A 72,089-nucleotide genomic window follows, 5' to 3' on the forward strand; every position below is an offset into this window, starting at 1 on the left:
CTAGTCATTTGCTCAAGACTCACAAAACCACCAAAGATTGTGGTGGCATGTTCCTACAAATTCTGTCATCCTATCAAGAATGAGTCATAAAAGCGCCTTGAGGACCAATATTAAAAGAAAGTAGTGAGCACAGGAAGTCGGCTGACTACCTTGTTAGGCATGAGGCTGAGTATCATAGAGCAGTAACCCACTGCATGAGATTGGCCCAGCAGCAGAGATCGAGGACAACTTGGGGCTTTTGGATTGGTGCAGAGGACTTATGATACAGCACTAGATTTGAACTAAAGGGCTGAGGGACAATGCCCAAGCCCAGAGTTCAAGCCCCACAATCAACAACAACAAAAAGAATAACTTGAATGAGATTTCAGTAAAGCTTTGGTCAAAGGCCTAAGTCATGGTGGTGTAGGACAGTGAATGTCAAAAGCACCATTCAGCTATGCAGGGCTCCAGACACTTTCTGAAAGTCTTCAAATATTCAAAATGTTCACTCCTGTTCGTCTGTGCTTTCCAAACGTAAGCACATTGTCATTTATCATTGAAAATATATGGTAGATCCATTATGGGACTATTTTTTTAAATAGAAAGGATTAGGCTCTTAACATCAAAATTATGAGTGACCCGTATGGATTTGCCCATTATTATCATTTCTGTAGATATTAGCATTTCCTTTTATCCATGTTTGCATTTACATATGCTCACAACATGCTCATTTGTGTTCTGTGCAATTATAAACAATTATTTTATGACAGACCTCTTAAATAATTGAACAAGTCTCACTCCAGAGAGTAAAAACCAGCCTATTCACACCCTCACCCACACGCAAATGGGAGGTTTACTACAAAGGAAAACAGATCCACTGGAGATGTGATTCAGGAGTCTAATTGACAGTCCATTTCTGCTTCTGTAAATTGAGATTTGTCTGGGCATTTTGCCATATTTTTACTCAGTGTTCTGTCTTGTATTCAGTCCTGATTTTCCCTCTCTATCATTCAATGATGGTGATTATGTTATAGCTCAACCAAAAAAAACAACTTTGCATATGTTTCATTGTTTCATAAAATGAATGATATTTTTCTCTAGGGAAAACCTGTAAGAACCATTTAAAATAGTATTCACGTAATAATAATGACTGGGGATACAAAGTACTATGTTGAATACATGACTAGATTTCTTTTTAAAACTCGGTAATATTACCTTCTAACACAACCATAAATAAGTCAATCATACAATTCAATGCATATTCTACAAAATTAAGAAGATTGGAAGAGGTGGGGCTGGAGAGAGGAGAGGATGACGGAAGGGGTGGCATTGATCAAGATGCATTGTGCTCATATAGGACTGTGTCGAATGGCTATTCCTTTGTACGTCTACTTAAAGATAAAGGCGGGCTGGGAAGGTGGCTCAGTGGTAGAGCACTTGCCTTGCATGCATGAGGCCCTGGGTTCAATTCCTCAGTACCACATAAGCAAAAAGAAAAACTGAAAGTGGCACTGTGGTTCAAATGGTAGAGCGCTAGCCTTGAGGTGAGCACCCAGGCCCAGAGTTTAGGCCCACTACTGGACCCCCCAAAAAAAATAAAGGTAAAAAATATTAAAGTCATTTAATCATTCAGTAAATATTCAATTCAAATATTTATTCAATTAAAAATTAATAAATGTCTAAACTTTTAAGAATTCTGCCATCAGGAAGAGATTAACAAAAGTTCTATGTTAGGAGTTAAGAGTTTCTAATTAATACACAGAAAAATTGTTTTTGATCACCCACTAATGAGAAAATACATTATGGATGTGGAAAGATAAAATAAGAGTGTGAGTATGTTTGAAGTTGACTAAAAACATGTAGGATGAAGCTAACTCACTGAAATAAGAAACCAAAGATAGCATCTCAGAGCGAGCAATGGCCTGGGATGTGTTCTAAAGGTAAATGAGAAAACCAGTGAGTGGAGGGTAGATGGAATGCATGGGGTGCCAGAAGCAGAGTGCAGCCCTGTGCGGTGCCTCGAGTATTCATGAAGTTGACACATCAATGTGAAGGTGAGACTAGAGAGGAAAGTTAGGGGCCAGAAAAAGTTGGTTTGTTCTGAAGGAGCGCTGCCTGAATGCCACACACTGCCACATATTAAATAAAGCTAAAAATCCTACTTTGGACAAGCGCCCTAGAGATAGGTCAGCTTCTCATAGACTTCCTCATTAGTCAGACTCACAGAACTGGTGTGTAAACACCAAGTTTAATTGCCTACTTTATAAAGATAAATTGTTCTCACATTTGCCCTGTGATGATGCAAATATGAAAATCATAATCTTTCTCATAGATTTAAATACCACAGTGTTTTTTTCACTTCAATCTTGCACTTTTTCGAACAAGAGTGTGTGGCACCCCTGTGTTTTGTATGTCCTTTGCAGCCATTTTCCCAACAATATGTGCTCCCTTCCTGCATTGGTGTTACATTGTGATTCTCATAATCCTTCCCATTTTTTCATTACTCTTATGGTGATCTGTAATGAGTGATCTTTGATGCTGTTATAGTTGTTCTGGGCCCCATTGTTTTTAAACATATAAGACAAAAAACTTAATAAATAAATGTTGCATGAGTTCTGACTGTCCTCCATTCCTTTCCATTCCTGGGCTTCTCTATTCCCTGAGACAAAATTATATTAAAATTAGGCCCACTATTGGTCCTATAAAGATCATAATGGTCATCCTATCCAGTGACTTCATCTCTTTGTTTTATGGATGATGAGAGACACTGAAGGTCTGAACTTGTGTTGCCCAAGGTTATACAGAGGTTCATTAAGTAGAATTATTGTTATTAACTGAGCACAGAAACAAGGATTTCTGCCTGGAGTTAATTTATGGCACTGGTTAGATTCCACTCCATTCTTCTCCTTGAACAAGCTCAGCAGGGTGAGAACCTGTTAAAGATTATGTCCTTTTTAATTAGTTGTTTATATTTCCATTGAAACAGTATTTAGCTACAAAATCCAGGCTGGCTTTGAACTCTTCATTCACCTGGCTCAACCTCTCAACTTCCTGGATTACTAGGGTGTGTCAGCATACCTAATCATTTTAACTACTTGAATTTGTTATCTATTTTTTCAGTCATTAAATTATTGGTGGCCGGTGGGGGCGGGGGGGGGGAAGAAGGGGGTGGGCACGAGGGCGGGAATGCTATTTGGGCAATAAAACAATTGTAGACCCAGCTGGTTTTGGAGTCTTGTTTACTTTGTACTTCATAGCAGTGAATAGGTTCAGGGCAAAGACTCTTGCCTCTCCAAGATGATGAGTGCTGAGTTTTGAAAATCTGTGGATATGTGAACTGCTTGAGCCTTCTCTCAGTACATTTGCCAGTAAAGGAACTGTGTTAGTACACAGCTATAGCTAAGTCTGAACTCAGAGCTAAGAGCTGCCACAATTCTAAAACACAATGGGATACTTGCTAGGAAATAGAATTTGAAGGCCAATCCCTTACTCAATAGCTGAAGAAAAGACCTCTGGAAATCAAGATTGATCTGAAGTCATTTCCTCCAAGTCGTAACTTGGAACAAAAACTCTAGCTATTACATTAACAAAACATTTAGTTAAATCTGGCTTTTGTCTTTTTTAGACTCCCTATTTGTTGAAGATGGTGCTTCTAGGTATTCTGTCTCTGATTCGTGTTCTTTGTGTACCTTTTCTTAGACACACATACACTTCCTGAGCCGTTATTGCATTTCCAGGTATTTTGACTGATGCTGTGGTTTTATTTGAACTTCAGCTTCAGTGAATCTCTAAAGCAGTTCTTTGATCTAAAGCAGTACTTTCTTTACCTAAGGTTGACACAAAAGAAGCTCTGTTTCTTTTTACTCTGAATTGTTTTGACCTTTGCCCAGCCTGCTAATCTATTTTATCACAAGAAAAACTAACACAAGAAAAGAAATATATGTGATAAAGGTACCTTCCATGTTAAACATTAATATCTGTTGTTCATATGTATATATGTATATATATATGAAATTGTAGAATAATTTCAGAGGGATGAAAAAATATACATATATGTGTATATGTATATTTCTATTTTCTATTTCTTCCAAGAACAGAAACAGGTGGTAAAATTATCACATTTTCTCTTAAAGAATTCTTTCAATGTAGGGTTTTTTTTTTGTTTTTTGTTTTTTCTTTCATGGGGCTTGAACTCTGGGCCTGGGTACTGTCCCTGACTGAGCTCTTCAGCTCAAGGCAAGCATTCTACCACCTGAGCTATAGTGCCACTTTCGGTTTTCTGGTGGTTAATTGGAGATAAAAGTCTCACTGACTTACCTGACCAGGCTGGCTTTGAGCTGTGATCCTCATATCTCAGCCTCCTGAGTAGCTAGGATTACAGACATGATCCACCAATTTCAGGCTGATTATTTAATTTTTCTGAATATAATGGTCTCTGATCTTTGCGTTCAATCTTTTATATTCTTTCTTCTGTTTGATTTTAACTATTTGGTAATGCTTTATACGGAGTTTTTTTTTAGCTTGATTTATCAAGCTATTTCAAATATTGCCTTTTTTCAAAATCTATTTCCTTGATAAATATCTTATTCAAATCCTCAACTGATTTATTTCATTCATTTATTTAATCCATATATGTGTCTCCTCTTTTAAGTCATAGAATATTTTCTGAATTTAGGCTTTTGAAGTTGCTGGTATTTCAACCATTTCTGTTGACTGAGCTAGTGAAAAGATAGGAAATTTTGGAGAAGTATTACTTCCTTGATTTTAACATTTTGTGTTTCTATGCTTCAATTTGTACATAAGTTAGAATGGACATCTCTTCTTTTTTGATATAGAGTGTTTTTCATGTAAATAGCTTTCCCTTGAATCTAATTCCCCAATACCATTTAGAGGAGACAGTACAGACTAACGTAGTAACAACAACAGCCCATACACAAACTAGATATTTAAATACAGAAAAAAAATCTCGAAAATAACACATCAGTAAGTATAAAAAGAAAAAAAAGAACTAAGGTTAGAGGATTAACCAGGAATTTATGTTGGTAAAGCTACACATACTCATATTTAAGTAATACAACTTCTGACTAAGACGGGAGGCAGAGTAAGCTAGGAGCAAAGTTAAAGAACATGTGACAAAGCTGTGAGAAACAATAGTGATAGACAGCAAAATAGAACATCTGGAATAAAACAAAAGACTTTTTCAAAGTTCAGCCAGTATCTCCTTCCTGCTGGGACCTGGAGGATGCTTTTCTTTTCCTCAGGTTTCTCTGTTTGTGGTTTGGTTGGGGCAGGAGGGAGGTGAATCATTTTATCTCTGCAGCCCTAAAGGATCAGAACAAAAAGGGCTGTTTATTGGCAGATCCGTGCTCTGCCTTTCCTCCTAAGGGCTTGCAACTATTGTGACTTCTGCTGGGCTGAATTCCTGCCAATAGTTACCATGTACAAACCCTGCAAACAGGGTGAGATCAGGCATCACTGTCAAGCGTCTGTCAGCTGAGCCCACGGACACCTAATTGAATGGTTATCCCTCCCACAACTGGTGCTCTGCTTCATCACGGGACATGCCTGAGCAGCGGCTGCATTTTCATCAAAGCTTGCTTGGTCTGAGTGTATAGACAACTGTCAAAACTAATCAATCATTACTGGGAGGCAAGGTAAAGCACTGAGTGAGCCTGCCTGCCTGCCTGCCTGGGCCAGGCCAGGCCAGTCTCTGTTCCAGCCCCCCTCTTATATTCACACAGAGCTGGGATTGCCCCTCCCAGAAGTCAGGCTGCCTTTCTGGAATGGAAGTGCTTCTTGCTTCCCTCTTCTGAGAAGTGCACACTCCTCACAGTGCAGACCTGGGTCCCAGTTCTGGATCCTAGTCAGACTCTGTGACCTGGCTCCCCATGGATGCCAGTGAAGAGAGAAACTCTAAGGAGCTCGGATGTGTAGACATACAAAGGCTTCTGCCCTGTTTGACAGTAAGACTTCTCTGCAGATGGTTCCTCACTTGCATTAGTGAGGGGGGCCCTTGTCCAGTGTCTACCCACTGGGCTGACTGCAGTTTACCTATCTTACATTGGGTTTTTTCAGAGTGCTAGATTGTGCATCAGTGGAAATTGCAGAGAGCCCCTTTTTGTTTTTGTTTAAACCCTACTGACGGATTCTCTCTCTTCCTATGTTGCCTGTTGCACAGTGTTAAGGTTTAGTTGTTTCTTTTCCAAGTATGAAGTTCAGTATTTCTGGCTTTCACTTTGTCTGTCTGCTGTTAACCTTTGCCCTGCTGAGCCTCTCCATGCCCCTAACTGTCCCTGTAGCCACACAAAGCTGATGTTTTGCTTTAGAAATGTGAAGAGGAAAGAAAGTGCTGTGTCTCTAATCTGCCATTTTCCTTGCAATTTCTTAATTTGAGCTCAAAAATATACATAACCCCAAAGAAAGATCTGGCATGATAATAATTTTTTGATAGGCCTCTAGCCTGTATCTAATACTTATCCATTGCACAGAGATTGTCATTATGAATTCTTGAGAATAATGAGGTTGGTAATATAAAGACCAATTAATAAGTGTACAATATGAGTGCTGGGAACATTGAGTAAGTAAAATTGATTTTCCTGATTCCAATTTAAAGTATTTTAAATACTTAAAAAAATAATTTCACATATATTTGATGAGCTATACATTTTCCACTGTGAGTTTTAGTTTATAGTCAAGCTGGTGAATATTCTAAGGAATCATTGGCCAAAAACTTCCATTAAATCTGATAAAAATTAAAATTTTAGAATTGGATGTTAGATTCATTCTTTAATATTATTTTTTCAATCCAAGAAGTAAAGCTGGTAAATATTGCTGCCACTGGGAGTCATTTTGCCAAAATGGGTAAGATATAAAAATATATGTTTTTAATACAGTGCTTTCTTGAGACATATCTGTTGTACAGTGCTGGGTGTGTGTTGTGATGATTACATTAGCATTATCTGGGAAAATGAAGACTATAAGTCAGAAATGTCCATGAATTCCTTTCTGAGGTTCCTGTTGAGATCTGTTAAGGTGAACAATTACAACCAATCATACTTGAGATTTAAAGTACATAGAAACTTCCAGGCAATTTTACAAAAATGAGGTCTCTTGCTTATTTCTTTTTAATTAATCATTTCCAATATTTAAAAAGACCATTTTTTCCAGTTCATGTGTTAATCAGCTATATTATTATAAGTCAGGAAATGCCATTAAGCTAGTCCAACAGACCAGCAGCAATGATAATTTCATAAAAATGAAAAAGAATGCAGGCTTAACTCAAATAGTGCTTGTAAGAAATTAAAGGCATATTGATGTTTCTTATATTATAATTAAGAAAATCTTTTCTAGATTCAGTTCAATTAACTAAGATTTTTTTCCTTCAGTAAAATGTATAAGCTATATTTTCTGTGGACATTTTTCATTACAATGATTGTTCAACATAACAGTCTTATTCCCTCAACCTTTTATATGGCTTTAGTTTTCTGTTTACGTGGGATAAGTTTGTATAAATAACATGTCTGAACTGTAGTAATCATGAAGATTAGTTTTGCTGGTTTATCCCTGTTTCCAATTCTATTATAATACTGAAAATATGTCAACAAATCATAATCATTTTCTCTAACGTTCATTGAGATTTTCCAACTTCTGTACGTAGATGTACATGTCCTATCCATTGCTCAAATCTGCTATTCTTATAGCCCAGGTGCAGTGAGAAAACAAGTTCTAAAATGAAGTGATTTTTACATTTAAATAAATAAAAATCTATAAATATATTCATAATGGCTTATTTATAAGGACAGATTCTGGGAAGTGATCTACTAAGTAATTTTCTGGGTTATCATTATTTAGGGTATGCTTACTTAATTCTATGTTTTTAGTCTTCTGTAAAATATATTCAATCTATATTATGAACTTATGTAACAACCATCATCTATGTAATACTTCCAGTTGAATAAAGTATCATTTTATAGGGCACAAATATTAGTAAGCCAATTTTAATAACAGTAATACTATTATAAGTCACAAAGAATAAATCCATTATTAGATAGCTTCTTGGAAAACTTTAAGCAGTTATATACCTCATGTTACAGACAATTATACATTTTTATGGATCAGTTTGTGTCTGAATCAGTTTCTCTGTCAGAGGGACAGTCTTGTGGTTGGAGAACATACTATTGCACCAAGACCACAGTGAATTGAGTAAAGACATACTTTTCTGGACGCACACACAACCTTAAAAGTAGAGAATTGCAGTAACTAATCTGAACATGTAAAGGTGACTACCAAGGGATGTAGAGAAGGAAAGTAACATTTGTACAATCTCCTCCTTGCATGACCCACTGGTACCCCATATCACTTTCACTGTGGCCTGAAAATGATTGTTCAAAAAACTGGCCCATCACAATTTCTAAGCAAAAGCAAAAGCCTTAAAACAACATAAGATTTCCAACACTCTCATCTTTTCAATTAGGTTGTTTCACAGGTTTTGCCAGTGTTAAACACAAACTATTTTCATGGACAATTTTTTGAGATCTACCTACTATGTCTCATGCCACATTATAATCAGGATCAACTAAACTTCTCAGATGATCATATGATTTCCTTCTGTAAAATAACCTGGTGGCAGTCATCGTAGCCTTGTTGAATGAAACCCTAGTTGTGTATATTTTGTCATAAAGGAGAATTCAAGTCCAATAGAACTTGAGGAAAGGCAAAGTGCACATTTCAAGTAGGTCACTCAAAATGGTGATGAGAGTCACTCCTGGTTGGTCCTCTTGATTCACTCACATATGCATCCTAACAATCTGTCAGAGCATCTTGTCCTTGTTTACTTTTCCTTTGAGATAACATCTTTCTATGTAGCACAGACTGGCCTCAAGCTAATCATCCTCCTATACTGCCTTCCAAGTGCTGGGATTACATGTGAAGGGGACTATCTTTCCTTTTGGTGGGGGGTTGGGGGTGGTGTCACAGTTCCACACACATGATTGTAAACATGGCACATAGTGACTTAAGGTTGTGCCAACATTTTCTAGGCTGGAAAGAATCCCTTGCTGAATGATAGCCTTCCTAAGCCATTCATAGCTGCCATCTATAGCTATAATGTTAACAGGCCCAGCAGTGGAAGTGCTGAGCTGGCAAAAGCCCTGTTCAAATAGTTGTTTGATATCCTTGCCAGGCATTGGTAGGCATTGACACGAGAATTCTTCGCTCATGTTTGTTTATCTCTGTATATACCACCAGTGATTTTCAGACCCTGAATAACGTAGAAAACGAATGCACTGGAGTTTTTCTGTGACTCACTTCAGACCATGTCCCCCCTTCCACCTGGTGAAGGCTGAGTATGCTCTTCAAAGTTCTGCTAGACTAAATCTATCACTTGTCACTCCCTGAGAGCTTATCTAGGGATTCTAACTTCCCAACACCTTCTGGCTTGCAGGCAAAGTGTTTCATTGGTTAGAATAAAATACCTCAGATGTAGAATCTTAGTAAGTAGTCTATATGTTTAGGGATAATTCAGGGGAATGTTGGAAAAGCACCAGTGATCTCTGTTTAAGCAGACAAAACCAAAACAACAAACACCTTAAATTTCTATTCTGCTTGCCTTTAGTCTGTCCCCTGTCGAGAGTGTAACTTTATGGATCAATTTAAATCAGTGACAGGGAACTCAGATATTTGACTAAAATCATTTTGGAAGTGTCTGAAAGAGATGTTCCAATAAAGAAAACCTTTGAGTTATTAGACTAAATCAGATTGCTTGACTCAATATTGATGGTCTGAGCTATTACAGGCCTGAAAAATACAAAAGGAATAATCTTCTGTCCCTAGCTGACTAGTGTATCCCTTTTCTTCTCAACTTACTGGAACTAAAACCACTGAATCTCTTAGCTCCCAATCCTTTAGACTAGGACTAGAATGACACCAATGGTCCTTATGTATCCAGCCTGCAGGTGGCAGATAATGAGACCCTTTTAATCTCATAAACAAATTTTCCACAATCTATCTACCCATCCGTCTAAATTTGCCTTCTCTTCTTCCCTCCCTCCCTCCCTTCCTCCTCCTCTTCCTTCTCTTCTTCCTCCTCCTCCTCTTCCTCTTCCTCCTCCTCTTCCTCCTCTTCCTCCTCTTCTTCCTCATCCTCCTCTTCCTCCTCTTCCTCCTCCTCTTCTCCTCTTCCCCCCTTCTCTATCACCTCCTCCTCCTCCTTCTATTCCTCCTCCTCTTATTGGTTCTGTTTTTCTAGAGAACAATCAATTGTAAACCATCTATAAAACATTTCTTACTCTTGGCTGGCTATGCATTTGATTTGAATATGTATATTTTACATTTCTATCCATTCCTAGTTTCTGTCTTTATTTTTCTGCTAAAAATCTGGTTATTGACTTTTTAAATGTAATCATCTTTACTTAAAAACAATTAATGCTTAACTTTACTTCTGTAAAGCCACTTAAAATATTTGATCTGGCTATTTTTCAGCTATGTCATCACAAACACTTTCCGTTCATCACAACTAAATTATAATCTTGAGTGCAAAGATTATCTTTCATACTCATCTCCATATCATATCTAGCTACATAAATTTGTTCAATTACTCTGAATTAAATAATATACTTTATTTAAAGCACCAATGACAATCTTTAGCATAGAGTAGGTATTCAGAATTGCCTGTTGAACTGAGTTGGTTTAATAATCTTGAGCTGTATTTTACTTCCTTCTTAGACACTGACTTAAATTTTGATTATCTCTTGGATGCTCAAAACCACATAAAACAAGTTCAAAAATTGTTTATTACAAAGTTCTACTACTGTTCGATAAAAGTCGATGTAAGAGATATTAAAGTGGCTGGAAAGCTTCATGTGCTATTGATTGGTTGTGCTATTGGATAAACACAGGGATATTTAATGACATGGCAAAAAGAGTTAGAGCAGAAGAGTGAGGTCCATCTTAGTTTTGTTTTAAAGTTATTACCACCTGTGACCTTCAGGACTCCTAAGTCCAATACCTATACTCTATTTTATTAACATAGAATTGAAATCATTGTTCAAATAATATTAAAAATCTGGACCCTAAATCCTCAACCATATTTATGCCTTCTACTTCTACACTTCTGACTCCTCCCACCCCACAATTAGATTTGTCTTTAGGCAAGTCTAAGGACAAATCAGGAGATTTCTGACTTACTTGGTATGTTTTATGGAAGCCAAGCCTCAAGGCAAGCAGTTCTCAAAGCACAGAAGCCACATACTGGAGGTGTACGGGTGGTCACTCACTTAGCTAATTAAGAGAGGGGGCTTTGGGGGTGGGGAGTACAATGACGTACAAATACGTGACTTCTGCTCCCCTTGGCGGAGAGACTGCACAGTATACATCACTTGAGCTGAATCTCAACCAGTGAGAAAGCTAGAGAATGCCTGGGCTCCTTGCACAAATGCAAGGTCTGCCCACATTTCAGTTTATATTCAGTTTATATTAAGCAGACTTAACGACTGTCACAAAGTGTGTTAATAGCCCAACCAGAATGAAAAATCAGATCACTTCATTTTTCAGTCAACTAGAGTTGCTTTAGCCAGCAAATGGCTCAGTGTCTGCTGTATGGGGATGCAGTAAATTATATGTTTTGTTAATGATTAAGAGATCAATGAAGAAGAGAAAAATGGTATTAACCTCAACATGTTTGACCAGTTGTTTAAACTTTTATGTTTTTTCTTTGTTTCCAAATACTATTCTCCAGCATAAAATACAATTTATTATCAGTTAAGCAAATAGCAATATAGCAAGACCAGGGGTGTCCAGAGTGAGCGGCTTGCATATCAGAGGGGTTCACAGTATTACAGCTCAGGAATTTCAAATGTGCATTTTATTCATATGATACCATGTCTTCTGTAAATAGTATAACAGTACCAAAAAAGCTTCTTATAATCTAGTTCTGCTGAATCAAAAAAAAAAAGAGTCTTGATTTTTCCTAGGTCTTTCTTTTTTTGGGAGTGGGGGGTTCGGTCGTTGGGCCTGAACTCTGGGCCTGGGCACTGTCCCTCAGCTCTTCAGCTCAAGGCTAGCGCTCTACCACTTGAGCCACAGCACCACTTCGGGTTTTTTCTCTTTTTGCTTATGTGGTGCTGAGGAATCGAACCCAGGGCCTCATGCATGCAAGGCAAGTGCTCTTACCACTGAGCCGCCTTCCTAGCCCCTTAGGTCTTTCTTTCAATATATTACACATACTTTTAATCTTATACCTTTCATTTTTAATTTAACAAAGAAATACATACATATTTATGTATTCATATAGCTTACAAATATGCACATATTGAGCACACCTGTAGAGATTCTTTATGATAGACATTCAGGATTTAAGCCAAATCGAAGACCATTGTACTCTAGACTAGAAGTACCACAGCTATCTGTCAGATATATATCCAGGAAGGAGCCTGCCAGAAGAAGAAAGACCACTGACTTTTTTTTGAAATATACTTTTCTGTATATTTCCCTGGCCCACATGGCCTGAAAATGTTCTTAGGAAGATGATGTTAATACCTCTTTGCTTAGACTCTTTTACGAGTTACCTGGTACACATCTTTTTTCAAGCAGAAACAATATAAATTTTAGACACGAGTTTGAAACCAGATCCCTAGCAAATGCACTTATGGTAAGGCCAAATGAACATCAATACTAATACCCCAAAGCTTTCTTTTATCCTTAATTTAGTCTCCTTCCAAATGCTGGGCCCTATGAGTTAGTGCTGCGAATGAGACTTGGCAGAGGTCATGGTGCCGCAGGGGAGCAGACAATTACTAACAGCATAAATACTCATAAATTTATCTCTTTCACATAGAATGCCTGCAGCCTTATTTTTCCCTAGTGTGTTTGAGCTAGAATCAATTTATCATGTGAAGGTCTCTAATATGTTATTTTACTTCTAGTATGTCATTTTATTCTGAAAAACTTGAAAATCAAAAAGGCATCTTTTTTTAGATTTAAAATTTAATACATACATTTTTGTCATGCAAAATAAAGCATTTGTGATAAAAATTGTATTCGTGCCTGTCTTTTGTTGACATACTTGTCAGAATTAGTGTACACAATCTTGTTTATCTCTTTTCGTCTTATTAAATTCATAACATCTACATAATTTCTTTCATTTTCTGTTTCTTTTCTCTGCCTCTATCTTTTCTATATACATATATATATATGTACATGTGAAACATCTTTTCAATAGAATTTTAATTTTTTTCCTATGAAATTGTTAAAGAATATCCATGTATCAGTAATGTTACAAATGTTACATTATAGTTATTCTTACTGAAATTTTCTTTTTTCTTTTTTAATTGTGAGAATTCCATACAGAGGAGTTACAATTACATGGGCAAGATAACGAGTGCATTTCTTATCAAGCATTGTTGCCTCCTCTTTGTTTCCCCTTTCCATCCCTTCCTATATTCCCCTTCTCCCCCCACCTGATCCCTACCCACCCCCCACCAAAGTTGTAAAGTTCGTTTTTTGACATAACGACTTGTACATCTCATTGTTGCAATGGGTCCACCTGTATCCCTAGTTAAACGATCTGTTTTTTCCCTTCCCCTCCACAAATTATACCAACATAAATACAGTGAAAGCATGGGTTATGCCATGGGGAGGGATATACAAAGCAACAAAGAAATCATCTTATAAATATGTTAGAAAAAATTGCATGAAAGAAAACAAAAAAACATTTGAATCCTTATCTTGGGGTTCATTCCTCTAACATCAACTTATCTGACCTTTTCTGCTTGACTCAGACATAAACTATATATTGCAAATAAGGGAAACCATAGGACCTATGTTTCTTTGGGCCTGGCTTACTTCGCTTAATATAAATTTTCTCATGACACATATTACTTAAAAGTTAGCTACAGGTTCAATGCGATTTCAGTAAAAATCTCTACAAGTTATTTGTGAAAATTGACAAAGTAATTTAAAGTTTTAGGTATTTAATAGCTAACTAAAAAAATAAAAGTTAGCTGAGCACCAGTGGCTCACACCTGTAATCCTAGCTACTCAGGAGGCTGAGATCTGAGGATTGAGGTTCAAAGCCAGCCCGGACAAGAAAGTCCATGAGACTCTTATCTCCAATAAACCACCAGAAAACCAGAGTGCCACTATAGCTCAAGCAGTAGAGTGCTTGCCTTGAGCGAAAGAGCACAGGGACAACGCCCCAGCCCAGAGCTCAAGCCCCACAACCAACAAAAAAATGAAAAAGAAAAAAAGAAAAGAAAAGGTCAGCGGATTTAGACTACCCAACTTTAAGATTTACTGTAGAGCTTCAGTAATAAAGCTAACACAGTATTGTTAAAAGACACAAAAGATCAATGGAGAACAAGAGAGCCCAGAAGTACATCTACAAAAATATAGTCAACTAATCTATGACAATGTAGAAAAGAAAATGCAATGCAGGAAAGAGTTTTTCAACAAATTGTCCTATAATACTTGAACACCTACACACAAAACTATAAATCTAGACATAGATCACATCAGACACCTAAATGGAAAAAACCCAAAAATTCCTAGAAGGAGAAAACTTAGAGAATAGAATAAGTTTTTTATGTCCCTCCCCCACAGTATAACCCCTGTTTTCACTGTATTTGATGTTGGTATAATTCGTGGAGGGGAAGGGAAAAAAATTGTTTAAATAGGGATACAGGTGGACCCATTGCAAGATGTTATGTCGAAAAATGAACTTTACAACTTTGGGGGGAGAATGAGGGGGACCTGGGGGAGAAGGGAAGGGATGAGAAGGGGAAACAAAGGAGGAGGCAACAATGCTTGATAAGAAATGCACTCATTACCTTGCCCGTGTAATTGTAACCCCTCTATATGGTATTTTCACAATAAAAAATAAATAAATAGAATAAGTTTTTTGACCAGCTTGACTTAATTAAAATTAAAACACTTCTGCCCTACAATAGAAAATATCAAAATATGGGAAGACCAGATGCAGACCAAGAAAAACATTTGCCAGAGCCTCATATGCCAAAGTACAATTATCCAAAATACACTTATCCAAAAATTCAACTGTAAGAAAGCAAACAGACTGATTAAATATCAATAGAAGAACCAAACATGGTTAGTGAATTCCAGTAATTTCAGGACCTGGAGGCTGAAGCAATAGGCATAGGAATTCCAGGCCAGCTTGGACTGTATCATGACTTCTTAGCCAGCCTGGGCTACATAGAAAGACCCTATCTAAAAGTAACAACAACAACAAATCAGAAAGTTCTGAATCACATTCTAACACAAGATACACAGATTCCAAGTGAGCATGTGAAATGATATTCAACATCATATACTGTCTTAGTTCAGGACACTGTACCATTCTCCCATAGAGAGTGGGCTGATAAAAAGGACTGGAAGTGAATAGTGATTTTTGAATGATTGCCATCATCCATGACACCTTGGAGAAGCTAGATCTTACATAGACCATCATCATCATCATCATCATCATCATTTTTCTTGGGTACAGGGGATGGCCTCAGACTGCAGTTCCTTTATCTATGGTCTTCCAAATAGCTGAGATCACAGTAGCTGTGATCACAGGTACATGGCCAAACAGGTCTGGCCTACTAATTAAGATAAGGTTTCACTATATGAGCCACTACTGAGGCTTCCAACCACAATATACCTGCTTAACCCCCTGCTGAGCAGCTGTGTGTGCCTGCTGCACCTAGCACTGAATTAGTCCTTTTAATGAGTAGCCCAGTTATTCCGAGTTATAACTCGGCTTTGTATGCGATTGAGATACTGCATCACTGTTTACTTGTGGAATCAACACTTGGACTAATAGGAGTAAAATGATCTCCAAGAAAATAAACTACCATATTTTATTTTTGTTTTCTTTTTTAAGTATAATATACTCTGCATATTTACCAAATGTGCTGCTCCAGAGGGTGAATAGAGCAGCAGATTTGAGAGAAAGAGATGTATTGTTTTTCTTGTTACTGCTGCATCTAAATAACTCCTAAATCCATTTACTGCCTTTAGGCATCAGGACTACTATGAGCTCCTAAATCTCAGAGAACTCTTACTAGGGTTTCCAGTGTTTTAGATAGAAGTATGAATCAGGGACAGTTTTCCCTCTGGGAAGACTAATAGGAAGACAAGGCCTGTGACCAATGTTTATAACCTGTTGCTTACCAGGCAGGTAAAACGCACTGTTAATATGGCACAGAGACTGAGCATTTAATTGTCTTCATTTGACTCACTCTGCTGTTCAAAGGATTTGGATATTGTCATTGGGCTCTTAAATGAAAACACATTGCCTAGCTTGAAAAATATTCAGGTTTCTAGACACAATCATGGAATTAGACCGTGTGTTTAAGAATTGTTATATAACAGGAATATCTCACAAATACATTAATAAATTAATAAGATTTGATTATTAACTTTTATTGGCAAGAGTTTTGAACTTGCTACAACACTCAGCCAGAGTCAATTAGCTTGCTTCAGTAGAGTTGATACTTGAATCTAGGTACATCTGAGTAGCTCCAAGCTACTCTTGAAAACTCAATGCTGCATCTCTTTCTTTAACTTTTTAGTGTAAATGAATTGTGCAAAGTGGCTTTATTGTGATATTTACAAAATGCAAGTGATATACTTTAATCAATTTCACCAATCACTATTCTCTGTTAACCTTCCCTTACCACACACTGTTTGAATGTATATAAGGATCAGTTTCCTTTCAACTTCAGACTATAACATTTTACATTTCCATCATTCAGAAACATCACTAATGTACAAATGTGTAGGTATGAATTACTGTGGACCATGATATAATACTAGACTCTGAACTGCAATACTTTATGTAGGCTGCATCTTTGATAGTTGAACCTCACACTCAGAGCCTAGGTTATTGAAAACATTTTAAGTAGACACAGAATAGGTTCTAGGAGAAACTTCTTGCTGTTTTTATGGTCATGTGTATATGTATATCCATCTATATTGTTAATTTAGTATGCATCTTGTCCATTGTAAGGAACAATGGAAGTGCTCTGTCTTACATGACATCATCAATAAAAATGAGTCATTTTATGATACTTAGCTTACAAACCAATAAATGTTTGAAGAGTCTTAATCTGGCTTCAATTAGTTGAACACCTCCTAGCTGGGCAGTAATTATAGTATTTTTTGAACAGCAATTTTTCTTGATTGGTAAGAACTCAGAAATATATATTCAATATGTGTGGCTCAGAGAAGGAGCATACAGTCTTAAAATGGAAACATGTTAAAATTGCCATCTTAAATTAGCCTTTTCCACTAAAATTTTACTTACTTCTGTTAACAATATCCAGTGTTAAAATTACTAAATGGCCAACACTTTCACAGTGTACTGATTCAATTCACTATATCATAGAAATTATTTGGTGTAATCCCTTCTTTGTCCTGTGCCTTTGGGGTCCTACTCAGAAAATCATGCCAGTATCAATGTCTTGAAATATTTCCACTACATTTTCTTCTAGAGGTTTCAACGTTTCTGGTCTTACCTACGAATCTTTGTCCTATTCAGAGCTGATTTATATGTATGGTGGTTAAGAAGAGTGTATCTAGGAGAAGGTGGATAAATGGTGGTTTATCAGTGTAAAGTGGTGGGAATACATTAAGTCCCATCAATATGTACCATTAACACATACCAATCAAAAGATACTTTAATAGAATTTTCTCTATTTTGTGGGAACTTGAAGTTGAGGGAAGTAAATGTCTTTCCCGGTAAACACCACTCAAAGGAAAAGGTGATAACTCATCATACTGCCTGGAACGTAAGTTCTAGAAAGATGGAAACTTTTATCTCTTCGGTTGACTGATGTCATGCCTGGAACATGACAGAACTCAAGAAGTATGTGTGAATGAATCAGTGTAGAGAAATGAGGAAGGTCTGTGTGACCCTTATGTAAAGCCTTGGGAGGAAGAGGCCTTGGGCTAGCCTTGGAAGGAAAGAAAGCTTAGCAAAAGGTAGCACAAAGGTATCTCATCACACACAGCCAGCAAGCTAGCTCTTGTCTTGCTGCTTTCCAGCTGGCTCAACATCCAGCAACAGGCTCTACTGCCTAACAAATGGCATTTACATCTTGGTTTTAGCTAGAAGAAGCAAATGAGATTAAAAGAAAAGATCTGAAAATATTAATATTTTCTCAAGATGGAAAAATATGGTTGTGTAGAACCACCTGAGTTGGGTAAAATATGCACGAAACTTGGAATCGGTTTCAGCCTAAACGTTACCCCTGTATGACCTAGGACAGTCACTTGCTATGAGTCTCCTACAATTTAATCTGAAAAACGAGGCCTCATTTTAAATGTTTTAAGGTATTTTTGTGAATAATGATGTCTGTGTGGGAATATTTACACAGCAAAATTTGGCAAGAGAATGATTCTTAAAGCTTTTACCAGCACACTGCTAATTACATTAAGGGATATAAAGGACTAAGCACATGACTTGCCCATCGTGAATAGTCAAAAGAGTCTTTATAATTTTAAATATTACAAAAAATTAGACTGAATACCCCGAATCAATGACTGGAAGAAATCGAATTATTGGGGGGCTGGGAAGGTGGCTCAGTGGTAGAGCACTTGCCTTGCATGCATGAGGCCCTGGGTTCGATTCCTCAGCATGACATAACAGAAAAAGCCGGAAGTGGTGCTGTGGCTCAAGTGGTAGAGTGGTAGAGTGCTAGCTTTGAACTGAAGAGCTGAGGGACAGTGCCCAGGCCCAGAGTTCAGGCCCACGACCAACACACACACACAAAATAAACAAGAAAGACATCGAATTATTCATGTTATAGGAACATATACCAAATGTCACTAGCCAATTATGAGCATCGTTTATTCAGTCTAGAAAGAAGGGTGTTCATCTGGATTGTCCAAGTAAACCACACCCAGTAGGATCTATCTATGCTAGACTCCACAAGGGAAAATGTCAGCATGAGGAAAATAGGCTGGGGTTCTAAAAGACCACTGAGGCCTTATGACTTCAATGAAAGTCATCTATATTTTTTTCCAGAGTAAAGGATAGAAAGCCAAAATGGTGAGTCATCTCTGAAGGTTTGGTAAAGCCTTGATTGCTCCTTCAGGAAGCCATGCTTTTCTTCAGAATGAGCTGCTGATGTTCACAGAAGTAGATATTGAATCCAGGTAGACAACATGAAGTGGGGATTTAACGCCACGAAGAATGGCCTGCAGGACTTTTGCTCACTGAGAGCCCAGCCCTTGGAGGTGAGTAGGTCGTTCTTCTCAGCTGTAGTGACTGACAAGAATTTGCATGTAGGCTAGCTTTGTAGATCCTATAGCTCTTCTCTCAAGTTTAGCACGCCTAATATTCACCTGTGATTATAACGTCCTGATAGATTTTGTGGATCTTAGATCATAAATTTGAATTTTAAATATTCACCTCAGATAATTCCGATACAATAGCATAGTTTAACAAAACAGGATAGCAAAATTGCATCTTTGGACAAAATATGCCTTAAAGTTGCAAAGTTACTTTAATTACCTTCTTTGGAGATCATGCTGGATATCTCTGTAAAATAATAAGACTGATTGCTGTGAGGCATAGGAAAACAAAGCAAAGATGTAATTCTATCTCATTTGAAATCACTTCATTCTTATGGCCCAAGTGGGTTTTGCAGCTGGGTCTAATCATATTTATTTCAAAGTTATGTTAATGTTCATGACAGGACAGCACTTTATCTTTTTATTTTTTGGCTTTTTTATTGTCAAGGTGATGTACAGAGGGGTTAGTTACATAAGTAAGGTAATGTCAAATTTGTTGCTCCTTCCCTCATTTTTCTCTTACTTCCCTCCCCTGCCCCACCCCCATGTTGTACAGATCATCTCTGACATGTTGTCTTGTGTACATTGCTGTTGCTTTGCTTTCCCTCTTATCCTTTGCCCACCATTCTGTTGTTCCCCTTCTCTTCCCTAACTCAAATAAATGTTTATACAAACCAGGGTACCAAAATCAACTACAGTGACAACAGGAGGTATACCATAGGGGGGAGAAGATAGAAAAGAAACAAACAAATAATATAGTACATTTAAAAACAACAAAGTAAAATCTCTCCTGTCCATGTCTTGGAGTTCATTTCAGTTAGCGTCATCTTATATGTCATATGTACATAGCTATTAAGCTATTCTGCTCATCTGCTAACAATGTTGTGATTCTACCTCACCCCAGTTAGAATGGCTATATTCAAGAAATCTAAATCTAATAACAACAGATGCTGGAATGAAAGTAGCCAAAAGGGGATGCTACTGCACTGCTGGTGGGAGTGTAAATTTGTTCAACCACCCTGGAAAGTAGTATGGAGGTTCCTCAAGAGCCTACACATAGAGCTCCCCTATGACCCAGCAATCCCACTTCTAGGCATTTACCCAAATGATCACAAGCAAGGCCATACTAAATAAGAGGATTTCTTTGTCGCTTTGTATGTACCTCCCCCAGGCTATAAGCTCTGCTTTCACTGTATTTGATGTTAATATAATTTGTGGAGGGGAAGGGGAAAAACAAAGTGTTTAAATAGGGTTACAGGTGGACCCATTACAACAATGAGATATACAAGACATTATTTCGAAAAACGAACTTTACAACTTTGGTGGGGTGGGGGGTGGGGGGGTGGGATGGGGGTGGTAGGGTGGTGTGGGGGTCCGGGGTGGAGAGGGAAAGGGATGGTATGGGGAAACAAAGGAGGAGGCAACAATGCTTGATAAGAAATGTACTCACTATCTTGCCCATGTAATTGTAACCTCTCTGTATGGTATTTTCACAGCAACAGCAACAGTAATAATAATAACTGCAAAAAAACATCTGATAGCATAACTGTTAGGTATTTTATAAACTTAATCATAGTCAGTATTTAAAACAAAATCATGTGGAGTTAAAGTGAAATAATTATTCTAAAATAAAGGTGATAAATCCTTTAAAAAAAATAAAGCTACTAGTACAACTATGTTTATCTCAGCATTATTCCCCATAACTAAGAGATGGAACCAACCCAGATGCCCCTCAGTAGATGAATGGATAAAGAAAATGTGGAATGAATATATATGTATATGTGTGTATACATATATATGTGTATATATATATATATATATATATATATATAAAATGGAATTATTCTGTGCTTTCATCAGAAAGAATGACACCACTCCATTTGATAGGAAATAGAAAGACTTGGGGAAAAAAATCATATTAAGTGAAGTAAGCCAGACGCAAAGAAACATAGGCCCCATGGTTTCCCTTAGTTGCAATAATTAGGCTAGCGCTTTGAATAGGTTAGCTTCCATAACTGTTCCATTCCCTATCCCTGCATTTCCCTTCATTCCTTCTTCCTTCTAAATAGTCCTGCTTTTTGCCAATTACTGTATTAATTACAATGCTGAAACCCCTTTTCCTGCCCACATTCTCTTTCATGAAGTAGTGTTCTCTTTCCTGTTTTTCAACATCACCATCCTAAACCAAGTAGCCCACTCCTAAAATAATGTTTGCAGTTATTTCCTTAGCAGTTAGATTTCCAAGAACTTTCTTTCCTCTAGTTCATTGGACAGAAAGATTTTTCCAGAATGTAAATTAGCTCATTTAAATTCCCCACTGAACATTTTCATATTTTATAAAAACCTGCATTTCTGCACTGTGATTTTTTTGGGGGGTCTGGTCGTGGGGCCTGAACTCTGGGCCTGAGCACTGTCCCTCAGCTCTTCAGCTCAAGGCTAGCGCTCTACCACTTGAGCCACAGCGCCACTTCCGGCTTTTTTTCTTTTTGCTTATGTGGTGCTGAGGAATCGAACCCAGGGACTCAGGCATGCAAGGCAAGCGCTTTACCACTGAGCCACCTTTCCAGCCCCTGCACTGTGATTTTAGGTGTTTTTCAACTTTTTATAATTCCCCATTTCCTAAAATACCTCCTATATAAAACAGAAAGGGCAACTAAGATCTGTTGTCAAACTCATGAAATGATTTGTTGAAAACCCAGAATCTTTCCATATGTTAAAGAGCAAGTGAAACTTCAGCAAGGTTATGAGATATGTATTTCTAGACAACTGGTCAGCAGAAAAAGCTTCTGTGAAAGTGGACCTGGCCTTATTTTCTAGCATTCTTCACGATACCTAGTGCCTCAAATGCCCCTCTTCTGCACAGTCAGGATACCACTGGATCTGAATCTTGGTGCTTTTCTCATTGGTTTATTCAGTTAAATATTGCCTTTCTTAGAAGACTATGCATATTTCAAGAGCAGACTCATACTTTATTTATGCTGCCTTGGAACTCAGCAAGTTACAGTGTGTTATGTAAGAAGTGGGTTTCCTGGACAGGAAAATAGAGGTGGAAGAGAGTCTGGGAAAATTCAGGAGTCCAGAGTGAGAGCTAAGGAACTCAGGTGTTGAGGATGTGATTAAATGGACAGAAGGTGTCGAGAAGCTGAAATGAGAATGATATGAAATGGCGAGTTCAGACTGTGTCGTGGATCATATGAATGTCTTTTGAATGAAGTTGTTCTCTGTTGATAGTCATTCACTAATTTCAGTGCTTGGAAAATAGGTTTTTCTCTGTAATAGTGAAATACTTCAAGCCAATGGAGTCTTCTCCATTGCCATGCCCATCACAACTGAATTTCTCTGTGATGGCCTCTGTCTCTGCAAAAACACACTAAGCCACGGTTTATATTTTAACCTATCACAAAGAGGGGTAGTGCAGTATTGTGCCCGAGGATAAGAAAAGGCTGAAGGGCAAGGTGGCTGTTAAGACAAATTAAAGGCACTTAAATTGAGAAGTGACATGTGATAGAAAAAGGCCACACTTAACCAATGTATTTCTTTTGAAAATGGAAACTAGAAATTATTACAGCTTCAAAGTGTTATCCTCATAATAGCTCAGCTGATAACACCAGTGGCTATGTGATAAGAGTCTCCAAGAAAGGTGATACAGAAATCACTTAGAATGACTCGTAAGTGAGGAGTTTGTACAGCTGACAGGTGTAAAAACAGTGTGCTTCAGCTCATTTGATTCATGAGGTTAACTCTCTGCTAAAAGGACTAAAAGTTAACCTTCAAAAGACATCCTTTAAACACACACACATATACACACACATACATATATACACACACAAACTCCTCAAGACTTACTTGATTTGTCAATAAGAAAAGACTATCTGGAGTAAGCTCTCATAAACTCTTAACACATTAAAGGATAGGATGAGATTAAGACTTTAGTATTTGACAGGGATTTCAGAATTATCCAGTTTCTATTCTGGACTTATTACTCATTCCTAGAGTATTCATATCACATTTCCCCTCTGACACAATCAATGGTTTGAGGAGTTTGAACCTACCAGGTGTATTCTTATCACTTAAGCACTATAATAGCCTTAGATAGGGCAAACCATGGCCAGTCAGAGGCACTATTTTGGACACTGCAGCTCAGAAGGCTGTGGTTACAGCAGACAGTGAAAGAATTCATCTCTGTTTCATTATCTATTCATGTGGAAAAGCAATGTGCAAATTTGTTTGGCAAGAACAGTTTTTCCTTGAAAGAGTGAAAGGAGGCAGTTTTTAAGAACTAGGTCATTGTCAAGGTCTGTTGAAGACTTAGTACAATATTCAAAACTTTATCTCACACTTAGGAGGGTAGAGTCTGTGGTGTTCTAGGTACATTGTGTTGGAATCGGTAGATAAATCATTGTTGAATGGATTTAAGAGGGAAGCAGGGTAGAAAGGACTCCTTTGGAGCTATCAGTGTAAATCGCAGATGGGGTAATAATAGTTTGCTTTACAGTGGCATCTGCATAATATTTCATGAAGAAAGCATTATGTATACAAGAAAATGTTAGTTATTTCTGATTTCAATGACAATGAAAATATCTGTGACTAATGGTGCCATTGTAATTTAATTTCTGGAGTACAGTTATAAAAATCCAGAAGAATTTATGTTCTTCTTTCCCCTTGACTATTCATTAGGAATCTGTCCCCAGGCTTTGCTAATCTCTAAGAATCTATTGCATAGACCTCTGTCTGAACTAAGCCAGAAGGGTTGAGGCAAACACGAAGAAAGAGATAATGTGGTATAAATTACTTGAAGAGCTATCTTTTTCCCTTCTCTTTTGATGTCTGTTTTTTAATAAGTCATGATTTCTTGGTGATATTATAAGAAAGCACAGGCACTCAGCCTTTGTGTATACGTCTTTTCCAAATTATTAGAGCGAATTGATGTTGGTGTTTAGTAAGCTTGGATAAATGCTGAACAATACCATTGCTCGTCTATCCCTTCAGTAGTCTGGGAGCTACTAAATTATGTTGCTACTGCCTCCTTGTCTGTCTTATGTAGAGATGACTCTTAAGAGTTATCACCATTGCCTACTTCCAACTGCAGCTAGCATTTTCTGCTAGAATGCAGTGGCAGAGAAAGGTCAACCTTGACACCAGCATTGGCTGCTCTAGTTATCAACACAAAGTCATCTGGCATCTGGCATTATCACAGCATCAGCATGTCTCTCAGAAACTCCTACTTTGGCCTTGGACTTTTCCTAAAGCCAGGCGATTTTGTAGATCTGCCAGTTCTTTTCCTTAGGGTAAAAATGATAGGGCATTGGTTCTAATATTACTAACATAAACCCTAGCAGCCCTAGTGCTGGAGGCATGGCTTAAGAGTTAGAGTGCTTGCCTTGTAAGAGTGAGGCCCTGAATTTAATCCTCATTACTACTGGAGATAAAATTAGGAGTCCCTTTTCCCCTTGTAACAAGGCTTGACATAGATCATAAAGCCTTCTATGACCTGGCTGCATCTTGGTATGCCAGGATTCTATATGAAAAGTGAATTTCTTGTAATGTGCCCTCTGATCTTGCTCACCTCTGGCTTGAACATGGAAGAAGCCAAAAGCGGGGGTGGTTGGGGGGATGAGGTCAGAGGAATGAGGGATGAGGCCTCTAGGAGCTGAGAGTGGTCCCTTTGTGACAGCCAGCAAGGAGAAAAGATCTCCTCTATACAGCCACAGAAAACCCACTGTGGTGTGTACATTCACAAATGACCGGCATATGTTGGCATATTCTTTTTTTATTATAAGAAAAAAATACAAAACCTTTGATCACACTGGTAGGTATTATTTCCATCATTATGAGCTTCTGTTCAAGGTCTCTGGTTATAGCCCCATAGAAACAAGAATTGATAAATATAAGAAAACCAAAGATCAAAGGTGAATCAACAGAGAATAAAAGTCAAGAGAGAACAGGGCCTTAGAAGAAAATAGCCAAAAAGAAAAATGCTTTTAAAGTTCATTAACAGGCAAATAGAGGGTAAAAGTTAAAATGGATCTTATTTCTTGTTTAAAAATGGCAATATTTTGTCATTGCTAGTACAATCAACTGGTTCTTTTTGAAAAGCCAAAAAGCCTGCTATTCTTTTGAGGGAACACTCTTAAGATTTTAGTAACACTTGAATATGAGACTTTATTACAAGGCCAGATTTTAAATTAAGGTCAAGATGAGCTCATTACTAGCTAATGCCTACAGTGTGGGTATGCTTGTGAACTAAAATAAGCATTCTAAAATTTACAAAATACAATATTTGAATGAAACCGTTAAAGTACATACAAAATTCAACAGGAAGAAGAAAGGGAACATTACAAAGACTTCTCTTCAACTATAGGCTGTCATAAAATTCTATTATTTGTGGAAAATTACCTGTTTCCTTCTCCCCAGTTCTCTATAGAATCTATTTAAGAAGACCGTAGCATCTTTTTGAGTCAAACCTTTGCAAGCTTTACCACATCAAGTCTTACCAGAAATAAATGAAGAAAATTTAGTGACAGTACAATAATGAAATGCTAGAAATGTGTGGGATGCATGTTGGAATTTATTAGGAAAAGCATAGCACAGTGAATATTGTACAAATGTGTGATTTTAGTAAGAATGAAAGAGAGTTAGAGGATGAGAGATGGCCCCTACCCTGCCATCCAAAGAATTGGTACAAGTGCTTACATTGTAGTTTGCCTGTAAATATAAGAAACTAAGCATGTAGCACAATTAAAGTAGGGCTATCAATGGGAAGATGGGGCATAAGCAAAGAGAATATTGTTTCTCAGTTTTGGTAATGGACGTCTGGGTCCATAACCCACAGTACAGTACAGAAGCCCTGAGCTCACTGTTGGTTAGCAGGGCCAGTAATCAGGAAGAGAAGGAGGAGCAAAACAAAGGATCATACACAAAACTGAGACCGGGCAGCCCCTCTTCCATCTGCCCATCATTGTATCTAATCATAGTGACCTCCTGAGATTAAGGAATTATGACTAAAAGGTTTGTTTTTGTGATTCTTAGATTCACTTAAGGATCATCTTAGATGGGCGCCAGTGACGCATGCCTGTAATCCTAGCTACTCAGGAGGCTGAGATCTGAGGATCATGGGTTTTTCTTTCTTTTCTGCCAGAGCAGGAAAGTTCGTGAAACTCTTATCTCCAATAAACCACCAGAAAACCAGAAGTGGCACTGTGGCTCAAGTGGTAGAGCACTAGCCTTGAGCTGAAGGACTGAAGGACAGTGCTCAAGCCCAGAGTTCAAGCCCCATGACTGACAAAAAGAAAAAAGATCAATGATGAGTTTCTTTGGAGAGTAGATGAATTATTTTGCTGTAAGTATATACTAATCATTGAAATTTCAAAGAAAACTATAATTAAACATCACTTTTATATGAAAAAATGATGGCATACTGCCAGTTTATTATCTATTCATTTTTAATAGTATAAAATGCACACATACAAATATTGATGACTAAAGGGTAAACCAATGCAACAGTGAGATGCACATGACACTATGTGGCAAATGAACTTTACAATTGGCAGGAGGGAAGTCAGGGGAGAGGGAAAGTGGGGAAAAACAAGGGAAGGGGTAACAATGTTCAACAAGAAACACACTCATTATCTTACTTACGTAACTGTAACCCCCCTGACATCACCCTTACAATCAAATTAAATTAAAATTTAAAACTCCAGGCATGGTGAGCTCACATCTGATAGCTCAGCGCGTGGACTGAAGGTGAGTTAGAGACAAGCATGGGCTACTCAGCAAGCCTTTGCCTCAAAAACGAAGTCAACGTTGGTGCCAAAGAAGACAGCTCATGGCTTCAAAGAGCCCCCGCCTATCAGAAGCATCAGCATCAAGACTTACAAGTGTTATAGGTTAAAATGAAGTTGGATCTGCCGCCATGGCTGCCTTGACTCCAGCTCCGGAGTCCATGGTGAACCCCGCGTGAGGCAGGTCAAGATCAAGACCTGCTGGTGAAGCGATTGGTCCAAGAACAAGTAATGTATGAAAAAGAAGCAAAACAACGAGAAGAAAAGATTGAAAAAATGAAAGCCAAAGATGGTGAAAATTATGCCGTTAAGAAGCAGGGAGAGATCCTTCCAGCGTCTTGAAGGATTATCCCAGATTGCCACAGCAGGTCAGAAGCTCATATTCCAATCTTCAGCAGGTACCAGAAAGTGGGAAAGACTGAGAAGAAGTTGAGTAATGTAAAGAAGCACGCTCTGTCCTGGATTCAATGATGTTGGAAGCCTGAAGCTTTTGTGTTAAATCTTGGGGTCCATTTCATGGCTTTTAAACACTGCTGTGTGTTTTAGTTATATGAAATTGTGATATTATGACTGTTGTATCTTTTTGCATATTTTAATATTTTAGTATATGAGTTCATCTAATAAAACTGATTATTTCGTATTTCTCAAAAAGTTTAATTAACCTTTTATCAAACATTAAACCAAACATTTTGGCAAATAAAAAAATAAAGTTGAACTCCAACTAGAAAGAGGTCTCCATTCTCATCTGACACTAATTGGAAGTTATTGGAAATCTTAGTGAATCCAAAAAGGAGAATTATTTTCGTATGTATACATAACATATAAGTGAAGTTCATTAGCTGCTATGCTCTTTCTGTTCATGGTGAATTAAATTGTCTTGGACTGTGTATCTGTCAGTATATATTTATGAACAAATTCTGATATGAAGAATGTATTTCCCAAGTAATGTACACATTTATTTTTATATTGTTTAAACAATTAACTGTTCTCTTGTTAAGAAATGTCTACATGACTGGAAATATTTGCACTGACTTTTGAAAACCATAGTAACTATGCACAAATGAATTGCATTCATGCTCTGAAAATTCTGATTTTCTTAGACCCATTTTTTTTATCAAATTGAAGAAACCCTAGTATTTAGGTCATACATTGTTCATGACAAAATTACATGGGAAATTTACACATTAGTTCTGTTTAATACTTTAGGGACACATATCACTTTGTGGGCAGAAATGTCCATCATGGTAATTATGAAATACAGTTGCATGTAGGTTGTATATGTTCTGATCATATTAACATATCTGGAAAATCGCAAGTTCAGTAGCTTCAGCAATAGACTAGACAGACCCTCAGATGTGATAGAGATCCATAAAGAGATGAAAGAGAAGAAAATGTATTAATATTTCCACCAGTTCTTCTGACTCAAAACTCTTAATAGGTTTTACACTATGTAGAGACTTTATAAATATTACATGTGAAAATTAAGAGGTTTCATGACAATATTTTGACAACCACCCCCAAGACAAGTAAATAAAATGAGAGGTTGTAGTGAACATTTTTCCTTTTTTTCTGAATATATGCTTGTGCACACACTCATCCCTGTGGTCACCCAGGTTAGATGGCCTGAAGAAATCTGACTAGTGCAAGCTAAAATTAGCAACCACATCTTCTTTGCCTAAAGCAAGCCACAGCTGAAGAGTAGAAAGCTGGAAACAGATGCAGGGCCACACTAACTTGGCATGGTGGTGTGGGATTTCATTAGTTGTAGATTAACTATAAACAGTGGGTCAATTTTAAGAAAGTCATAAGGCTTAAATAATCATTGAGAGCTTAAAAAGTTCTATCTCCTTACAGAGTGACACAGTCTGGAAATATTATAGAAAATTCTTTAGAAACAACTCACCTGAATAGAGACAGTTTTATTCTGTAAAAATATTTTAAACACTGTCCTTCCTGTAGTCCACTAAATAGCAAACACAGATATATCCTACTTAATTTTTGTTTTATTTCATTTTGTTCTCACCATACTTTTGGTCATTTGGAAAAGGTTCACCTGTTTGCCTTCAGACCAGTTTTTAAGGATGTCATTAGGAATAATAGAAGTTGTATGGAAAGAGATAATTAGTACAGTCCTCTTTCTAGATACAGCATTCTTTATTAAAGTCTTCATACCATTGGCTTTCAAACTTTCATCATTAAAATCATTTGAACAAGTAGGTTTTAGAAGCTCAAGTTGATAATCCTACCTTTTTGGAAGGCAGAAATCATGGTTCAATGCCAGACCAAGAACAAACATTTAGTGAAACTGTATCTCAGTAAACCACCAGGCATAGTGGCTGTCATTCTCATGACAGGGAAAGCACACATAAAGAGGATTGTGGAAGGATTAAGAAAACAACCAATCAGAAAGGTTCTGATGGAGTGGCTTGAATGATATAGCATGCATGCTTAGCAGAGCCCCAAGTTCAGACTTCAATAAGAAAAAATTTAAAAGGCAAAATCACATGAGGACCTTTGAAATACTCCTAAGCCTGGGTTTATTGTTTTAATAATATAAAATAAAAGAGTATCCAGGTATCTAGATAGTCCGCAGTACTCTTAGAAAACCACCTTAATGTCACAAAAATCTTCTCCAAACATCCTTAGAGATAGAGTAGTTACAGTATCTATTTAGAGCACCCATGCATGCCTGGTTTGTAAACTATCTGGCATTGTTCCCAAACTTTCTTGCTTATGAGTGATAGCATTGAACACTTCTTAACCTGGCTGTGTCTCAGTTTCCCATCTGCAAGTTGAAGGTTTATATAATTCAGGTAAATTTGTTTAACAGAAAATGACAGCAAGGATTGCCCTATGCCCACTTTATAGATAAAGAGAGTAAAGCACAGAAAGTTGAATAATAAAAGTCATGCATAGCTTGGATGAGTGCAATCCAGATGGTGCAATGGCTCTAGGTGTAGATGCAGCTGTTACTTACACAAATCTCATCTATTTGATCAATTATAAACTAAGAGGTTCTTACCCAAGAAGTCAGGTTAAAGCACCTAAAAGCTGGCAGTTGCTTAGAGCTTAGCACTGTGGACTGGCTGGCTGTTTAGCTAGCTACTAGCTGTTTGTTTTTCACAAAGCCAAATCAAACACACAGATTAAAATTGCAAAAAGTTGAGGGGAAAAATTCCATTTTTATAACTAGGCTCTTATCTCTTATGAAGCACATGTAACATATTACTGTCAGGGGCCTCCTACTTGCTCTGCTTACTTGGTCAGCTGCTGCTCTACCATTTGAACCATGTCATCAGCTTCACTTTTCGCAGGTTAATTAGAGAAGGAGTCTCATGGACTTTTCTGCCTTCGTTGTTGGCTTTAAGTCTCAGTCTTCTAGGTCTCACGCTCCTGAGTAACTAGAATTATGTGTGCACCACCTAGCAACTAGGTAAATTTTTTTAAAAATAGTACTGATGAATTTCACAATTAAAATACCGATTCAAACCAGACTCTGGCTTGTATTCTAGCTACTGTTACCTTTAATCACAATTTGAAGTCAGCAAGGGCAGGAGAGTCTGAGACTCTTATCTCCCTTAAACTACCGAGAAAAGCCAAAAGTGGTGCTGTGGCTCAAGTGATAGAGCACTAACCTTGAGCACAAACTGCCTAGGGATGATGCCCAGACCCCAAGTTTAAGTTCCAGGATCAGCAAAATAAATAAAGATAATAACAATACTGATTTAATTGATCAGGGGTAAGGTCCAGGGATCTGTTCATTTTTAATTTAAGTGATTAATAAGTATAAAGTAGAATTAAGAATCACTTAGCCAAATATAAATTGTAAATCTTCATTTAAATACAAACAATTTTCAAGTACAGTGATTTGGACAGTATTGCTAAAAGAGTATAGAACACTGAATTAGAAGAGTGTGGCTTTTTCGATTCTTGTAACTTTTTCTTTGCATGTTGTAGGGACATTAGCTTTTATTGACAAATCTGTGGAAGAAGTTTAATGTGCTTGATACCATTTTTTAAAACAAAGGAAAAAAAAGTCACAAGAGAGAAAGGCACTGCTGGCTTACATTTGTATCCTAAACTGATCAGGAGACGGAGAGCCAGAGAATTGCAGTGTGAAGCCAGCTGGGGCAAAAAAGTTCTCAAGATTCCACACCCCAAATGACCAGCAGAACACTGGGCTGGAAGTATATTGCCACTAAGCAAGGAGATAGAGCAGCCGCAAAGCCCTGAGTTCAAGCCACATTACCCCAACCTCAAAAAAACATAGCAGCAGACAACAAAAATATTTAGCCTTTTAATATTCAGACAGTCATGAGAATTAATCCCACTTCCAAATTTTCCAGTCCTGTGACTTTGTACAAGACCCTAAACTTCTCAAGCAGTATTTTCTTTAGTACAGAATGGAGATAATACTATCTAGCCAACAATTCTCTTTGAGTTAAAAATGGAATAAAATTACTTACCTTAAAACCACAGTATTGGGGCTGGGAAGGTGGCTCAGTGGTAGAGTGCTTGCCTTGCATGAATGAGGTCCTGGGTTCAATTCCTCAGCACCCCATAAGCAGAAAAAGCTGGAAGTGGTGCTGTGGCTCAAGTGGTAGAGTGCTAACTTTGAGCTGAAGAGCTGAGGGACAGTGCCCAGGCCCAGAGTTCAGGCCCCACAACCGACAAAAACAAAACAAAAATTTAAAAAAAAACACACACATTAGCTGGGCGCTGGTGGCTCATGCCTGTAATCCTAGCTACTCAGGAGGCTGAGATCTGAGGATCACAGTTCACAGCCAGCCCAGGCAGGAAAGTCCATGAGACTCTTATCTCCAATAAACCACTAGAAAACCGGAAGTGGTGCTGTGGCTCAAGCAGTAGAGTGCTGGTCTTGAGCTGAAGAGCTGAGAGACAGTGCCCAGACCCAGAGTTCAAGTCCCATGACCAAAAAAAAACCCCAAAAAAACAAAAAAAAACCAAATTATTATAAGGGTTCAAATATTGGTTGCCACTACCTGTTGTAGTATAATTCAACATGACTATGTAAATAGAGGTAATTATTCAATCACTGTGGCAGAAAAGAGGCTGGTTCACCAGAGAGGAATAGCACAGCCTCCTATAAGATGTAGAGTCTGGTACAAGATCTTAAGATGAGTCTCTGAAGTCAGCCTGTTAAAGTATGTCTTTAATTATGGCTAATCATGTGATTTCAGTGTCTGTTTATTTTACTGGTATTATATACTTGTCCAGTTGTTCAGATCATGTATAAAACTCTTGACCCACCATGACCTCATCTGCTGCCTATAAAAACACAAGAAATGAAAAAACATAAATAAAATGCAAGCTCTTGTGAAACAACATATGATACTTGTAAATCAAGCTTTAAGTTATCCATGAGATGCTTCCTACAAGTGACCCTTGGCCATTTGGTATGTCATATTTGAAAACTTTTTCAAATTAAATTCCATAAGTATTAAAATTGCAGGAGTACTGGCTCTCTAAATCAAAGTTATTACATTTTACATCTAGGTCTAAGAACATAATAAAAAGTAAACTTTATTTAAATCCTTTTTACTTGGTCAGAGTGGTGTGCATTAAGAAAAACCTCTAACAGTTTGCTCTGCCAACATAAAAATCAGAGTACAGTGTTGCTTTGCCCATTTTGTATTCATTTTGTGCTCTTTCATTTCTTTGTCGCTATTTAAATTGTTGACTCTCATCATGTAGTTGCCACATCTCAGGTCACTTTTCTTCCATTCCCAGAGGCCTTCAGTTCTGTGAGTGCATAATGATCTCTTATAAATAACCTCTAGATTCACAGTCCTTTCTTCACATCACACCTGCTGGGCAGCTGGAGTGTACAATTGGAATACTATTGTCAAAACGATGAGCTAGAATTGAGAATTCAAGCAGTGTTTATGTGTCAAATGATGTAGCTAAAACTGTCATAACTTAAAAAATCTTAAAAGAATATCTGTTGAGAAAGCTCTACAGTTTAAAAGAAACCATCATGGCTATATGACTAGAGAATAATGGTAATTCTGTTTCTTCTTTTCTTCCTAAAGAAACATGCTTGCTACATAAAATAATGCAATATAGAAATTAAATAACCAAAGTCTATAGCACAAATGGTGTTAGAAAACTCTAACTGCTGTCTAACTCAAAAAATATTCCTTTAACCTTTATGTTAAAACTCTCTACTTCATTAATACACATTGGCAACTACTACCTGCTTAATATAATGTAGTTAATTTTAAAATATCTGTGATAAAAAATAAAATTTTGTCTCTTCCATGCACATGAAATTCACACACTGTGCTAACCAAAGTAATCCATTAAGGTAGCTCCTGAAATTTCACAATATCTTTAAAGAATGGCCCTTGAACTGTGAAGGAAAAACCTTGAGCTGAATACATACAACAGTATTGTTTATGGAATCTAAAAAAAACCTTAAGAACAAATGTAGTGCAATTATTATGTCTTCTAGAACATTAGCTTCTCAAGTATAGATCAAGCTTATGAAAAAGCTACGTGCATATGGCCATATAAAATAATGCTTATCAAAATGAACTCCAAGAAATGGGAACAGAGGTTTTTTTTTTTTATTGTACTGTTTTCAGTTCTTTTTTCTTTTTTTCCTTGGGTTTGTTCCCTTTTGTGACTTTCTGATTTCTGTACCCTTTGTCTTGTATGTAGGTTTATCTGATTTGAGGAGGGGAAGGGGAAGCACAGAAGGGTGAGCCAGTTCAGTCAGGAGACACCGTGTTGGAAATGAACTTTATAACTTGTAGGGAGGGAAGGCCGGTCCAGAGGGGGAAAGTGTGAGAAAATAAGGGAGGGATACTCATGACCTGAACTGTGTAATCTCTCTGTACATCACCTTCACCATAAAATCTTAATAAAAAAATAAAGCTGTGGGATAGTTGAAGGAGCAAAGCTGAGCAATAATATAAAGTGAGACTTAAACAATGTTGTCTGTAGACAACTGCTGTGCAAGCCAGTACCCAGCATCTTCATTAGTTAGATGTGTAAATAAAGACACACTAATGAGATTCACAGATGAGTGTAGAGTAGAGACAGTCTCCCTGCCACCGCTGTTGACTGTGAAATCACAACAGGAGACAGAATAGCTCCGGAATATTGGTAGACAGCTAAAGTGGGAGGAAGAACATAGATAGCTTCAGACAAGAAAAGGAGCAACTCAACAATTTGGGAACAAAGAACAAGATTCACCACAAGGGCAAAGTGAAATCTGAGTCATGTGCAAAAGCAGCAAGCCATTAAAAATATTCTGGCAAGTTCTTTTCAGTTTTATTCTGTGTGTATCCTTGTATGAAGAAATTCACCCAGGAAGTTATGGTACTTGTGCAATGAAAATGAACCATGATCAAAGAATTAACTCCCTCAGGAGACCAAGACTCTTAGCAGCTCTAAAATCAATACACTAAATTGAGTGACAAGCATGTATTTTGGGGCCAACTATGTATTCAATGGGGGCATGTTCTAAGAAAAAAGATGGTAAATATCTGAGTATTTAATGACTCTGTGTCTGTAAGAACTTCAAAGTACAAATTGCAAAACAAAGACCTGTCTTCATAGTGCTGGTGTTGAAGACTTTGCAGTCCGTTTGATAGGCAATAATTTGTACATATTAAAATTGGAAGGAAAGTGAGTTAGCAGAATGTAGGCAAAAGGGAGAAGGCAGAGTGGCATGCAAATGGGAAGTCCCACAGGGAAAGGCATTGAGCTGACATAGGTTAAAGATTTAAAGGAAGATCTGGGAAATGAAAGACATTATTGCTGAAATAATGCTATTTTCCATGTTGGTTATGTTTTGTGTCTCAGTACACTATGAAAATAACCAAAAAACAGCTTCATGAAGTTGACGTATTACAATATCTGGAATTTAAGCCTTTACATAAGAAAATATGCTTAAAAGAATAAATTCCTAGTGACAGGAGTTTAAGGCTAGTAACATGTTGTCAGAGCACATTGTAGACTTGAACCCAAGTTCCATGCCAAAGATGTGACAAGGTAACACTTGTTCTGATATTGTTAAACTGTAGTTTTAAATTATGAAGAATCAGCTTACTACATTAAATTATATAGTTCACTAATTTTCATAAGTTGTTGTCCTATTATCTGTATTAATGTAATTTGACATTAAAACAGCTGATTACATCTTTTTTTGGTATTTAAAAAACTTACCTGGTAAAATAATTACAAAATCGAACAACCTACTAAGAGACTTTCAATATACTAATGAACCTAAAATTGGGGAAGTGAGGGATTGACATTACAAGCTATACTCAGACTAAATTGTCAACCCGCAACATACATAAGAAGTATTATATTACTGCAATATTTCTTAAATTTTATGCACATTAAAAACATTTGGAAAAATATTTTCAAAGCTTGCAGTTATAGGCCACATTGTCCACATTTACTGAGGGATTGTGCTGGTATGCTTTAAAAAACATTCCTAGGTTATCTTTGGAAAGCCTTGAAAAAACCTACAATATTACCCTCAAATATTTCAAAGGGTAGACAAGCATTATTTTGTGTTATTCCTTTCACTTTATGGATTATAGTCCATAGCGAAGCATTCACAGTCAGTAGGTCAGATGGCCCAGAAGAGAGATTCCTTGTTTTTCTTATCGATTATTGTAGAAGTCAAATGTCTGCCACTGTGCATTCAATAAAGTTGATGCACACAAGGCATTTGCTGTATGCTATGATATTTACTGAACAGGCAAAGTGACACATGTTCTTGCATTATGCAATTATCCATTATTATGAAGAAAGTCTTATGCTCCGTTTATAACACATATTCACACAGCTTCACAGAAGTTTGTACAAAGGGTATCCATTTCAGAAATTATTCAGATGAATGCGTGGGACTAGGCATATAAGCAGCATCTATCCATGCATATAGACATCAACCCCATACCTAACGCTGAGGTTTCCATGGTAACTCCACAGGGAGAATTTAAAAACACCTTCCATCTCACTCCTCTGTCTTCTAGCCTTCCATGGTGTGGCTCCTGACTTAAACAGTAACAGACAACAAGACTAATAACAAGATTAATAAAGCACAGGCTTTTTAATGAAATCAGGTTTGGTACTAAGCCCTTTAGCTTTCTAATCTGTTTCCAGCAGCTCTTAAGTGCCACCCAATCACTCAGCCTCTCTCAGGAGAGCACAGAAAGACATTCCTTCTATCTTTGATCTGTTCCTTGTCACTGAAAATTATCTGCAAGAAATGCCCCACCAGAATTTCTTTTTGCTAGTTATAGTGCTGAGAAATAGCCTTTTTGGGGGTCCTTTGTTTAAAATCAGCATTTGCTTTGGATACTGACAAGATCCTCAGTTCTTTAAGCTGTATCAAATGACACAAAGTCCTTGCCTAGGTATAAATAATCAAATAGAATCTCAGAGAGCTGGTCTCTGCCCTTCAGACTATTTTATTTAAGATGGATTGTACTGCTATGGATAAATAGGGGCAGAAGGACACACAGTCATTGAGATAGTAAGTGTTTCATTGATGAGAAAGGTCCTCCCCTCATACACAGTAGACAGTTAAGTGCCTTCTAAGGATGGGGTAAACTTAGTTGATTGGGTTGCCCTGAAAAGAACATAAGCCATTATTGCATTTGTATCACACTGGTGAATGCCAAGTCCTGGTGGTAGAAATCTAATGCGGCTCTGCACACAGCTCTCCGCTCTGTGCTGTCCAGGTGGGAGGTCTCACCACTCTCTGCGTTAACGCTCCATTCATCCAAATGCTCCTGTGACCTCAGGACAACCAAAGCATGGTTTCAATAGCACAGTCAGGCCTTTTCTACTGTTGTAGACACCTTGCTGCATAGTCACATGACCTTTGAAATCCTTTGGAGGACATGGACTTTCCACGTGCAAGTAGACCAAACTTTGCTAGAGGAATAAAGTGGGTACTCTGCTCTTCATTCTAGCCAGGGCGTAAGTCAGAGACCAGAATGAATTATTAATTATGTTGTCAGTGATTTACTGGGCATTTTCTTACTTTTCCAAAGTTATATTCAAGGTTTAATTGTACTGAATAACACAGTACAATAACACAGTGGATTACATAGCAGACATGAATTTCCCACAATTCTGATAGGTGTGAGTCCAAGATCAGAGTGGCTTCTTCGTCACATTCTGGGAGAATTCATCATCATGGTTGGCAGATGGCTGACATCATTTCTGTCCTTACTTTTCAGAGAAATGCAGAGGCTGCATCATCTCTCAGGAATACTGATTCCAACACAAAGACTCCTCTTCTAGGCCCTCATCCCTCTCCAGACCTACTTTCTAATGTCCCTGTAGAGATTAGGGTTTCAAAACACATATATTCAGAAAGACTTACATATGCACTCTGTAGTAGCTCAGAACTGCTAAAGATGAAAATTTCTACCCTCAAGGAACTTATATATATTAAACAGATGCATGAAATAATCCAAAGCCTAGGCCCACTGGTGTTTAAAATCAGTCTTGTAGGAAATTAAGGGGCAGAAAAAATTTTTGATATAGGTAAAAAATAAGAGAGTTCATATTGCATAATATATGTGTGTGCTACCTCCTTACACATGGCTGTATTTATTTGGTCCTTTGTAATAAGAATAGGAATCAATTTCATTTCCTTTTCAGAAAGGAAACCAAAATTTAGAACTTTTATATAATTCAATGAAGTCATACATGGGGTTGAAATTCAGGGTTCTTTGATGCCTTTTATCATACTTGAGCTCATGCACGAATTGGAAATGGAAGAGAAGGATGTGAACTGGCAGAACTGGCAGATTATAGGAGAGAAAATAATTGTTAGACAAAAGGAGATGAGCAGCAAAGTGCAGATGTACAACTGGGCTGCTTTTCCAGAGGAAGTAAGTCTCCTCCCTAACAGTAGCTTTTTTTTTTATACTAACAACAAAACAAAAAGATTTGCTACTTTTTAGCATAGAGTTTGAATGATTGCAACAGGTACTTTGCATGGACACTGCCTGCAGCTTAAGATAACACTGTGGTAAAGAAGATAGTTCTGTCGCTCTCCCTCCTTTGTAGGTGAAGCACCAAAGGGAGACATGTAGTCTGAGGACTGGTATCTTAAAATTGGTAATGAGTGCGACAAAACTTGAAGACGCTTTGAACCCATACGTGTTACTCTTAAGTGTCCTTTTCTTTGAAGGCTTACGCAGTAATTCAAAAGTCAAGGAAATCAGTGGTAGTATTGTCTTTGAGCAAGTGGCTAAGTAAAATGATCTTGGAGCCTTTCAAAGAGTTCTTGATTTTCTAGCATTACACATTTATTGTAGCCAAGATGAAATCAGAAAAACTACACATTTCCAAAGACATTCAGTAATTTAACTCATGCTTATCTTCTACATCAGGCACATTCCTATCACCTAAAATTCACCTGGTCGAGCTGCTTGAGCACCAGTGTAGGATGTAATTGATGGGATCAGTGCCTGTTAGAGCTTGAGGTGATTGGCTTACAGAATTTAAAGAGCTGGCTCAAACCAGTTAACTGATTCCCCTATTTAGATGCAGATTGGAGCAAAGATGTAACTGAATGAAGAACCTGAGCTTTTTATCTTTATGGAATTAGAAAGTAAATAGCTGGTGCCAAATATAATGAGAACTTGTAGAGTAGAAGTTGGCTGCTATTCTACTCCATGCCATACCGGACTAGAATTGAGCAACCTGTAAAGTGAGATGAATGTGCTGTGTTAAGAGCTAGTCAGAGACATGGATAGGTACCTACTCTCCAAAGGCTATTTGAGGACCTCTCTAGTTTCGCCTCAGGAAAACACAAAATTCATGTTGCCTGTAGTTGTGAGGTTTTTTTCCCGCTCCAGAAAGATGAAAGTCTTACTAAGATTTCACCCCAGTAAAGTGTGGGAGTGGTAACCAAATATTTTCATCCCTTAGTGATGATGGCTTTACTAATCCTCGTTCCCTTCCTGCCCTTTTCTAGAATCTCTTATTGGGGCCGAAGGGCATATCAAACAGTTCTACCAGTCACCAAGACTATCCTCTGAGCTTTAGAATTTGGGAAAAATAGAATGTTGAGGCAGGATTAAGAACCTCTAGAAATTAAAGTTAGGTTTTCTTGGCCCAACTAATGCTGAAAAGAGCTATTTTGAGAAGATAAACTCTGTGACTTACATTTGTCTATATGAAACAAAGATCAAGTACAATCTCGGGGTATTTATGTTAAAAATATAGCATTTTATACATTTACATTTATCCTTTGCACATAGCATATTTACAGTATAAATTAAGCCTTTTTCTTTTTAAAGTATTCAGAGTTATTACTATTTAGGCTTTGAGATTCTAAATGATATAAGACCTCTAGAAAGTCTGTGCTGGTCTATTCCATCAGTAAATTTCCTAACTGCTTTCTCTTTCCCTAACTCTCCAGTATTCAGGAAGTGTTTCATCCACCATAGTCAAGGTTATTATTTTTTTTTAGGAAACAGATGCCAATGATTTTCACCTACAGAGGAAAAGGAAAGGAATCAGAAATGGTCAGAAGAGTCACCTAGTGCTACTTGAAAAGATACTAAGAATTAATATAACTTTGTACTCTGGCAGAAGTGTTTAGGCCCATTAGACTTGAGAATTATTTGGAAACATAATTTGCATTGTTTCCATTTTTAAACATGTTCATTGTAACGCCTTCTGCGCCCTTTATTTTCCGTGTTATTCAGATGCCACCAAATACTCAGCCTATGGTAGTTAATATGGAGGACACACATTGTGGGGTAATTCAAGAGAAAACTGAGGTTTGGACAAATACCTCTTCTCTTGACCTTCAGCAAATCATTTCCTCAGGAATAAACTGGGAGTTAACCACAGGTATCAAGCCCCAGGGATGTTGTGGCATTAGAAGGTTTTGTAAATTCCTTGAATGACCTAAGGAACTAAGCTACATCCATACTAAACTGTTATTGCAGTTCAGTAGCATTTAACTTTTCTGCTTTCTTCCTCCTAATCTCGATATATGTACTGAAGGTGAGGAGAAGGAGAACTGAAGCCATAGGGATTGAAGAGAACATGCTTTCCGATTCAAGTTGGACACCTAGATGGGTTACCAAGATTCAAACCAGGACCAGAGATCATAGGAAATGTAGGATTCATGGAGGCTTCTTTAGAGACACCAACGTTAGCATATAGGATACAAAACTAGTTTTCTGTTTGGGTGAGTAGAAGGAAAACTGCTAGTTAGCATAGCTATAGTGTGTCTAACTGGCAAATAGTTAAAAAGTCAATCTGCAAAGCATACCACAGTAACAAATAGGAAGACCTCACATCCAATGTTAAAAATGAGTTCATACAAATTAAAATGAAAAGTGGGGGAATTATAATATCAAGACTAAAAGGAAAAATAAATATTCAAGATAGGTATTTCCAAATAATTCCCTTCAAATTGCATAACTCACAGACATCATACTTTATATTTATTCTTCCCTATTCTTAAAATTAAGGCATTTCAAACTATAGTGGCATCCTTTTGAATGTTGTAGTTCATGGATGATGAGTATCTTTGCAGGAAATATTGATGTTCTCCATTGGATTGCATTTAATTTACATAAATAATACTTCTCGGACCAGTTGATCTCATCATATTAATATATATGTGAACTCTATGTATTAAATATAAAAATACATATATAATAGAAATGCAAAATGTAAGTTTTTAATTTACTAAAATATTTTAAGAAAAGAATGTCTTTAGTAACATAATGATCATGGTGACAAACTTTGTTACTGTTGTTCCTAGGTAAATAGTTTTAGTTACTTGCATTGATAACAAATGAAATTAGAGACAAATGACCATACCTTGGCCAAATAATGGGTTCCTAGCTTATCCAAAGAAATTCCATTTCTTATCAGCGTTTCAACAATACTTATTGAACTTGATTTCACATGAAATAAGGGTTATGTGTACATAGGTACAAAACTGAAAGTGGTAGGAGTTATCTCTGAGCAGGAGTTGGCTTATGTTCTCAGTGACAGTTTGTATCATCTTAGAGAGACCTTTCTGCTACTTGTAGTACTTTCTGTAGTGAGTGACTCGTAAATACACTTTTTGCTGGATGTTTGTAAAACATTCCTGTGTTTTTAAACAGCCAAGGCCTATTTGTAACTAATATAAGGGAAAATTAACATTAATCATTTTCATATTCATTATACCTTTTATGTTTTACTTAATAACACATGTTTAGAAAAACATCTGCCATATTTTTTCACTCCTGTTGAAGTCTATTTTAAGTGAGCTAACTTAATCTGTCACATACAACTTTATCTTTTACATGGCAAAGTAATTCAGGCTGAGTTCAAGAACTAATAAAGTGGGTCAGTCACTATCTCTAGGGCTGAAACACAATCATTTGACCCTTAAAGCAAAAAATGCAGCTGTTGTCTCTAAACAACTAACATGTGTTCCACAGTCCTTGCAGCAACTCTGACTTGAAAGAGAAAGCTCAGTATGAGAAATGTCTGAAACATTTTAAAGACTGATAAAAATCATGTAGTTCTAAGGTTTTCTTCTCATTATCATGGCATTTTTTTCTGTCTTAATGTTTGAAGTTATTACCAGAGTACTTAATTTCTCTTACCATGAAATGAATGCTGTTGACTGGGTCTTGCTCCACCTCTAGCCTTCTAGACCTCTGCAGCTTTGCTCCTGTTTGCTGCAGTTCAGTCAGGTTATGTAAGCAAAGCAAAAATAAATTAATGAGCAATTTTAAAAGACCAAGGTGGCAGTACTAAGTGTTATTTCTTTTGAATTTTTTCTCTTTACACTTTAAACATGTTGTTCTATAATGAGTTAAGGTTAAGGAAAAAAATGTGCCAACTTGGATGAACACTAACAAATTACAAAACATTGTTCAAAAGAGTTCTGTTTCATTCTCCAGATGATCTAATGTGGTTTATTCTTTTATAACTTCACACTTTTGTATAAGACTTTCATTACCCTTGAGATAAACTACTGACATCAATGATCTGATGAAAGTGACTTATTAGTCATTATTTTATTGTGTATTGAAAGGAGCAAAAGAAATGTGTAGTTATTTAACAAATATGTACAATCCATTAGATGCCTCATATCAGGATGTAATATAATCAAATTTTAAAGGATATCTATAAATCAGGTGTTGGAGAGGGAAACATCCCCCTATACTCTAAATGAAATTACAATTATCAGTCATAGTTCCATGAGCATTAATGAGTGAAATTCTTTTCACCTTTTTCTCAAAATATGACACAATTTATTACAAATTGAGATTTATAACATTTAAAAAGTGATAAGGTAAAATACAGCTCAGGCATAGAGCACTTGCCTAACTGAATTTGATCCCAAACATTGCAGTATAAAATAAATATAATTTTTTATGTTCACCATAGCTCTAATATTGGAAGATAGAGGCCTAAGTCACTTCTGAGTCTCCACTTAGTCCTTTGATAATGTAGTATGCAAAAAATTATGTGAAGAACATACCTACCAAATGAGATTCCTTCATAAATGATGATTCATATGAAGTCTTCTACTGCATATTACTCATGGTAGACAATGATTTCAATCATGTTTTTGAAAATAAATGAATGTTTTAAAAGTACAACCTGTACAGATGATATATTTCCTGAGATTTTTTTTTTCTGAGCATTGACTGAGGTCATTAGAGAAATTCTGAAAACAAGACCAGAAAATGACAAAGAGACACTACAATTGCTTTTGTTTTGTCTCTAAAAAACAATGGCACTCACCTTAGGGCACTTTTCTGGTCTACTTATTTCTAGCCTCTATTGAGACTTTCAGTCTGTAAAGGAAAAGTCCATATCAGTATTGACCGAATTACAAAGAATCTTTTGACTTTGTATACATTTCTTTTTTAAAAAAGTTGTAACTATTCACTAGACAGATTTTAAAATTTTAGCCAATGAGAATTAAATTGGCCCAGTTAATATTTTGAAAATATATTTTAAAATTATAAATATAATATTTTTAAAAATATGTAAATCACAAACAAGCATAAAGAAAACATTCAAAACTGTAATCTTTTATTTTAATCGTTCACACCATTAGGTTGGAGTGAGGCGAATCTTTATTTTCCTTAAACAAAGCTTCAAATACATATATCTGAATATGTCCCTGCATGCGTGACCTTAACCCTCTTACCAAAATGAGGTGATCTTGGGACTGAGACCCTAGAACTGTTTGAGTGAATCCAAACAGTATCTAAAAAGAACAAAAAAAGTATATTATAGGAAACTCAGCATTTGGGACTGTTCAATAACATTCCCGGACAGAAGCAGCAGTCCTGGTGTGGCAAAATACAAAAGGAAATATGCCAGCTGTCATTTGTGGCAGTGCTATGAAGAATAACTCAGGGAGGGAGCCCAGGCCTGAGCAGGGGATCACAGACTCAAATAGAAAGTTCCGAGTTGGTTCTCATCTCTTGAGGAGTAGGTAAGTGCTCTACTGAGAAAGTTTGGGTAGATTTTCAGATTGCTCAAGGCTTGGAAGAAGCTGTTACTGAGAGAGAAGGCAAGAGTACAGCAAGTGGAAGATAGATTAGCAGCTGTTTCTCCACCATACAGCCACATTTTAGGCTTCCCCAGGGGTACGCCTGATGGATAACAGCATTGTTATCCATAGACTCACAGATTTGCAGATGAGTCTGCCAGCAGTCTAGTAGGAGATCTCATGAGCCTTAAGGGAATTTGGTTAGGAAGATAGATGGTGATGTGGGCCATAATTTCATTCTGAAGTTTCTCCTTTGTAGACGAGGTCTGGCCCTTGGGATCTGCTCTAATTCATTTTTTGGAATCTTAAAGTATACTTAGATTCAAGTCATGTGCCCAGAAAATATAAAAGTGTTGTTAGTAACTAGCTGAATGAAGAGGAGCTTTATTAAGCTCGCTGAGTAGCCAATGATAAACAGTAGAAATATAAGAATAAGCAGAGATACTCTTGATCAAGTGCTGTTAAAAAGTCCTCTGTGATGTTCATCTGATAAGTTTATACTTACATGGAATACAGGGCACATTTTTGGAAAATGAACACAATTACAATTATGTGTAATAAACTGACTGTTCAAAACAAGAATTGGATTCTAGTTCTGATTGTCCATGTATTAAGTTAGTGATCCTCCCAATGGAGTTCAATAATTTATAAAAATGAAAAATACTGACTCCCATCCAAGAGTCCTGCTTCAAAGATGTAATATAATAATGTTTGTAATAGTCTTCACAAAGTATATGCCTGTTTCTATAAACATATCCATTTAATTGCTGTTATTTAAACCAATTACAGAAGCAAAGTTTCTATTCTTATGAGGCTAAATTGTAAGAATGAGAGGAAGTGAGATAGAAATCAATTGACAGCTGGGTTAAAACTTTAACTTCTTTACCAAAGTCAAAAATGGGGATTACTAATATACTAATTATTTTTATGTAATCATATTTAAAACCAGGATAAATACATTAGTTATTGCATGCTAATTATGCCTCAAACCCCAGTCAACCAAAGAGAGGAATCATAATAAAATAATGGACTCAGGGGCTGGGAAGGTGGCTCAGTGGTAGAGTGCTTGCCTTGCATGCATGAGGCCCTGCGTTCAATTCCTCAGCACCACATAAGCAAAAAAAAAAAAACCAAAAAGGGCCCCGTGGCTCAAGTGGTAGAGTGCTAGCTTTGAGCTGAAGAGCTGAGGGACAGCGCCCAGGCCCAGAGTTCAGGCCCCATGACCAAACCCAAAAATAAATAAATAAATAAATAAATAATGGACTCATCACAGAGGACCGCATGAACAGACATTTTGTTTTACCATAATTTTCTTATTCAGCTTCTATTAGAATACTAGAATATAATGATGTCCTTCAAGATAGATAAATCTGAAATGGGAGTGATTTCATGGGGCTAAAGCTTTGCTCCTGGGATCCACTATACCACTCCTGAAGTACAGATTTTTCTTTAGATCCAGTGAGGCATAAGATGGGTTTGAAATCATCCTTCCCTCTGGATGCTGAATACATTCACGCAAAAGAGAGCAAGCCTTCTGAAGAGGATGAAAAGCATGGACTAAATTTTTGTTTGAAGTCTGAGGGATACTGTCAGGAGAAACTTGAGAACGTATTCTCCAAGGTCACACTTCCCACAGTCTGACTGGTCCAGGCTGAAGGAATCAGATCTTCTGCTGACATCTTGAAAGTGAAGACCTGGTCAGGTGCAGCCCCTGCCCTTTATTGTTTATGCTGTGCTGTTAACTCCTCTGTGCCTTACTTCCTCACGTTAAAATCTAAGCAGAATGTGTTTTAGCAGCTCACTGGATTGATAGGATACACAAGGACCATGTTTGATTAGCATGCTTCAAACAGGACTTAGAAATTCTCCTGGAATTGGCATGGAGTAGGGAACTATGAGAGACATTGCAATGCAAATGACTGTCCTTGAAGAAAGGGCAAACAATAATGCAGTCTAAAGAGGTACACTGTTTGATAATGAGGAAATGAAAATAGACCTGCTTTTGCTAGAAAATGAAGAATGACCTCTTAAGAGAATGAAGAAGGGCCACTTAAGGAAATAGGACTCTTCAGGTTTAGATTTATGATGTATTGATTTTAAAGACAAACTAAACACTGAAGCTCAGACTTGTAATCATCACTGTCACGACTTAGATCTAAATGTCCCTCAAGTGCTCAGATGTTGAGGGCTTTGGCACCAATGAATCATCATTCGGAAGATCATAGATGAGTCATGGATTAATCCTGATGGTGGAGAGGCAGAGGAAGATGGTGAACTAGAAGGGACTATTTCCCACCCCATAAGGAAGAAATTTGATGAGATGTTGAAAGTGACAAGATATAGAAAGTGAGGCCTAGTTGAAGGGAGTGGATATTTGGGGGCAACATACACTGGGGCTGTATCTTGTCCATAGTCCATAGTCCCTTTCTCTTTCTCTCTCCCATTCTCTGTCCTTCCTCTCTCCTTACTGATGACCTTGAGGTGAGCAGCCATTATGTGTTATCTCCTGAGGTCCAGAAACAATTGAACAATAAGCCCTGGACTAAAACCACAAGCTAAAAAATAACGTATCTTTCTTTTACAATGTTGCTCTCAAGTATTTTCTCACAGTAACAGAAAGCTGACTCACAAGGTCAGATTTGTATGTGGGCGCATTTTTGTTTGTTTGTTTGCTTGCTTGTTTCTGGCAGATCTGGGATTTGAACTCAGGGTTTTGTGTTTCCTTGGCAGGTGTTCTACTTTAGTAGTTTTTAGAATATTTTACATTGATGGGCAATCATTACTATCTATTTCTGGAACACCATCATCGACTCAGAAGTAAAAGTAAATCATATCCCACGAATTATTCACTTCCTATTCCTACCCACTAATCTGCTTTCTGCTCTATAGATTTGCATATTCTGGATATTTTAATGTCTGTGGAATCATACAAAAATGGAGCTTTTGAGTTGGTCTTATTTTTTACATAGCCAAATTTTTTTATTCACATTTTTATGGTTGAAAATATTTCATGTTAATGTATCAACCATATTTCGTTTAACCATTAATCAATGCATAGTTTTTATTGTTGTTGTTTGTTTGTTTTTGCCAGTCCTGGTGCTCAGGTCTTGGGCACTGTCCCTGAGCTTCTCTTGCTCAAGGCTAGCACTCTATCACTTGAGCCATAGCGCTACTTCTGGCTTTTTCAGTTTATGTGGTGCTGAGGAATCAAACCAAGGGCTTCATTCATGCTATACAAGCACTCTACCACTAGGCCACATTCCCAACCCCAATGGATAGATTTTTATGTCATTCCCACCATTTGGATCTTTTGAATAATATTTTATTGTTATTCATGAATATTCAATTTTGCTTGAATCCACTGTTGAAACTTAACTGGGCACTTTACCTTCTGTACTGGGGCTAAGCTCCCTTCACAGCATGTTTGCTGTTATTCAGGCTTTGTTGCCTTTCCATACTCACCACTCCCATGTTCTGTGCCATGCTCATATATGACTAAGGCTGCTGCATATCTTTATGTGTTTTGTTTGCTTATGTTTAGCCCCTGGCTGAAATGCCCACAGCATTTCTCATTGTTCTCAGGTCCTCTCTTTCTTCCCTCTCTTCCTTCTTCCCTCCCTCCCTCTTTTCCTCCCTGCCTCCCTGCCTACCTGCCTGCCTTCCTTCCTTCGTTCGTTCGTTCGTTCCTTCCTTCCTTCCTTCCTTCCTTCTTTCCTTTTTTCTCCCTCCCTCCCGTCCTTCCTTTTGATGTACTGGGGATTAAACATGCAGAGCCTCTTGCTTATTAGATCGTTGCTCTGTATCCCATTGCTTTTGTGTTTTTGTTTTTTTTAGACAGGTCTCACTAACTTTGCCTATAGTACCTCAAATTCATGACCCTCATTGCTTGTACCTCCAGAATAGGTGGAATTACAGCACGTATCACCAAGCTTGGCTTACTTTCTTCATTCCTGCTTAGCTACTAAGCAAATGCATTCCTTCATCTCTAGGCTGGCTCTTTTCTATTGCACTTGCTCATGTGAACATAGACGTCAGGGCTTTACAGTGAGTCCCAGGGAGGTCTACACTGTCCGATTCCGTTCTGAATTCCAGAGAAGTGTTTGACCACAAATTACCTATTTCATAAAAGTTTGACGACTAAATGACTAAATATGTAGATCCTTTATACAACTACTTGAAGATAATAAAAATGTGTAGCTGTATTTTATATAGGAGGAGGAGAGGTGAGTTCTATGTAATTACTTCACCCTACCTATAACAATTTATTTCATCTCTGTACATCTCTATCTCAGTCAGTTCATCTTATTTTTTTGCCAGTCCCAAGCCTTAAACTCAGGGCCAGGGTGCTGTCCCTCAGAGCTTCTTTTGTTCAAGGCTAGGGCTCTACCACTTGAGATACTTCCTGCTTTTTTCTGAGTAATTTATTGGAGATAAAAGTCTCATAGACTTTCCTGCCTGGACTGGCTTAAACTAGGAACCTCAGATCTCAGCCTTCTGAGTAGCTAGGATTATAGACATGAACCACCAGTGTTGTTCTTGCTTACGATTTTTTATTAGAATATATTAGTTGTAAAGGTGGGTTATGTATTTCCATCCATATAAAAACGTACCCTGACTAAACAACCCCTCCAGATCTCTTCTTTATCCCCCTACCCTCTTCTTCCTCCCTGTTCTTCTTAGCACAAGTTCAGCAGGTTTCATTGCTCTATTTTCATAGATGCATATGAAGTATTTTACCCATATTTACCTTCATTCGCCTTCTCTTGTGGCCTCCCAACACAGCATTTTTTTACTTTACTGTGTTTTTTTTATTCATGTTTTTAGTGTACATTAATCATACAATGGGGTTTCAGCAGTCAGTCTTCCAAATCAGTCTACAGATGAAGGTCTAGATGTAGAGAGCAACAGTGGAAATGGTCAGAATAGATAAGGACACTTAGGGCACTTCAATCTTTACCTCCATGTCAAATCGTAATTATAGACTAAAATACGCTCAGATACAATATGAAAATTCCCAGTTGTGTCATTTGAACACCCAGGCGCTGGTCATGTGATCACCAGCTACATATTCATTTTGACTCAATAATTTAAAATATTCAATGGGGTAGGTGATGGAAGCTTTTTTCCACATGAATTCAAATATATTCAAAATGCATTCAACCCATCATCAGCTCTTAATTGGCTATGCTAATAAGGGACAAAACTGCATATTTTATTCCAAGTGGAAAGTTCTCACCATGCCCCCATCCAAACAAATTATATGTTTAAGACATGATCAAGCTCAGTCACTATTTCTGAGAAGCAATCCTGGTGATTCCAGCCCAATTTCAATGTCTCCTTTCTCTCTCACCATTATACTTTTCATCTTTCTGTCCCATAGCACCTGCCTCTGTCCTGTATGCTTCAATGTGCCTATCTCTCCCCACTAGGAAGTCCTGTTTCATGGAAATACAGGCCACGTTTTACCGACAGAGAGCGCTATACCAACAGGGGCTCAGTCAAAGATGAGGAATGAATCTCATTCACATTTAAGTAAGTTTTGTATAAATCTGATGTTACTGAACAATGAAGTCTCACAGTAATGCACACTTCAGTGAGGCCATCCTGTGGAATTCAGCAGGAAACATTCCATTAAAATATAGAAAGAAGCCGGGCGCTGGTGGCTCACACCTATCATCCTAGCTACTAAGGAGGCTGAGATCTGAGGATCACAGTTCAAAGCCAGCCCGGGCAGGAAAGTCTGTGAGACTCTTACCTCCAATAAACCTCTAGAAAATTGGAAGTGGCACTGTGGTTCAAGTGGTAGAGTGCTAGCCTTGAGCTGAAGAGCTTTAGCACCTAAGCCCAAGTTCAAGCCCCATGACCAACAAAAAATAAAATTAAACTAAAAAGAAAACATAGAGTGAAAGAAATCACCTTCACACCCCTCAGTATGAGGTTTGAGAAAGGCCAGATTGTAGGCAGATGATTATGGAAGCCTATGAAGAGAAGTCTTGACCATTTTCTAGGTTGGAGAATAATTCCTCCTCATGGTTAAATAGGCATGTCCATGTTAATTTACAGGCAATTTATTTCTCATTTTATATTTAATCACAATTTGGAATTAAAACAATTAGTTTTTATATTTTTGTCACAGTTTTGGAATTTCAAACAATTACTGTAATCTAGAACTGACAGGTTCAAAAACAAAGTATTTTTTAGTCCATGCCTTTCAACTCATAAGATGCTCAAAAATAAGGAACAACTGTTAAATTATTGTGCAGAATTATTTTGATAGGGGAAAAGAAGGATGCCAAATATTACACACAACTCAATAGTTTCTTTTGCCTGGTCATAAATCATAACATTGCATCATAATATATTTATAATATGTTAATAAATTTATTAAATGAACCAAAAAATCATAAGCTCAGAATTAAAGTGACTGCATAATTGCCAGTAAATGTAATTTTCTAGTTATTAAATAAGCTTTTATAAGCCAGCTGCAGCGGTACGATGTCTGCTGACTTACAAAATAGCTTCAAAAGAGTTCTTATTTATGGATCCATAAGTACAGGGACAAAAATATGAGAAGTAATTCCTGAATTGTCTCTGGTGAGTTGATTGTCAGTGAAACCAAGAAATATGAAATAGAAATAATAATTTGTGGGGGGGAAGCACTACTCAAATTTCCATTGATGTTTTCATTATAAACTCCAATTGGAGAATCTTTTTCTTGGTCATCTGTCCTATCATCAAACAAAATTTGGCAGAAAGCCAAAAAGCTCTGGGGAGCTTTAGTTTTTATTTTGCTATTGTCTTCCTCTCTATGAAAAGCCTTTGTAACCAGAATTTCCTCTCAGTATTGTAAATCATTTTTATGATGACACACCTTCTCAGGTTGGCACAAGCTGCAGATTTGTTTCTTTTGTCTTTTGAGAGTTGTTTTATATAGAGGAAAATGTAAAATTCTATGAATTTCCAGTTTGAAAGGAATGAGGGAATTCACACACCAACTTCAAGAAATGTGTGCCAGAACCTTTTTCTAACTGTTGGTACTCCATAGAAACATAATTTTAGCTTTGTCATTAACAACCCGCATTTCTCTGGTACTTGAATATTATGTATCCCACATATTCCCACCTTTGGATTTAGATAAGCTAATGGAGCTTGTTACTGACTTGATAAAAAATGATCTTTGGCTTCAAGTAAAAGAAAAAAAAGTTGCTCCTCATTGTATCTAGTTTCTGCCTCAAGACAAAGCTTATTACACAACTCACATTCAAGTTGAAATGAAGAAAGTGTTTACTCTCACCTTTCCCGTAATGATCAGTACCTGACCTTGCTTCTGCACTCAAGGAGTTTTAATTGTATACCTGCTAGTGATTCCTGATGATCTATGCACAGAAATGAAAGCAGGGGAAAATGAGGTCAGGCCTATACGGTGGCATCAGTGTTTCATGGAGCAACATACGCATGGTCAGCGTCTGGAAAAACAGAACTGGGAGGAGTAAATTAGTGAGAAGAAGTGAAGACAATTTAACAAAGCCTTCAGGGTTTTTCCTTGCACAGCAACTTTATTGCTCTTGCCTATTGAAATCTAGCCATGACGTCAGAGCAGAGAAAGAAGCTGATCTGTTTTCCATGTGAGACTTAACCAGTAGCTCCTTATACAATAAAAATAAAATAAAATACTTTTTTGAGACTACTGGTTCCAGAGAACAAGCCAGGTATGATATAACACCATTTATTTTTCCTTAGTAACACACAGCACATATTATAATTTTGTCCTTACTCATGACATAATTTGTACAACATATTTCAGCTCTCCATGTCAGGGATTATGTCTTGATTCTCTGTTCACATTTTGGACAATCAATACCCAGAGTAGTGTCTGGTTCATTGAGGGAATTCAACATTTTATTTGAGTGAATAAATGGAAAAAAACAGTTCTGAAGTGTAACAGCTGTAGACCACTCCAAACTTGCCCATTGTATGATGACGGATGGGTTATTATTTATTAAGACCATGGATTTTTGGAACCGGTTGGACACCGATGTAGATCATTGTGTGGCAGTATTGGCTTGTTCTGAGCTCCAGACCCAGCATAGGAAAAGAAGCTGGTTGGTTTGTTATTATTATTAAAGAAATATATTTTTGTGGCTTTTGCAAATGGAGTTGCATTCCTAATGTCTCACTCTGCTTATACATAGGTGGTACGTAGAAATGCTACTGGTTTTTGTGGGCTAATTTTGTATGCTGCTACTTTGCTAAAGTTATTGGTCAGCTCTAGGAGCTGGGGGATGGAGTTATGTCATCTGCAAATAGGGATAGTTGAACTTATTCATTCCCTATGTGAATCCCTTTTATGTCTTTTTCTTGCCTTATTGCTCTGGCGAGGAATTCCAGAACTTGATTGAAGAGGACTGGAGAGAGCGGACATCCTTGCCTTGTTCCTGATTTTAGAGGGAATGGTTTTAGTTTTTTACCCATCAGTATGAAGCTGGCTGTTAGACTGTCATAGATATCCTTTATTATTTTGAGGTATTCTTCTTCTATTTCTAGCTTCCCCAGAGCTTTCAACATGAGTGGATGTTGGATACTCTGAGGGAGGAAACAAGGGCACAATGCTTATGTGCTTCTGATCATATAAAATAACAATCATCAAATGAACTCCAGAAAATGAAACAAGAGGTTTCTTCTTTGTTGTTGTTTTTGTTTTCTGTCCTTTTTGTCTTGTTTGTTCATGTATCGATCTTTGGAGGATAAGGGAGGGAACACAGAAATGCAGAGACAAAGGGTGAACAAAACAGCATCATACTCACTAGACAATAGGTTGAAAATTAAGTTTAAAACTTGTGGGTGGGGACAGGAGGGAAAAACTGAGAGAGAGTGAAGGAAGGGGTGACATTGTCCAAAAGGAAATGTACTCATTACCTGACTTAACCCCTGTGACCCTCTGTGTATCACCTTCATAATAATTAAAAAATTAAAAAACCACAAAAGAAATAAAGGCTGAACATGCCTACTGCACTATCTACTGTTCAATAATTCCTGATATTTATATACTAGTATTATGTATATATGGATGTGCTTATAATGCTTGAGAGAGGGTTAAATGCACAATGCAACCAGATTCACTGAAATGATTCACAGACATTTATGGTTTATAGAAATCTAACTTTCTCCAAATCCCTTTTAAAATGCTTTATTAGACCATCTCTGGAATTTACCTAACTGTAAAATTCAGTTACATTATTAAAATCTCAATGTTAAAGCCTGGGGAAAAGTATGAAGATAACTGACCAATTCAGGTCTCATTGTCTCTTTATTCGGAGATTGGAGACAGTTTCAGGAATTGAAAGGTTTCTCTTTTTCCTCTATTCTTCCCTTCTTCTTTCCTCTCTTTCTTCCTCTGTTCATCTTTCTCTTTCCACCCCTCCTTTTTTTCCCTCTCAATCTGAGTATGTTTCACTGTGTGTGAGAGACAGATAGATGGACCCTCTGATGAACCGATAGAGAGGGTCAAATAAGATTTTTTTTAAGAATTCAACTCACAAAAGTCTCTTGAGAAGGCACAAAACTGGGGAGACTGGATGGAGCTAACTACCAATACAAGAAGAGGCTCATTGGGCTGGGAAGGTGGCTCAGTGGTAGAGCGCTTGCCTTGCATGCATGAGGCCCTGGGTTCAATTCCTCAGCACCACATAAGCAAAAAGAAAATGCCCGAAGTGGTGCTGTGGCTCAAGTGGTAGAGCGCTAGCCTTGAGCTGAAGAGCTGAGGGACAGCGCCCAGGCCCAGAGTTCAGGCCCACGAACCGACAAAAAAAAAAACAACAAAAAAAAGAAGAGGCTCATGATATGCAGATAAGAAACACAATTTCTTGGCTAGGACAGATTCTATTTATTTAAATGTTAAAAAGACATCCAAAGCTCCCAAGTTGAGTCTAGTTCCTAATGAAAGAGACTACTATCAGCTGCAGCAATATAATGACTATCTTGAACTTTTCATAAATTTAATGAGAAAGAATAATGTCCACTTAAGCCACCTAATTTTCTTAGTCACTTTCACTCAGTAAAACTGCATCGTCCATATTTTGTTCAGAATAGATGAACAAGTACCTTTGTATTTCAAACAAAGTAAATGTAAAAGTAGTGAAGAAAATGCAGGTTAAATTGACACTATAGAATTTATCTATGCATCAGGAAAATTTTACAAGTTTAAAAATATTTACCTGCATTTATTTTATAGAGAATATCACTCAAATGTTCAGGTACTTTTAGATCTTAGATTCATATGAAGGTAGATAGAGAAATATTTCCATCAGTTTACATTATACTTAGCTGCCTAAAATGGTTATCTGGAAGCTTCTTTGCAGAAATATTAATTTTCCCTATTTAGAGTTAAATTGTCTACTTACATTTCTGTGTAAGTCCATGAGACTTAAAAATATGTCTTCCATTTCAAATCCTTAATTTATCTTAAATATGGAAGGTCCTGGGCACTGTTCCTGAGCTTTTTTTTCCCAAGGCTAGCTCTCTGCCACTCGAGCCACAGCCCCACTTCCAGCATTGTGCTGGCTAATTGGAAATTACTTTCATGGACCTTCCTGCCCAGGCTAGCTTCAAACCATGATCCTCAATTCTCAGCCTCCTGAGTAGCTTGAATTGCAGGTATGAGCTACAAATTCCTTACTCAGATGTGGCTTTTTGAAGGGAAAAATAATTCTCCCTCTCTCCCTCTATCTCTCTGTCTCTCTGTCTCTGTCTCTGTCTCTGTCTCTCTCTCTCTCTCTTGAATTCTGGGCCTGAACACTGTCCCTCAGCTCTTCAGCTCAAGGCTAGCACCCTACCACTTGAGCCACTGTAAGAGTTTCACAGCTTTTTTTGCATGAGCTGGCTTTGAACCACGATCCTCAGATCTCAGCCTCCTGAGTAGCTAGGATTACAGGCATGAATCACCGATGCCTGGCTAATAAATAAAACTCTTGCTGGACACTCTAGTCAAACCTTCAGTTACTTTCATTTGCATTTTGCTTTTTGAAATTGCATTGGGAATGCCAAGACTTGAGTTGTATTGTGATCATTATTTTGTAGCTCTTTTTTCACCCAAATAAAAGTGTTACTTTAAAAAGTTTATACAAATTTTATTCAGGGGAGAAGTTTTGGTTGATAAATAGTCTTTGGAGTGTAACTCAAGGACAAGTGTTTATATAGGGCAAAGTCCTAAGTTCAAATTGTAGCTCTGCCAGAATAAATTTTAAGAGAATATTTAAAGAAACATAGATTTTTTTAAAGTATAGTCATACCATGTGTCTATTCAAAGTTTAGCTGTGGTTGGGAAATATTTAGAAATCGTAAGTTCTATGTATCAAATTTAGCAATGGAGTATTATTCTCGGTGATGTAGTTTTAATTTCCCTTCTAGCCTACAAAAAAAAGCATATTTTGCTAACAATTTAAGCTTCCTAAGACTTAAAAACTGGTAACATAGTCTTTGGTGGCCTTCTAGACTTTGCTTCCTTTTCTAGGCAAGTTTGTAATGTACTCGTGCTAACAGGTGCAGAGATGCACCAGTCTCCCGAAGCCTCACCCTTGGAGGCCGTGAGGCTCCTATTCCCTCAGATCCAATGCCACCTTTTGAATGTGACCTTCACAATGCTGAAGCTAAACCTATCATCCTTCCTTTCTCTTCTCTCTAGTTAACCTTCTCACTCACCCTGTTCTCTCACAAATCCCACATCCTGTCTAACACCGTTTTGTCCGTGTTGCTGGTTCACCCCTGTCCCATCTTTCTATTCTGATAAGTAACAGCTCAATACCTATCTTTTTCAAGCACTTATGCTCAATTAACCCTGTTTCTCTTTTGACCTTCTTGCAGGGCTCTGACAAACCTTTACTTCATGTAAGACATAATGAACAATCTGGCTAAATACTCATATTGTCAAGTTCATGGCACCAAATATAGTCAATTAGAGAAAAAAGTGTGGGGTAGGCACAGTGGCACATGTCTTAATCCCAGCTACGTGAGAGTTAGGTTTGAGGCCAGGTTGGACAAAATGTTGGCAAGACTCCATCTTAGTCAATAAGTTCAATGTGGCGATGCCTTGCAAGGGATGGAGGCATGAGAGCAAACAAACGGTGCTGAATCCAAACCACACAAAATCCCATTAACTTATTTTACAAGTGGTGAAATAAAGACCCACCAAAGTGAAGGTCTGTTGTTTCTAGCAAGAAAGCCAGTTTTAAAAGCCCACCATGATTCTCCACGTTTTACCCATCATACACCACCTTAAGACACAGTCAACACCAACACATATGTCGTCTTTTGCTAACTAATATCCGTATACACTTCGTCCATGTGAGTTTTTCTCCAACTGAAGGCAACAGGAGTTTTGTTACAACTAACATAATACCTCACACATTCGTGTTGGTTCTTTTCCTCATTACGACTGAGATTTCCTTGAAGAAAGAATATTAGAACATTCATAACAGTGATTCTCATTGTTTATCACCTTCCCTATCAATAAGTAAACTTATAAACTGTTAAACCTGAGTATTAACATTCTAGATAAGTAATAAAGACCTGTAATGTCATTAGGGAAATTATTTAAACTGCTTTTGTACATTTGAAACACATATAAGTTTTGAGTTATAGTCATTCTTAATAGCTATTACTATAGGGAAGCAACCTCATTAATGTTAATTAAAACCCCAACACAGCAGGTTGAAGACATACCCCAGTACAATGTTTAATTATATAAATGGGTATGGAGGGTAATTGTTTTTATATTTCATACCTGCACACATTAGTGATGAAAATTTTTCTCTAATATAGTGTGTTCAGAAAGATATTTGTAAGAATCTGAGTATTTTTAAGAAGTATTTATGAAATGACAAAAACCAAAAGCATGAAAATGGGTTACCTTTTTAAATGAACAAGCACCTTTTAGTTTTAATTGTAGATACTAGTTATTGATTATTTAGTGTCTAGTACTATGCTTTTCAGTTTCCATAGAAGATAATATTTAATTATTGATATAACCTATATTTTCATTTTGTAACTTAAGAAACTATCACAGAACAAATAGATGATATTTTCATTTGCAAATATGTCACCCCAAAAATACGTCATCCTTGGAAACAAAAAAAATTGTTTGCATGCCTAGCCCCCTTGTTAAATGGAATGAAAGCAACAGTGAACTGATACTCTTGATTTGCAATTTTGTAAATCTAAAACTATTTTTAAAAAGTTTAACAACATAACATTATAAACACTAATTTCTTATCACTTTGTTTTTAATTCACCAAATTGTATGATTACATTTGTTTACTTCACTTTTGTCACAACCAGAATAAAGATTATTAAGAAAGTCATTAACAAGTATGCCTTTATTATATGAAGAATACCAAGATGGATATACAAAACGGAATTTTCCTCATCCAGTAGGAAAAATTCTATTACATCATTTGCAAAACAATATGTAGACTAGAAAAAATTGTTAAGTAAGTCAGGTGCAGAGAGACAAGGATGCAGGTGTTCCCTCATATGTGCAAGTTAGATCTAATATATACATATACAACTAAATGCGTATGGGGTTATGTGCAAATAAACACAAAATACACACACACATACACACACACATATAATAAGTGTATGTTGGTGAGAATTCAAATGGTATAATTCCTTACTAAAACTAACTTGATCCAACAAAATGAATACCAGGAAGGTGATACAATTACTTAAAAAAAAATAACAAGGTAGTAATGACATAGAGAATGCTGTCAGAAATGTAAAAATTAGTATTCTTTTAGCCTGGAAAATTAGAAATGAAACAGAAATAATCTGAGCATCAGAGCTGATATGTAATGTGGGTGGAACATATTTTACAACTCAGAATTCTATCTTGAAGAATATTGAGACACGAAAAGCTTGCATCCAGTGGACATTTAAATATATTGCTGTATGTGGTAAAACAGTATTATTTCCCCCATCTAAACATGATGAGAGGGGAAGGAATATTTCATTAGGCTTCAGGAAAGGTTAAGTTCTTTAGAAATGTGTTTATAAGCCTGCGTTTCACCACATTAGAACATTAACAGTGAAATGAACTTTGGGCCTTGCAGGTTGTGTTGCTGGAGATCTCACCTCCTATGTTGACCACCAGCCTCTGCCAGAGGTTCACACACAGCCTGTTAGGTAAGAGTTCATCTTTTGCCATTGAGAAGAATATTTTATTTTCTTTAGAAACATGAAAATTTTTAAGTTTTTTTTTCTCCCTGTCCTTAGTGGTACCAATTACGTAGTTAAAGTTGAATAACTCTGTGCTTCTACTTTCACAGGTTAAGAGCTGTCACATGTATGCTTAGGATTTGTTAAAACTCTACTAAGAATTCTATCTTGTTCTTTTAACTATGTATTAGGATTTTCACACACACACACACACACACACACACACACACACACACACACACTAAAGAGAATACTAGTGTTTAAGTTCTGATAATTTTATTTATGTGTTATTTCCTTATGTAGACACAGTCAAAAAGGCTCCAGTGCCAGTTTTAAATGAACATCTCAGGGTAAAGAGAATTCCACCAAGACAAGTGGAAATGGGATTGGGGAAGTTGAAGTTCAGGTTGAGTTTAGGCAGTCGAGCAAAGACAAAATGTTCTGTTCCATTGAATTCAGAATTTTTGCCAGACAACCTATGGTTATTTCAAAAGTGAATGATAGAGAAGGATCAGATTAGAAGATTTTGCTGCTAGAGACCCACCTTTCAGAGTATTCCAGCACAAAGGAGGATACTTGGCAAGGATCATGTATGTCACCAAGGAAACAAATTTTGTGTATCAAACAAGATAATCGGGACCCAAGTTTAATTATCTCCCATTAGCAAAATAATTCTTCGGTAGTTAAATCTGAAACTGAAGATGTAAATAGGAAGTATAGAAAGGTCAAGTTAGTGAATGAAGTCTCCCTTGTAATAGACTTTCAAGCCTAGAAATCATGAATCCTCTATCTAATAAATACTCTGACAGAGAAAGAACTGGACACTGGGTTGGCCAAACTGTGAACGGTGAACAGTGAACAAAACTATTTCTGAAGCCATTTGCCATCTAATGTGGCTCTTCACCTCAGGAAGGAGCAGTCTGAGAGGTAACCATCCCTGCTTAAAGACTTCCAATGAGTGGGGGGCTGTTGGTTCATGAGATGATTTTTATTAGTATTATTCATTGGCTCTTATTTCATTTTTGTTCATAGTCCATCTGGAAACAAAAAGAGTAGAGAAGAGTAGAGATTAAATTTATCTAGGAGAAGGACCTCTGAATATGATTAGAACTGATACTCTTGACATATATATAGTAAGAAAATTACTATAATTGACTCACAAAATAAATAGGCTTCTCAGATTCAAAGAGTACAGTAGGTAGGGAACAGGAAATCAAATGCTAAGTATCAAAAACTTTCATGTAATGCTGTATTATGAAGCTGTGAATTCATTCATCATGCTGAGGGCAATTTTTTCAAGGTATCTTGTACTTGCTTCTTTACTTCCTATTTTGTATCCCAGTGACTTTGAATGGAAATTGTCAAGATGGTTCACAGATTTTCATCTGTGCTATGCCATAAATAGAGGCAGTGGTTTGCATGATCCTCTGTTTATTAGAGAGTAACCCCTAGATTGAAAATATCCAGTATACATTCTCCTGCATCTAGTCATCAGAGTTGTGGTTAGTGAGGAATTGGATCAGACTTGAGTTTGCTGCTGCTGTTGATGCACATCAGTGAATGAATGAACAGTAACTATGAGACGGCTGTTGGATGGCCAGCAGAGAAGCTACTGTAGATTTATTTCTCTTGACATAATTCTCCATACCTTCTAAAACAATAAAGGTACACTTGGTTATTGTTTTATATTTAGTTTTGTGTTACTGTATTTTTTAGTGTACGAATCACATTTGCTTGCAGTTTTTCTAAGACATGAAACAGAGGAATTTATATATCCATTTCCCGTTTGTTCTCTTCATGTTTACCTTCCTCCTGAACTTATTTTTTGCATGAAAGCCTTAGAAAAGAGATGCTTGGGAAAATAGTTGCACAAAAATACCATATTATCTATTTGTTGGTAGATTTATCAATGTCAGGAAACACTGGGAATTAATTCAAATAATAGAAATATATGCAAAACAAGGGTTACAGAGCAAAATGCCTTGATTTCCTGGAAGTCTCAATCACAGTAGATTAGACAAAGGAAAGTACAGAAAAGAAAGGCACAAAAGGAGGTTTAATTAAGTGTAGCCACTGTGGGAAGACAAATGGACTCAATGACTCTGAAGATTGTATTCAAACGGCTTACCTGGAATTTTAAGGTTTTGTAGAAGAAGGAATTGAAGGTGTGAAGTATGCATAGCTGACAGAGTAGGTAGTCTACTTCAGGCCATTGGTCTGACCAATTATTTTATCATTATCTGGTTCCAAGAGGAATTTGGGAGATAGTGTTACCACTGTCATCACTTGAGGGGAGAGCCTGATTCGCACAAGATGATTACTCCCACTCCTGGGTGCAGCTTCATTATAGGTGATTGTCATTTGTTTGGGGCGGGAGGATTTCTGCTCTTTTTTTTTTTGGGGGGGGGTCCAGTCATGGGGCCTGAACTCTGGGCCTACTCACTGTCCCTCAGCTCTTCAGCTCAAGGCTAGCACTCTACCACTTGAGCCACAGTGCCACTTTGGGCTTTTTTCTTTTTGCTTATGTGGTGCTGAGGAATCAAACCCAGGGCCTCATGCATGCAAGGCAAGCACTCTACCACTGAGCCACCTTCCCAGCCCCAGGATTTCTGCTCTTCTGTACAATAGTTTTGGTCCTTTGTCATAAAGATGCTATAGATCAGTCTTGTTCTTGGAATCCAAAGTCTCTGAAGGAGAAACTCACAAGAAAGGTAACCAGGCACTGGTGACTCACACCTGTAATCCTAGCTACTCAGGAGGCTGAGATGAGGATCACAGTTCAAAGCTAGCCCTGACAAGAAAGTTTATAAGACTCTTAACCTCCAGTTAACCACCAGAAAACCAAGAGTGGTATTGTAGATGAATGTAGTTGAACACTAGTCTTAAGCAAAAGAGCTCAAGGACAGTGACTAGATCCAGAGTTCAAGCCACATTACTGGATTAAAAAAAAAAAGGAGGAGGAGAAAGGGAGGGGAGGGGTTGGGGTGGAGGTGAGTGAGGAAGAGAAGAAAGGTAAAGTGATGAGAGACAAAATGGAGTTATTGAGGCCAATTGCCAGTGTCTTCCTTATGTATGCATGCTTATGACGTTTATTTCTGGTTTTCCTTATAACTCAATCTAGAAAAGGAGTCATTACTATTTGGAAAGTCTGAAATATAAATTACTCAGACATCAAAGGCAAAAATTTCAGATACATAAGGAATTCCTTAGGGTCCTAGAGAAAATGCATGAAGACCTTCAGAAAATTAGGATATATGAAGCACCCTTGTATATAAAAGAATTTAGAAGGATATGCTTATACCTAAGATAAGATACTACTGAGAGAAGACACAAGAAGAAGTTCAGTTCACTGCAGGCTGCTCCTCAGACTAGTGGGCTGACACTGAGCCATTCGACTAAGACCAGCAGAAACGCTGCCTTCCTTGTTTCTTGTATTTTTTAAAGTAGTTCCTCTGTTCAATTCAACATGTTCTTTCATGTATTATTTTTAGTGAATGAATATAATTTGTATTAGAAATTGCATTTTCCTGAAACTTTTCAGTTTTTTGGGTTTTTTTTGGTCAGTCCTGAGGGTTGAACTCTGGGCCTGGGCGCTGTCCCTGGGCTCTTCAGCTCAAGGCCAGTGCTCTACTACTTGAGCCACAGTGCCACTTTTGGTTTTCTGGTGATTATTTGGAGACAAGAATGTCTGGGACTTTCCTGCCTGGCTGGCTTTGAACTGTGATCCTGAGATCTTAGCCTCCTGAGTAGCTAGGATTACAGATGTAGTTATCCAGTGCCTGGATAACTTTTCCCATTTTTAACTTCTTCAAGTCAGGAATACATTTGTGTTGATTTTTTTTAGATATTAAAATTCATAATTTTTGGCTATATCTCATTTTCATGATCCATGAAATGTCATTTTCTTACTGTTTCATTATTCCCCCATGTGGGTTTTGCTATTATTCTTTTCAGAATAGAACACTTTGATTATTATTATCAGAACACTTGATTAAAACCATTTCCATTTGAGCTTAGCACTAAGTTTTATCTGTTGTAAGCACTGAATGTAAAATAGTGTGCTCCTGTGATTCCATTGTGTTTTGGGACTGTTTGGCATATTTTTTTCAATAATGACGCTTGATTTAGCTGTATTTTCCTTTTAAGAAAATGAATTTGATACCTTCAGTTTCTCACTAATGATCACTATATTATTTTTATAGCGTTAAAATCTTTATGTTCCTAGTACATATTCCTGAACATTTCTGAGAAGCATACATTAAAATATCTCATGATCATGCTAATTTCTTTATTGTTGTATATATTTTTTATTGTAAAGATACTGAACAGAGGGGTTACAGTTACATGAATAAGGTAATGAGTACATTTCCTATTGAGCATTGTTACCTCCTGCTTTGTTTTTCCCCTACCATCCCTTCCTTCCCCACCTCCTTAACTCCTTCCCCCCACCCAAGTTGTAAAGTTTGTTTTCAACATAGTGTCTTGTACATCTAATTGTTACAGTGGGTTAACCTGTATCTTTATTTAAGCATTTTGTTATTTCCCTTCCCCTCCCTAAATTAGAAAAATGTACATACAAGATGCAAGGCACCAGAATCATATAACTCAGTTTTGGCTTTACTTATCGTACCATTATTCCAGTGTTTACTTTTATAGTATGTGCTGAATTATGAGTAAATTACACGACTCTAAGAAATAGTCCTTCTTTGTAAAAGTTCATATTTTATCTTTATTTTTCATTTTTATAATACATAAATCTGTTATTTAAAACTGACTACATTAGTTTACAGGTGCTTATTATTATGGTTTTTCCATTTGTAATATATCATTCATTTCTTTGATATGCTGTCCTTACCTTTATCTCCAACAATGTGCTTTTTAAAGGTCCCTTTCCTTTTATGTACAATTATTTGATTCTGTAAAAGTGTACAATGACAAAAATCTGTTTGTTGAGTGAATTGGCTTGTGTAGATAGTTAATGTGCCTTTTGAACTTAAACTTGTTTTCAACTATAAGAAATTTTTATGAGAATTCTTGGTTCCTATCCTTTTTTATATTTTTTTTCTTTCTAATATCTGTCTCTTACTCCTCTCTGACTGATGGGTTTAGATTCCTTCTCCCTGACCCACATGACTCAACGTTCAGAGCAAGGTCAGATATTGGCAGTTCAACTACAAAGATGTCTCAGGCTAGACCCTGTTGCTTTGTTATCTCTGATTAACCTTGTCCTCCTGAACAATAACTCAATACAGGCCACAAACTTATCAGTTTTCATGGATAATATTCTGACCAGTATAAAATTTATGAGATCATTCAGTTCCATTTTCCCCCAGAGTGTGAATTCCTGGGGTGCCTCTTCTACTTGAGCAGTAGAATTTCTTGACTTGAATCCTTTTCTAATCTGTTACCTTTTCCATTACAGATTAGATCTAACAGGCAATAGCAATATTCCAAAGGATTAGAAACGACTCCTTTTCAGAATATCTACCATCAATTAAGTCATGATGTCTAATTCAATAGAATAGAAAATTCAATTTTTAAAATGTGTTTTAAATAATGTAATGAAAGCTTCAGCGTAAAGACTTTTATTTCATTTTTACCTTAAAATAGTGGTTAACCAGAGGTCATTGGTACAATACTTCTGAGTTTGTGTCTAAGAGAAAGAACATATTTGTTCATGTCTGCTCTAGTCAGAGAGCAAGTGTAACCATAAATTGATTCTAAAGTGCTGAGTTCCAGGGGAAAAGATCTTTGTCCCCACAGGATGTATGAAGAAGTCCCTCTGCTTCACAGTTTCCAGGGAAATCACAGCTCTTGAGATCCACTCATGAAAAGTGTTGTGTGGAGAGAAAATGGAGAATTCAGTAGTGAGATACAGAGAAGTCACATTTTGAAAGATCAAAAAATTATATTAAGTGAAGTAAGCCAAGCCTAAAGAAACATAGGTCCCATGGTTTCCCTTATTTGCAATATCTAGTATATGTATGAGTCCAGCAGAAAAGGTCAGATGAAGTGATGTTAGGAAAATGAACCCTTAGATATGTATTTAAAGGTATTTTTCTTTCATGCATTTGTTTCTAACGCATTTATAAGATTATCTCTTTGGTGCTTTGTATGTCCCTCCCCCACAGTATAACTCCTGCTTTCACTATATTTGATGTCAGTATAATTTGTAGAGGAGATGGGGAAAAACAAGTCGTTTAAGGATACAGGTGGACCCGTTGCAACAATGAGAAGTACAAGTTGTCACGTCGAAAACAAACTTTACAACTTTGGTTGTGGGGGGGGCGCAGAGGGGGAGAATTGGTTGGGAGGGGGTGGGAGGAAGCTGGGAAGGGATGTGAAGGGTAAACAAAGGAAGAGGCTGCAATGCTTGATAAGAAATGTACGCATTATCCTGCCCATGTAATTGTAACCCCTCTGTACAGTATGTTCACAAAAAATAAAAATAAATAAAGAAAGAAAGATCAAATTGGGAGTCTTTATTAAAAGGCTAGTGACTGCCTGGTTGACTCCTGTCTTTTAAACCAGCAGCCCACAAATACACTTAACACTGTTAAGAAACTGAGCCATGAGGGCCAGAGAGGAAAGAGTGAACCAACACAATACCAATAAACCAGTTCAGCCCCATTGACCAGCTGAAGTGGGATGCCATGGTGACCAGACAAGAACCAAGCGACAGGAGACAGGGCAGGAATACCAAGACACATGGCATGGTGTAATGGCACCTGTGCTGGTCTGGGCCTAAATAGGGTCAGGTCAGGGGGCAGAATCACAGACTCTGGACTGACAGGGTTAGTAACGTATCATCCAGTAAGTCTCTAGCCCTGCCTTCAAGGATTTGGGCAAGCCTATGATCTAAGAGGTGGTAATTCACTTTCCCCCACAATGAAGACCAGATGCCAGACCCTACCATCCACCATGTGGCCAAGATGGCCCGACCAGACTGACCCGATCTCCCCACTTTTCAAAAGTATTTCAAGGTGTCTCACAAAATGAGAATCTCACAAGGTAAAGTTTTAGTCAGAATTTACTTTAGTATTAGCAAAGTAAAGGAACCATAATGGAGAAGAGAAAAATACTTCCTGCTTACCACCAGGAAATGGGATTTAAAGACTCAAAATGGGGTCTCCAATCTTTACCTTTGGAAGATTTTGAACTGGGCAACTATAGCTCCTGGTTCTGGGTAGTTAAGATGGATGTGTAGCCTTCAAGATTTCTTTTTGCCAAAAAAGCCTTTTGTTCTTTCTGTCTTTGCCATGCATGAAGGGGTCCCAAATTTTTAATCATTTCAATGAATAAAAAGGATTTAGAAAGCCCATCCTAAATCTCTCAATCTCATAACCTTAAAAAAAGAGGTACTGTGGGAGGAAAACTTATCTATTGTTTCAGTTTACTTCTTGGTTTTAACTTCCAAGTCTAGTTAGCCCTTTGGTATTTGTTCAAAATAATAATGAAATATGGATGCTGGGTCTAACTGGCATTTCCAAAACCTCCTGAAGGTAGAGTTCCACCTCCAGGTGATGGGCATGCCTGAATTTCTATAGACAGGGCGAGGGAGTTGGACAGTAGGTTACTGGACCTGCCAGACCTGCACTCTGAATTCTGGACTGAACTCTTAAGCTCTGTTACCCTTTCCTCTGACCAGGACACTATTGAGCCTGACCACCTCAGCCACCATTTTAGCCAGTGCTTTGTCTCCTGCCTCTCCTTAGGTCATCAGGTCAACCCTCTTCAACTCTTTATTAGAGCTGATCTGTTTTGTTGAGATTGTTTTTCTGCTCTTTGTTTTCTACCCTTGTGGCTTGGTTTTCTAACAGTTTTAAGTGTGTTTGAGGCTGCAAGTTTTTGGAGGACATGACCTCACCTGCAATGGCCAACTTTCTAATAAAAACTTTCAATTTGACCTCCCAAAATGTGGCTTGCCTGAATCTCACAATCAAATTCCATATACCAATACAACTAATTATTAGTAGTAATACTGTTATTATAAAAATTATCATAACATGACTTCTCTGTCTCCTATCTATTCTGCCCCCATCTTGACTCTTTAACTGACTAGATTTTCTGCTATTGCTTCATGGAGACTTACTATGAAGTCAGTGTTGACAAAGTAGTATTGATTTTAAAAGTTCCAACTGATTGATACAAGCCAGAAAAATCCAGAGCTGGTACCGGAAGCTGGCAGCTTCTTCATAACTTCCTGTTTCAATTTTTGAATAAGTCCCGTTATTTCTTTCTGTGTTCTGAAATGAAGACAGAATTTCCACTCTCAATATTTCTTAATTTATCGGTGCAATTAATCTGATGTTTCAGTATTTATTCATTTAATAATTAAATATATATATATATTTATGCATTACTCATTATTTGATGTTTATTGAGAAGGTAACAGGATACTTTCCTTCCTAGGACTCAAAGTAGAAAATGTGGCTTCAGTAATGAAAGAAACAGAACATTTTCCCATTGTAATCTAGAGTGACAAAAATAAGTAAGATGATACTAATCAGGTTAGTTCATAATCCTGATGTGATATGTGTGAGGGTGAGGTTATGGGGGATGGTAGTGCTCATTGTTCCAAATTAATAAATGTACTAAGTGCTTCTTTGCATTTTTATAAATCTAGAATCCATTTAGTTTATTTTTAATCAGTACAGAATTTCATGATGATTCAATGTTTCTAGCAAAGGAAAAACTCTGGTCCACTGAGAAAACAATTGGCAGGTAAATAAAATTGACCTGGTCAATCTCCTAGCAGTGGCCTGTCTTCTCTTGTACCCATCTAAACTTGAACAGCACTATAGAAGATTAGAGCCAAATGCCTTGTAATATAGACTTAACAACTTTTGGAAAGTAGTATTCTTCCAGAGTTTATTAATGTTAGTTATTGTGCACTAGTCAGTAAAGGTAGGCTAATGTGAGCATATGAAATATATTTTCCTACTATGATGAGGAACATATTTTGTTCATATCACTCAGAATGAAGGGATTTTCGGTCTTAGCTTATTTTCTTCATACTGTCTACATAAGGCTCCAGATCGAAAATTGGGAAATTTATATAGTCTAACTTAAATCAGAAATTTAACCATGTGGGTCTGATGAGTCACTACTGTGAGGTAGGCTCACTAAGTATCGATAAATTGTGAGGAGTCTCAGATCCCTTTGTCAAAAGCTCTTTCTGCATTAACAGTTTGGCTTGCAAAACATTAACAACTTAAAAATGATGATGTATTTGCCTGTATGTTTTTTAATATATAAAAGCTCTTCTGTCTATAAAGATAAGCTGCCAACCTGACTGTAAGGATGACTTAGATTTCAGATAAAAGTGGTTTCCTTAATATAAAGTTCTTGGGAAATAGTACTTGAGTAAGCATATCACACTAGCTTAATTTTTTTTGATGTGCACAGAATACAGATGTATATTGAAAGCAGTATATTCATGTTAGAGATCCAGCCAAGAAAAAGGTATCAATGTACTGTCAAAAGCCAATTGAAATGGGCCATTTCTTAAAGTACATACAATGACAACTATAATTCATGGGACTATCGTGAGGGAAGGAAGGAAAGAAGGAAAATCCCCGTATGTTTCCACCAATAAGTAATATATTCAGTCAAGGGGTAAGAATATGTTTCAAATATTTTCATACATTAATTGTCATTACATATGTATTTATATATGTGTATGTGAATATATTTATATATTCAGAGAAAATTAAACTAATGTGATATAATATTAAAAATTATATATGTATATTTGTAGGTGTATATATGTGTGTATGTGTATACATGTATTCATACATATATATATAGAGAGAGAGAGAGAGAGAGCAAAAATAAAACTTGGATAATTGTTACCTTTCTGTCAAGATACATTTAAATTGTACTGCTCGGTATGATTAAGAAGTTAGATTTAATAGAGTCAAAGTTTCTATTTCCATACAATGATTTTTCTTGACTTTTATTGATTTGCTAACCTCTTATTGAGTAGAATACATGTTTCATAGGGAGTTTTTGTAGTCTTATTGACTTACCGAAAGCTGAAGGATGTGTTGGAATGATTTTGATTTTGTTTTTTCATTACAAAACCAGTGGTAGAATTGAAATGATTTTTGTTTTTATTTTTCATTACAAAGCCAGTTGCAGTCAAACTTAAAAGTCAATGATAACATTTGTTCACAGACTGTCTCCCTTTAATAATGTTCTCCTATGATACTAAGGGAAGTTAATTGGTATTAAGTTTCATTAGTGAAAAGGAAAAAAAGATTTAAGTTTCTTTCTGATCTGATATAGTGAGACAAAAAAAAGTACAGAAATAGTCATACACGAGGGGCTCACTCCTGTAATGGTAGGTATTTAGGAGGCTTCCCTCTGAGGGCGGCAATTTGAAGCCAGCCGGAGAAGCAAAGTCCCTGAGATTCATCTCCAATTAGCTATCAAAAGCCAGAAGTGGAGCTGTGGTTCAAGTGATAAAGTGCGAACCTTGAGCAATAAAGTTCAGGGGCACCAACCAGGCCCTGAGGTCAAGCCCCAGAACCACTCCCTGCCAAAATAATAATAATAATAACAACAACAACAATAATCCCCAAACCAGAAATGTATTTAGGTATACAATTTTAGGTATGAAATTTAAGAAAAATTGAAAATGTATTAAGATAATGTGACCAAAATATTTAGGAGCGATGGAGAATCTACGTGCTTTGTTGGTTTGTTATTGATGGTATCTCTATGCCTTTTGAAGTTAGCCAAATAAAAGAGTGATTCAAACTCAAAAAAAAAAGTTCTTAGAACACTGATTTAAACCAACAGAAATTGTTAGCACTTGTAAGATGGTTTGAAGAAGTTGAAAAGATGGTTTCTGTAATCAGGTGTTATAAAGTTAAAAACTCAGCTAGAGAGCAAAGTAAATTGAGTGCCAGGAGAAAAAAACCAACAGATTGGAAACTAAGTTAGTATATATATATATATTTTTTACTTTCAGCTAAACCAGAGATTCCATGATGTCATTTCACCTAATATATTTTTTTCTAGTAAAGAAGTATTCCAGTAAAGGCACACTAACCATTATTCTAAAATTAAACTACCATGTTTTCATAAGGGAAAATATTTCATAAAAGAGAAATAATTCCTTTCCTGGAAATTTTTAGACAAAGCAAAGTAGAAAAAAGAAAAGAATGACTTAATCTCTCTACATTCACAATATAATTATACTAACATGCTCATGTTTCTCCATTCTGTTACTCTCATATTATTAAAACTATTTTATAAATACATCCCATTTTGAATGTAATGTTTCAAATATTTTTATTCCTCCAATTGTGTATACTATAATGATGTGTTGAAGCATTCCTAAGTAATAATTTTACTGTTACTTCTCAAAGTTTGTGTAGTGAAACTGGAAGCTTGTGCTGGAAGTGTTATGGAGCTGAAAGCTCTAATGGCTATAGAAGCCCTCATCTATTGTGTTATGGTGTCCAGTGACTTCCCAGCAGTTGTGGTCGTAAGTCACAGCAAGGAGAGTTAATGCTCCTGGCGTAGAGTGCCAGATTACTTTCCAAATGTGCTGCATCTTTTTATTCAGCTTGAATTGGATTTTAATTTCAGGAATGCATTGACCACCTATCCAATAGTTTTTGTAAATGCTTTCAACACTTAAGAAATACAGTCTTCATTTTCCATACGCTTTTAAAAGAATACACAAAGTGTATTCTCATCAAGATAAAAGGGACAGCTGCCCTTTAATGTACTCATCTGAAAACCTTGTTTTTGAGATAGGAGAGCAGCAATGATCATCTACTACTGTGAAAGCATTCTAAGGTGCCAGGTTTCATGGGCCTATGTGAGAATTCTGAGGTTCTCACATCCTGTCTGTCTCTTTCCTAGCCCTCGCACCTAGCAGTCACCTTACCCTTCCTTCATTGCATCCTGGTTTTCTTTTCGTTGTTAGTGATGTTGTTTAATATCTCTCACCTGAGAGTCACCTTACCCTTGAATCATTGCATCCTGGTGTTTCTCTTTTTTGAATTACTTTAGAAGCTACTATCAGACCAGAGTTCATGATGAATGACAGTAGTAAGAGTAGTATTAATAGTGATAAGTAATAATGCATGCCCACAATACAGAAATTGCTTCCTTTTATTCTGCCACCATCCTATATAATATTACCCATTTATGAACTAAGCATTGAAAAGAATTTGCAGTCTCTGTTTTGGAAAACATATATTTAAACAATAGTGCCCTAATGCTTCTCTGAGCTACCAAAATCATCATCATCATCATTACTTAATAATATTTTAATAAAGTTCTGATGAAGTTTACAAGGTTCTATAAAATCTCTATTAAAATGGGACTTGACCTCAAAGCACACAGAGTCCAGGCTATGCCCATAAACAATTACAGCATAAAGAATAAAATCAATCATGTATCACCATGATACTATGACAAAGTATATTTCAGAAGAAGGAGAAGTATATTTAAATTATTGAGCATATTTACATATTTATATCTTCCATATTTCCAACTTGTTATTTATCTAATCATCTTCAAATAATTCTTGCACATCTAAAACTTCCAGTAATGCAAAGCATTTTGATATCTAAAAATACTGTGTTAGAGTTTACTGCACCAGAAAGAATGGACAAGCTTAAACTAGGTAGCTACTCAATAGAATGTTTCGTTTTACCAAACTTTTTTATTATAAATATCTATAATTTGTTTAGCATATGAAAAACAATTACTTTTATCTTTTTTTGTCTGTTGTGGGGCTTGAACTTTGGGCCTGGGCACTGTCCTTCAGCTCTTCATCTCAAGGCTAGTGTTCTACCACTTGAGCCACAGGACCACTTCCAGGTCTCTAGTGGTTTATTAGAGATAAGAGTTTCATGGCCTTTCCTGCATGGGCTGGCTTTGAATCATGATCATCAGATCTCGGCCTCCTGAGTAGCTAGGATTACAGGCGTGAGCCACCGGCATCTGTCTTATCTTTTTTCTTTTTTCTTGGTTGGTTTTGGGACCTGAACTCTGGGCCTGAGTGCTGTCCCTCAGTTCTTCACCTCAAGGCTAGCACTCTACCACTGGAGCCACAGCACCACTTGGGCTTTTTATGCTTATGAGGTGCTGAGGAATTGAACCCAAGGCCTCAAACATGCAAGACAAGCACTCTACCACTGAGTCACCTTCCCAGCCCTGTTTTTATTTTTTAAATGTGGACACACACACGCCCATGCGTGGGCACACACACACACACACACACACACACACACACACACACACACACACACACAATCTACCAGAATCAAACATCACTTAAATCCACTCTAAATGTAGTCACAGTGTTCTCATATTTTTGTAAACAATTGCAGCTACCTATAGTTGGGAACGTTGAAGTTAAGTCCTGTGAATATATGGGAGCAGAAAAGGAGAGACGTAAGATTTAAGTATCACCCTGGTGAGCTGGGAAGGAAATACGACATGACAGTGCTAATGCAGTGTATGAGTTCTTTTCATGCATGGAGGAGTTACGATCCTTTGCAAGGATCTGTCAACAGACATTCCGAACCCCGCTTCCCTCGCGCCACACAGATTTCAGAAGGAGTAAATCAAAAGGGTGAGTGTTGCATGCTTTCTGAATGCAAAACCACCTGTGAGGTGTCTTTGTAGGCTTTACAAACTTACAAAATGGCTCCCCTTTTCTTCAGAGCCCTCAGAAGAGTGCCTTAAAGCTCAATGTCATCTCATGCCTGTTAAAACCTGACCACTCTATTCAGTGCGCCTAGGTTGTCATTAGAATTCTGCCACTAGTAAAACTCTGTAAATAGCTATTGTAAAGCTTGTTACCTTTCAATTAGTTGCTACTAAATTAAGTGGTGCAACTACCTCATTTTTTCCTAAAAACAGTTGCTGGTAGATAATAATACAATTAGCATATATATATATATATATATATATATATACAAAATGAACTGCATTTTCTGCAAGGTAATAACAACTAATAAAAACCTTGGGTTTACTGTCATTAATATCATACACATGGTCTCACTGGGGATTTATTTAGGGGGTGAGTTTAGCAAATAGGAAACAAAAATATTTTCATTTCAAATCTGAATTAACAAGTGAACATAACAATCTAGTTCATATAAGTTTATTTTTTCGACCATTTCTGTTGAGACCATATATGAAAATGTCTGTTGCAATGTGTGAAAAGTAATCTTTTGCTTTTGTTGGTTGCTGTAGGAATCATAGCATTATGTTCAGTTATTGAAAGTTGAGAGGTAGGTGGGGAAAAGATGAGG

The 72,089-nt window shown here is 37.0% G+C and overlaps 1 pseudogene; it reads left to right on the forward strand.

Annotated features, from left to right (window-relative positions):
- The first annotated feature begins 19,143 nt into the window (after window positions 1-19,143).
- LOC105980591 lies at window positions 19,144-27,538 on the forward strand (annotated as a pseudogene).
- The last annotated feature ends 44,551 nt before the right edge of the window (window positions 27,539-72,089 follow it).

This window comes from Dipodomys ordii, unplaced genomic scaffold (assembly GCF_000151885.1).
Source record: "Dipodomys ordii isolate 6190 unplaced genomic scaffold, Dord_2.0 Scaffold10, whole genome shotgun sequence".
Lineage (NCBI taxonomy): Eukaryota > Metazoa > Chordata > Mammalia > Rodentia > Heteromyidae > Dipodomys > Dipodomys ordii.